Raw genomic sequence first — 72,089 nt, forward strand, 5'->3', positions numbered from 1 at the left:
TACCGTTAATCACAATATTTTTTTGCCACAATACTCTCAATGTTTAATTCTCACATGGTCCCGTCCCCGCTGCGTTGGTAGAACAACTATCGGCCATCCCAGAGTTCCAGGCCCTGGGTCCTCTCTTCAAGTCGTCGGAGCCCGTCCAGCTGACGGAGGCTGAGACGGAGTACGTGGTGCGCTGCATCAAACACACCTTCTCCACACACATGGTGTTCCAGTTCGACTGCACCAACACACTCAACGACCAGCTCCTGCAGAAGGTACCCTCTGTCTGTCTTGTCTGTCCAAGCATCAATACTGTAAAAACCTCCGTTTTCCTTTTCTGTTTTCACAACCAGTGTTAATTTCACAACCAGTGTCATATTTTTGTCATTTGAAATGTTTTTGTTACTACTTGAGTTAAGTTGAGTCTTCAATCTTTGGGGGAGGGTTTAACCCCATGTTTATCCCATCATGCCACTTAATCAAAATGAGTTGTGAGTGAGTTACAATGTGTGCACGTGCATCAGGTGATGGTGCAAATGGAGCCTTCGGAGTCTTACGAGGTGCTTCAGGTCATCCCCGCCGCCAACCTCGCGTACAGTCAGCCCGGGTCCTGCTACAACCTGGTCCGACTACCCGAAGACGACCCTACCGCTGGTATGTGATGTGACCATGGATCGCCCACCACTCTTTTGGGTTCCATAGAAAGCTTTATTCCATGACGTGTGTTCTCCGGACCTGGTGCTCTGGGGCAGTTTGCTACTGTTTTGAAGGAGCCCCTGAAGCCAGATTGACACGCCGTCAAAGCTACAAGCTCACAACACACCACAAGCTCTACGTCTGTTTCAAAACGGGCGACACCATTGTGCATCGGAGCATAAATTTGTCTCAAGCAAAAAGACTATTGTAATTGTAAGCGCAACTCCCCGAAAGGTCCTCATTACAATAGTGTCACATATACAGTAGGTAGTGAAAATAGCAGATACACAAGCTCGTAAAACCGTTTCCGTCTCTTAAAGAACCTGGAGAATCGGAGAGTCCTATTAATTAATATATACACTCTATATACAATCAGTATAGATCAATTTAACACTTAGTTTCTCTCTGATAAACTTCATCAACAGTGTACTTTTTGCTGTACTCTAATGCAATGGTTATCAAAAAGGTTTGGCTCAGGTCACCCCTGTAAATAACCTTTTCTTCCACGGCACCCCTGAATTATATTAAACTTTATATCACAGTAGCACCTTATGTCATATTAACACAACAGTACGTACAATCGTACATATCTCTGCTGTCGGGAGGAAACCTCATACAGTAACTCCAAAATGTGCATTTTTCAGGAAATGAAAAATATACATTTTTCAGGAAATGAAAAATATACATTTTTCAGGAAATTAAGAAAACCTTATATTTTTTAAACAAAGCAATACAGCCTCATCAAAGTTGGTGTTGTAACTTACTTTATATATTGTAAATTACTTCCATGAGAGGGGGAGAGGTGGTGGAGTTAGTTGCTTTAGCAGACATTTTGATGGTCCAGTTTTTACTACTTTCCATTGGTTCAATATTTTCGAAACAATACACAGACATAAAGGGTGTTCAATAACTCTAAAACCTAGGTTTTTGATTTATGAGGTTTCCTCCCGACAGCAAAGATATGTAAATGTGTAACCCAAAGATGCAGTGTGTCACAAGAAAATTTGTTTCCATTAGGAGAGTCTGAAAATAATTGTCATACTTGCCGTTTTCTTAAACCACTTGAACCCCAGCATCCCTATTCTGGGGGTAACATTCACCAAATATAGCTGATCTAGAAGCTCACAACATGTTTTGAACATTACAAACATTGTGTGTTGCAGTGTCGTGTACGTTCAGCTGTACTCTTAAGTACCTTGTGAGAGACTGCGACCCCAACACTGGAGAACCAGACGACGACGGTTATGACGACGAATACGTGGTGTGTGGCTGGAGTCTGAACTTTGACCTGAAATGAACTAACCCCTGAATGAGCTTGAATTATTATTATTATTAGAGTTGTTCCAATACCAGTATCAGAAAAGCTGCCAATACTGCCTAGAATGCTGGTATCGGCGAGTATGTCAGTCTACCAGTTCTGATACCATGTCATTTATCACATATGTCGTCATTTACAGTCATTCAATTATTTTGTATTTTGAACTTCAGTCGATCTGTCTTATACGGTACTAACCTAAATGTAAAGATTATTCATGGGTTTTTGATTTATTCCTAGATCATCGGTTTTCAAACTTTTTAATTTCAAGTACCCCATAACTCAGTGTGTAAGACATGTACGCGTCCATTTGGTTCCATGTTACATTCTCAGAGTTATAGACCTGTAAGGGTCCATTTGGAACCCTCTCAAGGAACCCTGGTCCCCACTTGTCGTTGATTCTTTTGGAAATTTCACACTGGTATCGGATCTGTACTCTGTATTGTCCGATACGCAAGTTATGGGTATCGGGAACGAAAATGTTGTATTGTTAAATCTCTAATTATGATTGTGCTTTGACCCATTTCTCCTCCCCTCCTAGCTGGAGGACTTAGAGGTAACGGTAGCGGACCACATCCAAAAGGTGCTGAAGCCTAACTTTGGAGCGGCCTGGGACGAGGTGGGAGAGGAGTTCGAGAAAGAGGAGACCTTCGCTCTGGCATCCGTACGGACACTGGACGGTAGGAACAAATAAATAACAATAATAACAATTATTTGTCATAATGAAGGAGCATATCGTCTCAGGATTCAAAAGTAGCAGATCCACAGCCACATTTCGAGCTTGTGGATCTGCTACTTTTCATGCTTTTGTTTGACGCTGTAGTATGATCAAGTAGAGCGTTAATTTACAAAAAAATGGAAATAAGATTACTATCTCTATGCATTTGATGTTTTACCTTGTGTTTACCTTGCTTACTGAAATTACTCTGGCTTAAGAGCGTCTGCTATAAAATGCCTTAATTGTAGTTGCCGTGGTGCTGACTGTGACTGCTGTTGTGTTCATCTCCAGAGGCCGTGGGAAACATTGTTAGCTTCCTGGGCATGCAGCCGTGTGAGAGATCTGACAAAGTCCCCGAGAACAAGAACTCTCATGTCCTGTTTCTGGCTGGTGGGTGTTTGCATACATTACAGTTCTCACACAACTCATTACAGTCATTTGGATTCCACAGAATCAGCATGTCTTCCATGGAAGCATGTTGCACAGCAAAAATGTCCGATCTATGAGAGCTTGTTGATAGATTGACTATTTTCGGTTATTATTTAAAGATTCTGCCATTTGAAGTGGTCAAACTAAACTAGCAAAAAATATGTTCATAAGCATCTTCCATGAAACCCTAATGGTCTGTGATATACTGTATGTTAAAGCCTCAATCTGTGGTCCCCAGCTAAATGTGTTAATACAGTATTACAACTTTATCCAAGTTTTATATATTGGCCATTCAAAAATGTCAGATGTACAAGCTCTCGTGGTGCCACTCTGTTTGAGAACCACGGCTCATCTCTACCTCGTCATCTCCAGGTGTGTTCCGGGGAGGCCACGACATCCTGGTTCGAGCCCGCCTGGCGCTGGCTGACGGCGTCACCATGCAGGTGACTGTGAGGAGCGGAGATGAGACGGCCGTCGATGTCATCCTGGCCTCCGTGGGCTGAGAGGTCAAGAGGTCATCGGCCAACCCCAACGTCCTGCCCTAGCCAGCCTTTCTTTTGTCTTATATGTGTTAACATTAATTTTACAGAAGACATGTGTTTTCTATCAATTACACAATCCATGGTGAACTCATGAAGCCTTGAATGGACCCCCATGGATATTAGTTTTTTGTCACATTCCTGAGACAATTTGATCAGTCAGGACTCTTTCTTGAGACTCTGCCGGTCATCACATTTTTGGCTTCGGAATGCGACAGAAAACAAGAGTTCAAGGCTTCATGGGGTGTGTAATTGATAGAAAATAAGTAATTCAAAGGGTTGACTTACTCTGTTAACAATAATTGCTATTGTGATTTCTCTTTTTACACCTTTAAAAATATATAAAATGTTCCAAAAATTGTCATTATATGTTTAAACATCCAAAATGTAATGACTTCAGAACATTTGTTCGTGGTTCTGTTTATGTACAAAGATGCGTAATAAAGTCTGACGGTGGACCAACTCTACACCATATTTCAGTTGTGGCGTTCTCACTTTAATTGACAGGCAATGTCTTATTATTTTAAAGACCTTTTTAATACCCCAAACAATTATTACTATTATACTGCATCAAAAGTAAAATAATCTCAAATAAATAAATAATCTAAGATGCAAAAATTGTGCACTGTATTGGAGCAGCACATTTATTATAAATAAAAAGCGCGAGGAGACTGACCTATGGATCAATTACGGTATTTTAAGGTGATTGGTTGATTGAAATATTTGTATTTATATCACCGGCTCAAATGATCAATGAAGCTGTTTTTCCTTAAATGATGCAACTAATTAGGAATGACTGCTCTATCTCACTATTTGCCTGTTTGTGTGGCTGCACAGCAGGCGTGGAAGGCTGGAAGCCCAAGACAAATTTAGAGATTTGTTTTTGCTGTATTCCTAAGACAATAATTTCATGACCATCAATGACCGGTGCAGAGTACTAGTATCTGGTAGGACTAGGAGACTCAACTGAGCAGCCACCTGGTTATCGAATTATTGGTTTTGGAATGCAATAAATAAAACAATATCCATGAATTCAAGGCTTCATGGCGGGCTGTGTCATTATATGATATAAAATAAGTTATATTCTGGGTGAACTACTAATGCACAAGCATTACAGCCATTGAATGTTTGCTTTTAGCTAAATTTCTTTGTCAGACACGTTAGACACTGTTCCTATAGAAATGCTAGTCATTTCACTGATGTCCTGACATCATCCATTAAATGATGTGAAACACTTGCTTAAATCCTTTCAAAACTGACCTGAAAAAGCATCTGTCAGAAAGCTACAGATAGTATAAGTGGAGTTAGATATTAAATTCCGTTTAAATGAGGGTTCATACATGCCACAGATTTTCCTTTTTTCTGTAAATGGCTATTTGTATTTGTTTATTCCACAATGGAAACAAGTGCCTAAATGTTAATTTTACTGTACCTCTGTGCTGTTTACATTTTAGTCTAATAAAGCATTCAATCAATCAATCAATGATAGGATGTGAATTGTTACTTATAATGTTCTATCACTGACACCTGTATGGAGCTATGTTCTCCACACATTTATTCACGGTTTACTTTATATTCTTCAACTTTCCACCTTTCCACCAGAGGGAGCTAAACACCAAACAAACTCAGGCTGAAATACAATCACTTTTACTTTTTGTAGCATGCATGGACGAATCCACGACACCAGATTAATAGTTTAACTCCTGCTTCTCAACTGTGCCATATTAAGAAGCTCTGTTGTTTCTCGCGCGGCGTCTTACTGGTATTATCTTGATAGCATATATAGTGCATTATTAACAACGACAGAAATCATAATTTATTTTGAAGTGCTGTTGTATGTATTGTTGAACGTTCTGAGACATTTTATTTTGAAGTGCACCACCGGTAGTAGTGTGTACAGTGAGTGGTCTGCGCTGACAGACAGAACAGACGCGAAAGAGGACGGGTCAAACAGAACAGCGGGGGGGTCAGTGACAGTGTGAGTCAGTATGTCTGTCTCTACGAGTCTGCTTTGTGGATGAACAACAACCGACACGTTCTGTGGCATTATCTGTTGCTGGTTTTCTGAAAGGCTTTACATTTATGCAGCGGGTTATTTCAATATTTAACATTTAAAGTATCGAGGCAGGTTATAAGGACGCGTGCGATATGGACGCGGATGAGGAGGACACCAGGACACGCTGCCATCTGATGATGAAGCAGGTGGATGTGTAGGAATCTAATTAAACAGAATTCAAGATCAGTCAATCAATCAAATCGATCATCTCAGGGTTTGATGAAACTGTGCTACGATCTGCGTGCCGGGTGAGTGAGTTCATAATCCGATGATATTGGCTTTGATGAATGTTTATTATGTGGATAATATATTATCGGATAGTTATATGTTTGATGTCCAATAAGCCTCTAGAGCAGAGCGGATACATCAAGCGTAGTGGTGCGATGGGCGTCGCTCGCCGAAAAGGACTGGTTCTGCAAAAGCCCGTGCATGTCAACAGCTGTTTGTTGACAGCTTTTTACTAGATCAGTTCTTTGTCAACGAGTGACAAAGTAGGCTAAAGTACAGGCTACAGTCAGTTGAATTGCGCCACAGACAACACCGTGGCGTTATTCCACTCCCAACGATCGAGGCTATAGCTGTCACAAATAACTCTTTTAAAAAAAGAGGTCAGTAGCATGATAGAGGGCAATTATTTGCAGAGATGGAAGTAGTTATGTGTACTTCTATGGTAGTTGGTTACATTGTGACAATGTCTGTACTGTATACTGATTGTCATATCGTTGCTGTCGAGAAGAAACCTCTTATCTTCATTTTGAACCTTTTTCCATAAATTAACCTACTTGATCATACTGCAGAGCAAAAGCCTCAAAAGTATCAGATCCACAAGCTCGAATCACGGCGCAAAGCTACACGTTTTGAGCTTGTAGATCTGCTATTTGGATGCTTTTGAATTTGAATCCTGAAAAGTAACAGTTTTGGACATATGAGGTTTCCACCCAAAAGAAAATAAAGTGCCCCTCGGGCACAGGTCTCCACCAGGCCTCCTGGTGGCGCTTTAATAGGCCAATGTGAAAAGGCCGAAATGAGTTTTCTTCGATGGGTGGCTGGCATCTCCCTTAGAGATAGGGTGAGAAGTTCAGTTACACGAGAGAGACTCGGAGTAGAACCGCTGCTCCTTCGCCTGGAAAGGAGCCAGTTTAGGTGGTTCGGGCATCTGGTTAGGATGCCTCTTGGCTTGGGCGTCTCCCTAGGGAGGTCCTCGACGCACGTCCCACTGGGAGGAGACCCCGGGGCAGACCAAGGCGCAGTTGGAGGAAATACATTGACCAACTGGCCTTGGAACGTTTCGGGATCTCCCAGCTCTCTGGAGCACTCTGGTGGAGCTGTTGCCCCCACGACCTGACTACGGATAAGCGGTTGAAGATGGATGGATGGATGGATGGATGTGAAAAGGGTGCCATTACTTCTTATGCCTTGGATGGCAATTGGATGATTTGAGGAATTTTGTTCCAAAAAAGTGTTTTGCAAAAATCCACCTGTTGGTGGCGCTATAACAGGCCAATGTGAAAGGGTGGCATATATTCCTCAGCCTAGTAGGAAAGTCTGTGAAAGATTTCACGTAAATTGCACGTTCATGATTTGAGGCTTTTTGTTCAAAACGGGCCAATCCTGCAAACTTTGAAAGCCAATGTTAGCCAATTATGAATATGAAATATCGGACAGATCCAGCTTGAGCACATGACTATAGAGATAGGCCCTCATTTATCAACCGTGCGTACGCCAAAATATGGGTGCACGCATTTACCATTTCCGGCAAAGCTTGAAATTGAACTTGACAAAACTCACGTCTGGTCGGGAGCTGTCGTACGCTTTGTCCTCACCTGTTTTTCTGTCGTAGAACAGCGGAGCAGCATTGTTTGACCAGCTGAGAGGCTGTCACAGGCATCTAAACATATGTTTTCACTCCTAAAATGTATAAAACTAATAATAGCCTTTGAAAAAAAAAAATTTTGTAAAAGCATGTCATATGAAATTGGTAGGATATTATCATATAAATATTTCATATTTAAAAACAATGCTGCAAGTCATGCTTAAGCCATTTAAACAGTGTTTTGCATGAGCGCATACCGGTAGCCCCCCCCGACCTCACGTCTCGTCCTTTTAATAAAGGATAAACCTGACGCACTCGAATGCCACTAAATGTGACATGCCGACAGTGCCGAGGCAGTAGCCCCTCTCGGAACCCCCTGGGTCAACTCATTCTATCGTGCCGAAAATGTCAGAAACTTTACTACCATTGGGTTCTGACTCACGGGGCTACCGAGGCAGCAAAGTGGGGACCGCATCTTTTTTTTTTTTCGTCATATGGAAAATCACGGGCCTCCACCACTACAGCCTACCACCAGTACCACATAAGGTTTAGGCTGCGTCGCTGCGAGGCATGCAGTCTAACTCTAATATACAGTAATGTCATAAACGTGCATGCAGGTCACGACAGTGACAGAGACAGACAGAACAGGGGCGGAGGAGGAGATGCAGAGTTGCAAAACAGCATTTGTCACGGGCTGTGCGTTTCCAAACTCATTCCAATGACGTGAGCAATGTTATTTAATTAATGCTTCACATAATCACAGGTTCATGTTTTCGTTCACTAATCTTGTTGTATATTAAATTAATAAACATTTTAATAATTGCATATACAACTAACACACAGTGACAGTTGCTTGCAAGTTGCATGTGCGTGCGTCTGTGTGTGTGTGTGTGTGTGTGTGTGTGTGTGTGTGTGTGTGTGTGTGAGGCGGTCAGCAAGGCAAGGAAGGGAGGAAGGCTTGACTTGACATAATGTAACTATGGTTTCCATTTTCCAAGGTCGTACTGCAGTGGTTCATGTCGTAAAAACGATGCCGTGGCGACGTGGGTGTACTACGAAACCTGCACTCGAATCTGTGGCAGATTTTACACTCGATTGATAAATGAGGGCCATAGTGTGTAACGATTTGCGGGATTTCTGGACAGAATCTGGAGGAGTAATATTCAAAAGTCGGCCTCCTAGCCATTCTGGAAAATATGGGGCAGAGGTTCATCGTTGGCATCCAGGGAGTGGGTGTGCAAAATTTGGCAACGGCCGGGTTAACGGTGCCGGAGATTAGCTGTACACAGACGGAAGGACGGATGGACGGACACACGGACAGACACACAAGGACGGAGTGCAAAACATACTCTCTCCCCATGCCTTCGGCCTGGTGGATACAATAAAGAAAGACATACCATACCCGGTTTACTTCCCATATCTGCATGGAGTAGGTGTCCAAGTGTCACTTTGTGTTTTTACCTCTGTACCAGCAGTCATCAGCCACTAGAGTAGTATGGTTGTGTTTACCTGCAGAAACACACTGCCCTCCTGCTGTCATTTGATAGACAGGGATTATTCTTTAGGCAACCAAAACTGAAACGCCAAAACACAGCGAGAGAACAATGTGTTTCTTCAGGTAAAACCCTACTCCAGTGGCTGATAAACTGCTGGTGCTGGTATAGAGGGAAATGATGCGTGCAAGGTTACATTGACTATTTGTGCTATTTTGGAAATCTCTACATATACATTTTCAGAGTAATGAGAGCGATAATAACACCTGTTCTAGAGATTAGACCTTATTTTGTGACTTGAGATTTGGGGACTTGCCCTTTGGTGTGCCTCCTATAGGACACAAAGCGTCTGAAAAGCACGGGGCTAGTTGCTTGCCAAACATTGCCTGTTGGTCTTTGAACTCATTGAAAAGGTTTGTGTCAGCCAGAGTGTTCAGCAAGGTCTGATGTGTTTGCCAAAGTAAACACACCACTGGCAGCGGAGGCACGGTGACGCTTCCACGTTGCCAATAGTCGCAGTATCTACTGGCTCACCTTTTTTTATTCACTTTAAATCCAACATATTGTACGTAAATCCAACATATTGGAATATTAGGACCCCAAATAATTGGCAAAGCACTAAGAATTTAATGATAACATAACATTAATTCATAAAAAAAACCTTGAATAATGATTTTTTTATTGTGATACAGACACATACTGTAGGAGTACAGTTAAGTACAGTGTGGTTTCCAGTGATGAGAACATAATCAATTGATCATTGAAATGTATAAACATGCTCTGAAAAAATGCACGCAGTCCACCCATCTGATCACTTAACACAAGTGGTCAGATGGGTGGACGTGGGTGCTTTTGTGGACCCGCTGGACCGGCACGGACGCTTTTGAGATTCTTCTTTAAAGTGGGCCCACCCTCATCCAGAAAATGTTGAGAACCACTGGCTTTAGTTTGTGCCCCCTGGCTGACAATAGGGGTCTTTTTCTGGCCAAGGACCCCCTAGCTGAGAGATGAAGCAGGGACCTCCCTCTATACATATTGTATACAGTTGTATTATCATGGATTTCATAGATGGCTACATAGACTTGTTTGACAGAATTACAAATGTGTAGCAGTGTTGTTTTGGATTCACGTTGATGTGTATTTTCAGACATTTACAAGCTCACGGCATGAGATTGTAGATCTGCTATTTTTGGCCAGTGTTCCCCTCAGAATAGCGATGCTAGGGTTCAAGTGGTTAATCTAACAAAAAGTTCCAAATCACACAAATACTTGGCTGCCCACCCTGTAGTAACTCTGAGGACGCCCTAGGGGTCCCAGACCCCCTGGTCTGCCGTCTGCAGTATATCAATAGTTGGGGTTTTGTTGCTGCCATCTCACGTATCTCTAAAACAAGATGGGAAAGTGTTGTCCACTGGTTACACTTTATTCTGTAGACCCAGCTCCTCTCTGCTGCACTGCTCTGTCACATGACGTTCTGTGGCTCGGATTACTGTGTGTGTGTGTGTGTACACACACACACACACACACACACACACACACACACACACGTGCACACAAGAGAGAAAGGGTCATTTTCAAGGTTTTTACAAGCGGTTTATGCATGGACACAGGACCTGTGTGTCTACATGCACTAACAAGTGTCTGTATGTGTTTCTGCCTTTCAGTCTTTGCACTCTGTGTCCACATGACTTATGAAATGACAATTGGCTGGACAGACCTGACTTGCCATTGATTTATGGGGCATTGTGCGTGTTATAGTGTGTTTTCCTCTCTGCGAGGAAAAAGGCTATCGTCAGTTTCTTGGCACGGCAATGTTTTTGTTTTTTGTTGAAAGTACCCATTCAGGCCTTAGGTCCTGACCTAAGTTTTCTGAAAAATGTCAAATATTTATATAGCAGCATCACATTTTTGAATACTGTACTTAACCCCAAAATGGGTTACACCAAAAGGGGTTCCCGCCCAGAATGGGTTAAAAGCAGGAAAAGACAACACTTCACATCATTATATCACAAAATGACGACGTCCCAAATCCCAGATGGTGTCAAATATAATGTCACAATATTGATATAATTTACATTATCGCTCAGGCATTGTATGAGGAAGTGTGCCCCCCCCCCCAAAAAAACCCAAACAAAAGATAAATATATCGTGTGTGTGTGTGTGTGTGTGTGTGTGTGTGTGTGTGTGTGTGTGTGTGTGTGTGTGCAGGGTTGCGGTTAGCCATGTTAAGGTCCTACACAGGGGCGTGGCAGTGACCATGCGAAAACGCATCCAGGACAAGATCCGCTTCCGGGGCAGCGGAAGGAACAGAGATGATTTCCCCTCCTCGGACCACCTGGCCGAGTCGCCAACGGGCTCCGACAGTGAATATAACGATGACTACCAGGTAAGAAACAAGAACCACTTAAAGACGTCATGAAGGGGCTTTATTGGTAACGTTTTCGCTAAGTTTGCTCAGAAACGGGGGTTTGTCTTTCTTTGACCAATGTGTGTGTGTGTGTGTGTGTGTGTGTGTGTGTGTGTGTGTGTGTGCGCGCTATGAAGTCAACCACAACTCGCACATCATGAATCCCTTTTTCAAACTATTTGTTCAATAACTGGAGTCTCCATTTCTCTCTAGCTATTTAAAACCACAGGGTAAGAAGACATGGACAAAACGCTACAATCAATGAAGCTATAGGCGGGGATGCAAGGAAAAAACAATTAAGCCTAAATTAAAAAAATGCCCAATGGGTCGGCTTCTATTCTCTAACTCAGCATGCCAGAGACGACGGACACAATGTGTGAAAGCTCAGCTCTCCATTGGCCCCAAAATCAGTTACAATGAGTTTTACTTTGTTGTACTTTTTGGGGGGTGATTTATACATTTACAGCTGTAAACTACACTGACAGACACACATTGATTATTTGATCATACGTGCTGCTGGCACATTTACACTGTGTATCCCTTGTTTATTGTGTTTTGTATTGTATGACTTGTTGTGAAGTGTGCAGTACAGAGAGACCTCATGGGGTGATGGTTAGGTTATGGTTAGGCCTTTAAATTCCCTGAGGAACATATAGGCCATTGATGAGTCTCCTCCGTCCCCTTCGGTCTTGTGCCCTCCGCCCCAGTTGCTGCCATGACAGCCCTCCTGCTCTGTGGTTCTTCTCCAGGTGGATTCTAGACCATCCTCTCTTCCTCGTGAAGGAAGAGAGGATGTGTAGTGAGGTCCCACAGGTTGGCATTGGAGATTGTGTTGGGCCAGTAGACTCCTAGGAGGCCGTTGAAGAATGTCTGTATTTTGTTGAGTATGTTGGTATATTATCTTCCAGGTTTCAGAACTGTATAGTACGGGTGGATTTGACGTTTGAGTTGAAGATTTTTAGTTTTGTCTTGCTTGATATATGTTTTTTGCTTTCTAGATTTGTTGTTGAATGTGATCCGATTCTGGCATTGACATCCTCCTCCGTTCCTCCGTCCACAGCATTTATGCTTCCTAGATACGTAAAGATGGCTATACCTCCTGTAGTTGGTCCATCATTATTGGGGAGTTGTTTTTATCGTTTATTCTCATTATCTTTGTTTTTGATGCGTTGATTTTGAGCCCAAGCGAAGCAGCTGCATGCTTTCTCAAGCTGTTGGTGCGTGTGTGATAGGAGTGCTAGATCATCAGCAAAATCCAGGTCTTCCAGCTGTTCGGTCAGGCTCCACTCCACTGTATGCCGGTTCTGCTATTGCTAGTTGTTTGCGTCATGATCCAGTCTATACAAAGGAATAAGGATGAACCCCAACCAACTCCAGCTACTGTGTAATGAAAGCTGCAGCCAAGGCAAGTATTTCATACCAGCAGTGCGAGACAGCTCATGGGGTGATGTTGCACTATAACAGTGTGGATGCTCACAGGATTATAGTCCTATTAGTTATCACTGTTGCTGTGTTCTCGGAGACCGCAGGCCTTTCGTTTTCACAAGAAAAACAAAAGCCTGGGCAAACGAGCCACATTTCCTGGTCTGCATTCTCTAATTGTGTAGACTTCTTGTGATTTGTGAATTAAGTAATGCCAGATGTTTAACAATAATTTAACTCTTGAGAAGGTACATTTTTTTAATCTTTAATTTTACGCTCTCAAGAGTTAAAGGAGCATTCAGTGATTTGGGTGATTTGGACAACCCCCCGGTCCGCGGTAACAAGATGTGCACATACACAAGCTCTACAGTGGGAGGACGCGCAACAGGCCAACGGCACACACACACACCAAGGTCCACCTCTGCTCAATCATGATTGGCGGAAGGGCCCCTCTCATCCTGATTGGATGAAGACTTGGCCACCTAGCCAAAAATGAAACCTATGGTTTTTTTGACCCCAGGGGCCCACTGGGGACAGGGTGGAACTCCTTATATGGTCAGCACACTCTATAGTAGTGAGGATTATCACAACAATTGGAATTAAGTGAAATCCCTGGTGCATTTCTTTGGTTACCAACTCTCCATCAATTAGCTGGAGACCACCTGGAACTCCCTCAAGGACCACTCACAGGTATAGGATACAACAGCAGTGACGACACACAGCAATGTGTGTGGGGAGGACATAAAATAAAAAAAGTCTTGCTGTGGACGTCCCTTTACGTCCTGTTTGTCTTTTGAAAGAAACCCTCCAGGCCTGATGATCTGATTGGCCGGCAACCTGTGCTGTCCTGTTCGGGTCCAATGACACTCCGCCCACTGCTGCAGTGATGCCTTTGTGGTGCATGGAAGTGCCCACACTAGTGCATGAGTACTGTTGTTACTGTCCCCTGTCTGACTTCAGTGCTACACTGAGAGTGCGTGCTTGCTTCTGTTATCCGTCCATTTTTTGTACTGCGTCTGACGTTTACGATCAGTGGTTTCGTTTCACCCGTGTATGGTTACTGGCTTGTGTGTGTGTGTGTGTGTGTGTGTGTGTGTGTGTGCCCCACACGTCCCCACAAGTATAGTCGAATTTGAGAAATAAACGTGAGGAGGATCGTTTTATTCTGGTCTTCACAAGGAAGAAAATGTTTTTATGGTTGAAGAAAAGATTTCTAACTATTTTGACTTTTTGTTCGTTTGCTTTTTGCAACAATTTTCTTCATTTTGTTGAGGAAATGCAGAGCCAGATCTCTGAGGATAAAATTCTGGATGAGCAGGACATGTGCAGCATTTTGTACAAAACGGGCCACTCCTGAAAACTTTGGACTCGTCTTGATCACATGACTACAGAGATCATGTGTACCGATTTGGATGAAATCTGTGCAACTAACATAAACAATGTGTTTTGCAGAAATCGGCCTCATAGTGGCACTATAACTGGCAGATGTGGAGGGATGCAGGGACAATGTTTTTCCATGGCCTCTAGGGAGTGCGCATACATAAGTTGTACAGTATACAGATCGATGCAATTATAGGTAAAAACAGGAATTGCCCTGTTATAGTGCCACCGTGAGGCTGATTTTGATCAAATTAGTGGCTTGTCGTCCTTGGCCTAGTGCAAATCTGCGTGTATAATTTCACGGAAATTGCACACCGTGTTTGTGATTTGTGGCATTTTGTTCGAAACGGACCAATCATGTGAGCTTTGGAAGCCAATCTTCAGGATGGAAGATGTAAAATTATGCAGATCCGTGTTGATCACATGACTATGGAGATAGTGTATACCGAATTGTGTGATGTATGGATAAAATGTGTAGGAGTAATCTACAGAAATGTGTTTTGCCTAAATCGGCCTCATGGTGGCGCTATAACAGGCTGTTGAGCAATATTTGGGGCAGAGGTTCATCGTTGGCATCCAGGGAGTGTGTGTGCAAAGTTTGGCATGGATCGGGCCAACGGTGCCGGAGATTAGCTGGTAACGGACGGACGGAAGGAAGGAAGGAAGGACAGACGGACGGACACACACACACACACACGGACGGACTGCAAAACATACTCTCATACAAGATAGGTTTCCAATTAGAAAAAGATACAGGTTGGTTATAGGGTTAGGATTAGGGGGTTGAGATATTTCCCTTTTTTTACATTGTGGGGAAATGTCACACGCTGAAAAATAGCAGATCTACAATTGTGTTTTTGGGGGGTTTTTTGGCTATCGTTTGGCTATTTTCAACACCCGGCCAAAAATGTTGTGGTCCTCACAAGTATAATAATGCAAACTTCTGTGTGTGCGCGCTCACGCACGGAAGGACTCTCTTAAAGGGACACCCCTTTAACTGTAGTAGAGAGGTGATGCTAGACCCTGCAGTACACACACACACACGGCAGTGTGCTGAGTCTCTGTCTCCTCTCGTTCTCTCCTCTTGGGCGGTTCTTCCCTCCATCGTCGCATCGTGCGGACAGACTCGTCTCAGCTCGGTGCTGCTGCTAAACCTCACCGATAACACATGTTCGTTCGTTCGCGGTGTGTGTGTGTGTCAGTATGTGCGTCCTGTGTGCGTAGCCAGATTGTAGCACCGGAGGCAGGCAGGGGGGGAGGGTTTGGGAGGAGGAGGATTTTCCTGTCTCCTTCTTCGTCGACTGATTCTCTCTCTCCTTTTCTCTTTTTTTGCATCCTCATCCCTTCTTTCTTCAGACCGCCGGAAGACGCTATAGCGTGAGTCATGGCTCTCTCTGTGTGTGTGTGTGTGTGTGTGTCTGTGTGTGTGTGTGTGTGTGTGTGTGTGTGTGTGTGTGTGTGTGTGTGTGTGTGTGTGTGTGTGTGTGTGTGTGTGTGTGTGTGTGTGTGTGTGTGTGTGTGTGTGTGTGTGCACGCGCGCGCGTGCCTTCCTATATTGTCTGTCTGCACTGGCAGTGTTTCTGTCCAAGGCATACTTGTAGTGCTATATGAATATTTCCAATCTTGTCATGTTTTTGTGTGTGTGTGTGTGTGTGTGTGTAGGCGGGCTCGGTGTCTCCCATCATGGCCGCCGCCTTGCAGGACTACCAGAGGGCGGAGTCGGAGCGCCTCAACGAGGTCAAGGGTCACCTGGAAATTGCCTTACTGGAGAAACACTTCTTACGTGAGTGCATGCGTGGTGTGCACACACACACACACACACACACCTTCAATTCATTCAGGTATTTCCTGTCAGTTTCATTACGAAGTTGCTCTGGATTGATTGATTGATTGCTTAACCAGTAGGACACCCTGAGGTTGATAAGCGACCTCGCCATAGTGCACGCATCCACCTGAGTGACGTCAGACTGCTGGGCGAGCTCTGGTGCTTTGGCATGCGGGGGTCAGATCAACATAATGGAATGAATTTTGTCCTGGCCATATATGGAGCGTGTCTTGAGTGTACAGGGTTTGATGAGGTGAGATCAACATATGGAATGACAGAACAGGAAGGACGGGTGGGGGTGGATCAACATATGGAATGTCAGAACAGGTCAGCTCCAAATATGCAGATCTAGGTGATGATCCAGTCTTCTCCATGTGGTTATCCAGGGTTAGATGAGGTCAGTGTCGTGATCTTCATATGTTGATGACCATAATATATGGTAGCGTGACGTGTCACGAGGCGTCATGTCATGAGGCGAGACCATTTATGGAGGCGTGATGTCACGAGGCGAGACCATTTATGGAGGCGTGATGTCACGAGGCGAGACCATTTATGGAGGCGTGATGTCACGAGGCGTGACCATCTATGGAAGCGTGATGTCACGAGGCGTGACCATATGTGAAGGCGTGACGTCATGAAGCGAGACCATTTATGGAGGCGTGATGTCACGAGGCGTGACCATCTATGGAAGTGTGATGTCACGAGGCGTGATATCATATATCGCAATAAACTGTATGCGAAAAGTACAGAGGTACAGCTATACAATGATGCTAAAAGGACAACACAAAAAGCCTGAGGGTTTGTTTCCATTGTGTCCCTATGTACATTATTCAATTTCCCAAGACACACAAAGATATACAATACTATACATGAAATCATCAATGCTAGGATCAGTAAAAGTATATGTACAGAAAAAGGTGCTCTTTTATGTCACTTTTGAAGGAGGTCACACTTTTTGATGGCTGAGTGGTGTGCCATAATGGTAAAAGGTATTCCTCCCCATGCATTGTGCCGAATCGGGAGCGAATGAAATCAGTGGAGCACCCTCTGCCCATGGGCGTCACTCACTCTTTCTAGGTAGTTTGATAGGTACATGTACAGTAAATGGTAAATGGGCACTGGTTCCTTGAGTATTTTTAAAACCAGGCCCATTGGAAGTTGCTTTGTACTCTGTCCTCTACCCTAAGCCATCCCACCCTAGGTCGAGCTAGTTTGTTTTGACTTAAGTGCTATGGTACCATGAGGTGCATTCCTACTGACCAACGAGGAGATCCTATGCCCAAAAATCATATTCTTTGGTTGACTTTCTTGATTACCTTTGTTGCCATTTTATCACTGGAAAGGTTATGTAAGATACATTCCAGGTAGGCAATCTCTTCTTTCCTTGTGATAACATTGTCTGTCACCCACTTAATTTTGGATCGTTGACTGCACAAACTGTACTGTTCATTCGTTGACGTTACCCTTCCTATAAATGTATCTCACTGCACTCCTTATGTCCTCTACCCCCCACCATGTAGGTGTGTCTACGTAGTTTATCTAATACAGATCTCTCGGTGCATGTAGAAGTCAAAGTCATAGTATCTCTGTCCTCTGCGTTGAATCAGTGAATAATGATGACTCAGAGTTATTCAGCACCATGGACAGTGACATACGATGGCTAAGCTGTGCCAGTAGGCTCTAGTGCACAGCAGCCGTTTTGGAAAGAATTTGTCCCTCTTCCTTACTTCCTTCACAGGTGTTACCAATGATACTGATGAAGACTCCCATAAGGGGTCATTTGGGACCCCCTCAATGACACTTTGAGAGTATTTCCAGTGAGCCAACATGCACAATATCAGCACCCTGACTCTGTTTGGCCAGAAAGGAACAGACAGAGCCTTCATTAGCATCACTGCACCTGTGAAGGAAGTATCCAGAGACCCGATTTATTTCCAACATGACTGCTGTGCATGGCTGTTGTGCAGGGCTTAAACAGATTGTCCATGTGGTTAGCACAGTCTTGTGTTATTTAGAGCAGGAGGCTTCAACGTTTTTCAGGTCAAGTACCCCTTAGCTGAGAGAGAGATAAAACAAGGACCCCCACTACATACAAAATTGTGTTGCAGATTAAACTTTCATTTCATAGACTTGTTTGCCAGCACTTCCATCATTATAACATTTTAAACCACCAACACTTAGTAAACGTAACCATAGGCTCGTACTTGGTCTGCTCTTTTTTCCACTCTACACCAAACCAAACCCCAAATAGGAATGCAGGGGTTAAAGTGCAGGTTATTGTAAAAAATATATATATATCAATCCTATCGGGCAAAGATTTGGTGGCCCCCTTGTAGTGACGCTGAGGACCCCCTTTTGAAGACCCCTGGAGATTACGTGGTTTATTGTCATGTTGTAGGCCTGTGGTCCCGTGCCTTTTCCTGGCCTTGTTGTGTTTTTTGTAATACCTTGAACTGTGTGTGTGCATGTGTACGCGTGTATGTGCGTGCATGCCTGTGTTAAGCTACAATACAGCAGTGGTTCTCAACCTTTTTGTGGATCATTTGAATATCTGAAGTGTTCATGGCCCAATGCGATTAGCCGCGAGGGACAAAAAGTAGCTGTCGTATGTACATAATACTTTAGGTATTGTTGCATAAGAGTAGCATTGCATTGTTCACTGCTTGGAATTAACCCATTCAGGACGGGAAACCCTTTTGATGTTTTAAGCATTATGTTATACTTAAGCTATTGAAAAATAGCAGATCTACAATTAATTACGAGCTTGTAGTTCTGCTGTTTTTTTTAAATCATGAAAATGTGGCGCACATCTTTGAGTATATATTCTTTCAGAGCGAACGTTTTTAACTCAAATCTTTGCTTCTGGAGGTGGAAGCTTCCCATGGGAATATAACCACTTGAACACTTATGTCACTATTCTGTTGGGGATGTTGGCTGAAGATCCCAGATATACAAGCTCACAACGTGTCTCCACATGTTTAGGGCTGTGTGGCACAAATCATTGCGATTAATGATTAAATTGTGTTTTTGGTATTGGACATTTGGAACATATTACTCATATATTCCAAATGTGACATTTCTGTTTTATGCTTAGTCAACAACTGCACAAGATATGACAAATAACTTAAATATACAAAGAAATGCCTGACATACATTATTTCATACTTTCAATAAACGTTATAGTGGAAATGGCTGATTTTTGAATATGTATGAATATTTCTTCAACGTTAAAACATGATTGTCATTTTCTCAAATAATTGCGATGAGGCGATTATGTAATAATCGTGCCATGCCTAGATGTGTTATGGGTTTGCAGATTTGCTCTATTCAGTGAAGAAATTTGGTGTAGTGGGTCTGCTCTATTCAGTGAAGACATTTGATTTGCGGATCTGCTCTATTCAGTGAAGAAATGTGGTGTAGCGGATCAAGGGCAACTGAGAGTTTGTTTACAAAGTATAGATGCAAAGTATAGTATAGATGCTTAGTGGTTGACAGGAATGTAAGGGGAATTCATGGAAATAATGGGAATGGGGGTTATTTACTCTGTATTTACAATAACATATGCAGATAGATACAGTAAAAGTTGATTGATTGATTGATTGGTGAATCCACTTAACAAGCTAACTGCTTATGTCAGCATTAGCACACTTTCGCCAGAAACATTAATATTTCAATCGTGATGCGATGAAAAATCACAAGTCAGATCCGAACACCTTCTGATTGATCAAAACCACGGACATCGCTCGTATAGTTTCAGAGAAAACGGCGAGGGGAAATCCTATTTTAAATGGCAGGACTATGGGCTGTGCACGCACGTTTCCTGGTGCTGGGAGGGGGGAATCCTATTTTAAATGGCAGGACTATGGGCTGTGCACGCACGTTTCCTGGTGCTGGGGGTATGCAAGCTGTTGCCCAGCAACCGGGCCAGTGTTAAAAATAGATAAACCGCGAAACTGTTTCATAGCGATAAAGTACCTTTTATTCACAGAGAATTCCGACAAAGGCAGACAATGATTGGCTTTTAATTGACTCCGTTAAAGGAATCAAATGTGTTAAGCTGCTCGCATCGTGACACATTGTGAGCTTGTAGATTGGCTCATTTTGAGCATTTAAAAAAAAATGTTTCACTCATGTCATGCTCAAAACATGGATGGCATGTTTAAATAGGTTCAATTGACTTTTTACCAAAGAAAGGCCATAATATCTAGTATCTGTCTGTCTTAGGGGCACAGCTGTTTTCAGGCTTAAAACTGAAGCATTTGGCTCGCCCTGCATGGCTCAATCCGCCTTTATGAACTGCAGATTGTCGGTTTTGCAATTAAAGATAACAATATTATCTTTCACTCGTGGGGATCCCCTCGACCCGCGAGTGAATACAGCTGGTGTTGCTTGGCAAAAACAGCCGATCCACAAGCATCACGACACGTTGTGAGCCTGCAGATGGGACTCATACATTAGCATAACGATTAGCCTACGTGACGCTGTTGCTGTCCTCTCCACTCATGGCAGGAGATCATCAAACTGTATTTCCATCAGACCTGTCCCACCAAAATACTCAATGACTCTAGAGTAGAAAGATATAGGAACTCTGCTTTTAGGCGTTATAAGCGTAAGAAGATCCTTACATTCTTAAGCCTTCCTTAAATTCTGTCTGTCTGTCTGTCTGTCTGTCTGTGTCAATAATGTTCCATTTAGGCATTTACGGTAGATCAAAAGATTCAGTTATTTGCTGCCAGGCCCCTAGGGGGAGAGACGGGTCAAGTGAAACGGTAGAAAACAACCACCTACAGTATGGGTGTTGTAACACCATTAGACTCACAGCAGTAGGTCATACAACATGAACTCTGGAGTGTGTGTGTGTGTGTGTGTGTGTGTGTGTGTGTGTGTGTGTGTGTGTGTGTGTGTGTGTGTGTGTGTGTGTGTGTGTGTGTGTGTGTGTGTGTGTGTGTGTGTGTGTGTGTGTGTGTGTGTGTGTGTGTGTGTGTGTGTGTGTGTGTGTGTGTGTGTGTGTGAGAGAGTGTGAGAGAGTGTGAGTGTGTGTGTGTGTCTAACACCAATAGACTCACAGCTGTAGGTCATACAACATGAACTCTGGAGTGTTTACGTGTGTGAGTGTGTGTGTGTGTGTGTGTGTGTGCCCCAACCATGTGTGTATCCGTGTGCATGCTGAGATTAACTTTGGCTATTCTAAGGGCTCTTAATTGGTTATTTGTAACCACATCTCCGAAGGCAAGAGCACACGCACACACACAGTCACACAAGCACACACACACACACACACACACACACACACACACACACACACACACACACACACACGCAATGGCAGTAATCAGAGCTTTCCTTCACTCTCTGTTATTGTGGTTCCCACTAATCAGATTAGCTATGTCTCTCTCTCTCTCTCTCTCTCTCTCTCTCACTAAATGGATGGACGGATAGACATACATCATATAATAAACAGTATAGCATACAGTGTACCCCAAACCTGATGATTGTGACACGCAGGGACGGATCTTTGCTTGTGCACAAACAATCTAATTTAAATAGGCAAAGAAGTTTAGGCATAAGGGGTAAGGCACTGTGAAATACAGTATATCTCCCTACAGTATATCTCCACTGGGAGGAGACCCCGTGGCAGACCAAGGACCAGATGGGGGATTACCGTATATCACCAGACTGGCTTTGGAATTGGAACACCTCAGGGTTCCCCAGCAGGAAGTGGCTAATGTTGCTTCATGGGAAAGGGAAGTCTTGAGCAACCCGGTTCCGGATTAGAGGTTGAAGCTGAATGGATGGATGCATGCATGGAGTCTTTAAACTCCTCCCAACAAAACACAGAAAAACATGTTGCTGCCTGACGGGGACAATCCAGTTCATAAGAGGTTTCTGACAAATCTGTGTGACATTGTTAGTGATATGGTGCATTTACCAAGGTCACTCACTCACACGCAACACATGGATTTAACTTGAAAAGCTGCATTGCAGTGTGTGTGCGTGTGCATGTGCATAGCCACAGGACGTATTTTTGATAAGGAAATGCATGTTGCGGACACACACACACACACACACACACACACACACACACACTCACACACAAGACGGGCAATAATGCTACCTTTTCCTCTCCCTCTCGGGTGAAGCATTTAAAACCGTAGCCTTCGATTAACAGACACAAGGAATTAACAGCTGACTTTGAAAGTGTTTTTCTCTGTTTGTCAATACATCAAAGATGCAATTATAATCCATCTATAATGGATAAAGCCTTGGCCTGGAAGAGAGGTCATCAGGTGGTCCCCAACCTTCTTAGAGTGTTTCGACCCTTAACCACAACACTCTCCAGTTGGCGGGTCAGCAGTGATTGGTCAAATCACTGCCCCTCTCATCCAGGCTTCCAGCTATTGTCCTTTCTCTTATGCCAGAGCCAACAGAAGGCTCCACCTGCCTTGTGTGTTCTTGGGGTGATTGCAGGCACTTAGAGGTCTCTAGGACTGTGGTTTGTGTCCTCACCAGTCTATAAGTCTGTGCCTGTGGTGATCAGATCCGCGAGGTTCAGGGCTTATTTCAGATTTTTCACTGCATCGCGATTACAGTATTAACGTTTCTGGAGAAAGATGGAGCTAAGTGATATCGCTGGTGGCCACATGTGGCAACCAAATAATGTATACTCGGGGAACTATCTTTTAGTTGGTTACCCATTATGCCTAAACCTTTTTACATTTGAAAACATTTTAAAATAGCCGATCTTCATTGACAGCTGCCTTTATAGATTGACTTATTTTGTAGATTGGCTTAAATATTTCTAAATAGGCTAAATATATAAAAAGAACTGTTTTATTTACTTCAGATTTTATCCAAATTTCACATCTATACAAGTTCAATTCAATTCAAAGGGCTTTATTGGCATGAGAAAACATACGTTTACATTGCCAAAGCAGAAAGAACAATACAACAATACAGCAATACAGTCAAGTGATCAAGACGGATCCGTGCTATAGTCTTCATATTCCATCCTGATTGGCTGGTGATCAAGACGGATCCGTGCTATAATCTTCATATTCCATCCTGATTGGCTGGTGATCAAGACGGATCCGTGCTATAGTCTTCATATTCCATCCTGATTGGCTGGTGATCAAGACGGATCCGTGCTATAGTCTTCATATTCCATCCTGATTGGCCCACAACAACCTATCTGACCTGGCGGAGACCTAGTTCTTCATGGAGCTGCATGGTGAAAATAGCCGACCTAGAAGCTCAAACAACGCGTCACTGCTGTGCGACATAGATCGGCTATTTTCGGAGCGCGACACCCACGCGCAACCAAGCATAAATTAAATTTGTATCCCTGTGTGGGTCGAGGAAATCTGTGATTAATGCCAGTGCGTGCGTGCGATGTGCGTGGTGAGGATCAGCTGCTGAGCGCTCACTCTGTAGCGACTGACTGATCAATACAGTGCAGGCTGTCCTAGTTCACAGTGATAGAACACACACACACACACACACACACACACATCGCGCTTTCAGCACTTGTTTTACAAATTGTACAAATGCTTTTTGAGTTGAATGGATATTTTTGATATGTATGATATGGATATGTGTATTGAATTTATATATGTTTATACTATTTATATGTGTTGCGTATTCTTATGTATATGCGTTTTTTCTCATAGAAAATTTAAGAGATTAATTTTGATAATGAGTAGTTTAAGTTGAAGCACAGCGAGTAATTGTTTAATTATTTGTTTAATTACAAATTACAGAGGTGGTGTCAATTCGGATATGCTTAGATTCTTTCTGTCTTTTTCTTTGTTTCGTTTTCTTATTTTAAGTTATTTATTTTAATTGTTCTTCCTTGTAATTATAAAATGTAAAGAATAGTTTCTATTTTTATTGGCATAATCGAAATAAACATGACAAACAAACAAAGTGAATGAAAGTTGTGATATTGTGCAACATTTAAAGATGTTGCTGCTGCTAAGACAATAAACCTGTGGCAAGAGACTGCTGAATGCTGACCTCTAGTTCTGCTGGTTTTATCTCCTACCAGGACCTCTAGTTCTGCTGGTTTTATCTCCTACCAGGACCTCTAGTACTGCTGGTTTTATCTCCTACCAGGACCTCTAGTACTGCTGGTTTTCTATTCTACCAGGACCTCTAGTACTGCTGGTTTTTATCTCCTACCAGGACCTCTAGTACTGCTGGTTTTCTATTCTACCAAGACAAATGTTTTCTACACCTGGTGTCCTTACGATTGTCTCTTTGTGTTCAGTGACTAATCTAGACCTTAAATGACATCTGGTAGAATGCAGGTGACCCTGGGGACTGGGTTCTGGTGACACAGGGCTCGTGTTCAGAGAGGTGCAAGAGTGTCTGGTTAAAGTGTTAGTGAAATGGTCCATTTGATTTCTATGCTTAATCCAGACGTTTATTGTTGATGGTTGATTGTAATTGTTGATTGTAAGGAACCAAATGGACCCTTATAGATCTGTAAGGTAGATCAGAGGGTGCACAAATTGAACCAAAGGGACCGTCTATTATATAGATCGTCTATTCCCGCAATTTCTTTGGTCGAATTTGGTCAATTTCGTATTAAAAGGGGTCTTTAAAAGCCCTTAAATTGTCAAATTAGAATACCCTATACACTTATACTGTATGTTGCCTTTACTGTTGAGTGAGAAAACCATGTTATTATACATGATGCTAATTATCTCGGGACCCCACAAAATAATTTGGGGACCAGTTTGGGAATGGGTTTGGGAACCATTGTTGTTGGACTGTCTCTCGAACGGGTACTGGTGAGCAGGCGGGCAGCAGAGTTCTGAACATGCTTGACGTTTATGGTGGAATTTAGAGATGGTGCCATGCCTGTTGGCAGTATAGCCGAGAGACGGGATGTGATGAACAGTGTTGTGTCAGCTAGGTAACAATGAATCATAGCTAATAGGCCTATATTAACTTTAATAGACCCATTGCTTACTCCACTATACGTGCAACGGTGCAGGTATTCGAGCCTCAATGCTTACTGGAAAAACCCCATCAAATAAATGATTAAATAACTAAAAGATCAGTGTTGGGCAAGTTAAGCTACATGTAGCTGACCCACTGATGAATACACAGTGGTGGAAAGTAGCCAAGTATATTCACTCAAGTACACTTTAGGGGCACTTTAGTATTTCCATTTTTAAATACTTTTAGTATTTCCATTTTTCAATATTCAAATATTGTACTTTTTACTCCACTACAATTCATTGAAAACTTTTGTTACACATTACTTTGTAGGTTTCGATGTTTATTACAAAGTATACATTAACAACTTCAGCCCTACATATCATTTGGCTATTTGAAAATAGCAGATCTGCAAGCTCGCAACGTCGCGATGCAAGCTTGTAGATCGGCTATTTCTAACAGATTATCTGAAAACTTGGGAAATGGGACATTCTGCATGAGGAGTACTTTTACTTTTGGTATACCTTTAAGTATTTTGATGCTGATACTTTTGTACTTTTACTCAAGTACATTTTCAGTCACAGACTTTTACTTGTGACAGAGTATTTCTATATGCAAGTTAAAAATGTGAGTACTGTTGGCAGTGTAGTCGAGCCGGGATGTTGATGAACTCATGGATGAGTTATGTACAGTTGTAGACAGATACCAGGTTCATTTGCAGACCTGATATCCTATAGTGTGTGTATAGTTTCAATGTACAGATTCTTGATCCTAGATTACTATATCTATGTATTACCTCAGTTTACCTTGATTACTGTGAATCGCTCTGGCTTAAGAGTGTCTGCTAAATGCCTACATTGTAATTACAAAACACCATAGTAAAGGATACATTGTAAATGTGGCAGCATGTATGATCAATCAATATGTCACTGTAATCACTTGTACAGTACATGTACAAATCAACAAAAAAATAACCACAGGGTAAGAAAAGGGACACAACAGCAAAATCCATGAAGCTTAATGCAAGGTGGGAAAAAAGATGGGGTTTTAACCTAGATTTAAAAACACTCAAAGAGTCGGCTTCTCTAACAAGTGGAGGGAGAGCACCTTAGCCCATAGCACTTGACCCTTGACGACCTTGCAGGCTTATGCAAAGGCTAACATCTAAGTTACCGGTAGATAGCATGTCATGTAGACAGACGACAGGTTCATTTGTAGACCTGGCATCCTGGTTTAAAACATATAATAATACTTTTTAGACTGATGATAGGTTATTTTGTAGACCTGGCATCCTGTAGTTTAAAACGTATAATATATACTTGTTAGATGATGGTTTACCTATGACAATAGATTACTATTTCTATATGCATTTGATGTATTATACCTTGTGTTTACCTGGCTTACTGTAAATCACTCTGGATTCAGAGCGACTGCTAAATGCCTGAATTGTAATTTGTAAACTGTATATTGAATGCTCTGCCCTCAAATGTTTTATTTATTTTTATTTTATGGTTTTTTTCGTGGCTTTCGCCTTTATTTTTTATATATTTGTATAGAGGGACAGATAGTAGGCTGACAGGAAAATGGGGAGAGATGGGGGGGGGGGGTGACATGCAGTAAAGGCTGTCTGTATCGGGAGTAGAGCCCACGGCACACTGCCAGACTGGATTGCCAGCCAAGGTGTCTGGACCAAATGTTTTATTCTTATTCAACATTTTCACTGTGAGGTATCCAGCACTGTGGGATCGTAGTGGCCGCCCTGGAATGTACGGTTTAATTAGACTGGACGTGTATTATGGAGCAGAGAGGGCCGGCCGTTACCCACTGATCACACACTCCTGTTGACTCAAGCATGCGTTTGCAAATTCGACTGTGCTGCTATTTCAGGCGACTCCCTCTTCATGGGGGAATTTGCTTTCTGAATACAAGAGCTGCATGTGATTTATTAACATCCCCAAAACCAACATCGCTCTCTCTTGGCACTGATGTGATGTTTCCATCAGAGGCACACCGCCGCCTCCTCTCAAAGTTATCTGGCGTTTTGTGCCGATGACTCATGGTACTTCCACAGGGGGCAGGTCTCGTTGCTGTCGGGGCACCTTGTATGTCATATTCTTTTATTTAGTTTTTTCCGTAAATCAACGGCCGGCTTGATCACGCTACAGCGTCATACAAAAGTAGCAGATACGTTGTGGATCTGTTACTTTTGATGCTTTGGAATTTGAATCCTGAAATGTAACAGTTTTAGATTTATGTGGTTTCCAATTCCACCTGATAGAGACGATATTGTTGCTGAACTTGCTGGCGAGCAGAAACCTCTATTCCATTCCTCCATATTCTAACGTTTTGTCTTTTTTACGTACACCCTACTTGGTCTTGCGTATGTACAGTGTCACACCTGACCAAAGCATCAAAAGTAGCACATCCTCATCCTGCGTTTCGGGCTTGTGGATCTGCTACTTTTGATGCGTTTGTAATCCTGAAAAGTAACAGTTTTGGACATAAGAGGTCTCAACCCGACAGGGACAGATGGAGGGATGTTATCTTCCCTCGTGATCACAAATAAAACTTAAAATAGCTGTTGCTCCGGAGGGAGACAGGCCTAGAAGCATCTCCTTTCCACGAAGCTTCATCTTCAAGGACATTTGTGTGATGTTATGTTATGATGTTATTTGTGTTATGGGAAATTGCATTATTGAGTGCACTGCATACCTGGCTGGCTTCATGACGGAGATGGTGCTTTTTTTGATTACTCGATTACTAAAGAAAACCATAGAGAGAACGGTTCTTAGAATGGGAAATGTAACCAATGGGTACAGTACAGGACTTCACACACTACAGTACATTACAAAAACACAACAAATGAATGGTTTAATTAAATGAGAACATAAACAATGCAGAACATCCCCCTACTACCCCTTGGAACTTTGGCTCCATCTCACTTCACCATATAGGCATATACAAATATCTTACTGCTCGGGTGGCGCAGTAAGTGCCTGCCGACCACAGCGGAAGTTGTGGGTTCGAATCCACCGTGGTCCATCCGGCTTTGTTGAGAGTCTATAGACGCTTGTGTTCATATAGACTCCATACAAACACAATTAGTCCGTCTTCGGGAGTTTTTGGTGGGAGGAGTATAGGACGAATGCTTTATACATCTTCCCGGTGGGGAAGATGTAAGACATTTTTAAATTGAACTGGCACAATATTTTTTCATTAATTGAATGAAACGCCTTTTGGGCTAGTGTGGGCCAGGCAGTCCGGTCCAGTTGGTAGCGTGGGTCCATCCCTGGTGTTCATGAGAGCACAGCTGTTCTCTTATTATTGATAAGCTAACTATAGCTCATGCTGCAGGCCTGCCGAGGTGACATTTATGATGGCTGTTTGTTTCCCCTGCCCATTTATCACTGTCTGTTTGATAAACACGCATCAGTGCATTTTCATTCATTATTCATTATTTTTTATTGAATACGTTATTAGCCAGAAATGTAAACGGCACGTGGTACAGTCAGACGTTAACCCATTAAGACCTGAGGCTGATGCTTCAAAATGTCTTCTAAATCCACCTAGTCAATCCTCATAGTCATACACACGTATCAAACACTAGGGCATTAAGCAACAGTCGACTAGTCGACTAGTAAATCCACTAGTCGACCTTGTTGAACCGCCCGAGTCTTGAATTCATGGAGATTTTTTGTTCTTATCCCATTCCTAAGCCAAACATTTGATGACACTTGAGGTTATTGGCTTAGGAAAGTGACAAAAACAAAAAAAGATCAACTACATTAAGCCCTATTTTATACTTCCTTATACTACAATTTTATATATTAAATATTTGTATTTATTATTATAAATGAGAAAGAAAGAATGTGGACGTTTTCAACCTCTAAATGACATGCCCAGAATAGGGTTGAAAGCTGAACCTTTTGGAGAGTGACTTTGCAAGGTCAGCTGGACAGGATGCACTTTATCTGTCGCTGATCTCTGGGTTTCATCATGTCTGGCTGAGCTAACGCACATTTCTACACACTTTGTCCTACAAATGTCCTTTAAGACTGAATACGTTTAAGTCATTGCTTCTCAAAGTGGGGTCCGGGGACCCCAGGGGTCCCAGTAAAATGTGTTACCATTGCTATTAAAAAATAGCAGATGGCAGACAAATTCATATCAAATTGGGGGTCGGTCCTTGGCACGAAAAAGAATGAGAACTCATTTAGAAGGCATTTGTGTTGGCTTGACGGCCCGGGTATCGGAGGAGACCTGAGGCTTTCTTCACCCTCCCAATGACTGATTGTGGGGGTTAGCAGAGATGGAGTACTTGTAGAGAGGCTGGGGAATTGGGAATTGGCTATACTAAATTGGGACTGGAAGGGGATAAAATGTTTTTGTTTTTTTTTTGTCTTGAAGGGGCATGTTTTGCATAATAACATTAGTCTTTTCATTATGTCTGCCCACGATCTTTGTGATTCATACAGTACGTTTGTTTACCTCAGTCACTGATACTAAATTCTGATATCTAATTGTTCTTTTTTCTATGAATCTGTGACCTGACACCCATACTGTTACAAAACGAAAAGAAAAAGAAAAGAAGGCATTTGTAGAATCGGCCTCTGGTCTTCTTAATGGGTTAAGTGGCCTTTCTGGGCTCCACTCCACTCACACAGGCTTGTGGCACAGGAATGCCACGGATAATGAGAGCTCAGCATGAAACGGCAAATCCTCTCTCTCTCTCTCTCTCTCTCTCTCTCTCTCTCTCTCTCTCTCTCTCTCTCTCTCTCTCTCTCTCTCTCTCTCTCTCTCTCTCCTCTGAGTGAAAGGCACCATTGTCTGCAGGCTGGATGGATTTGAAGGCTCACTCGGTACTTTTCCTTTGAGGTTTTAAAACGGTGCCTCACTCTGTGTGTGTACAGTACAGTATGTGCAATGGGGATTGTTCCCTCACACAAACACGCATGTGCTTGTACTTACATATTGTCGCAGTCGGGGCAGAAACCGCTTATCTTCACGTTTTAACTTTCGTGTTTTGTGTGTGTTTTGTTCAACGGCCTATACTTGAATCATGCTACATGCTACGTTTGCTACTTTTTGAATTAGAAAATTTGAAAAGTAGCAGTTTTGGACATAGGAGGTTTTCCAATCGACAAAGACGATTATTCTATCAATTACACACAGACACAGTACTGCACATGCGCGCAGCAACAAACACAGTTATAAGCGTGTGTGTGTGTGTGTGTGTGCGCAATCCTGTGAACTTGTGCACTGAAACTCCAGGCGCTCTTAACCAGCTAGCTGGTCACCCGGCAGCAGAGGCCCCTGCCTGCCCTCCCCTCTGTACCTCTACCCCCCACCTGGCCCCACCCGGCCCAGATCACATCACTAAGAGTATAGTCCACCCTGCGGTCACTCTGTCTGGGGTCTGGGTCCATTTGATCGGTGCCAGTCGCCTCCCGGGGTTTCATCGAATAACCCGTTCCCTTTTGCATCTGCCTTGAAATCGCCCTTTCAAACCTGACCGGAGGACGTCATGACATGGACTAAGGTTGGGATGCGGAACCCGGAAGAATCGGGGGAAACCAGATCCAACATTGAGGAACCGGGAATCTGTTCCATCACATTGAGAAATGTTTTTTTCTTTTTTGTAATCACTCTGTCAGAGCTGGTATGTGGATTTCTCATCTGCTCTACAATTACATTACCGGTTGTTCTCAAACCTTTTGAATTTCAATGACCAACATAACTCTCTGAGTTACAGACCTAGGGTCTATTTGGTTCCATTTGTACACTCAGAGTTACAGACCTGTAAGGATCTATTTGGTTCCATTTGTACACTCAGAGTTACAGACCTGTAAGGGTCTATTTGGTTCCATTTGTACACTCAGAGTTACAGACCTGTATAGGGTCTATTTGGTTCCATTTGTACACTCTCAGAGTTACAGACCTGTAAGGGTCTATTTGGTTCCATTTGTACACTCTCAGAGTTACAGACCTGTAAGGGTCTATTTGGTTCCATTTGTACACTCTCAGAGTTACAGACCTGTAAGGGTCTATTTGAAATCCCTTATAAGGAATCGTTAAAGCGAACCATTAAGGAATGGGTCTGCTACTTGTTCAAGGAACCGGAATCGTTAAAATCCTAAAGGATCCCAACCCTAATCTGGATAAACCGAGTGGAAATATGAGGGCTGTGGGCTCTTGGAAGGACAGCGGTCGGGCGTGTTAGTCAGGGTCTTTTACCCAGCCAAGTAATTAACAAAGTCTTTTACGGGTTGGGGGAACCAGGAGAGAGCGTGCAGCCGTGGCTCGGTTACAAGTGTCCGGCAAATCGGCCACGCTGCCACCCCGTCTCCGCACGAGCGGAGCGTCCGGCGCAGCGCGGAGAAGGACGCGCCTGGCGGACATGGAGTACCATGGCAGCTGTGACAGCTTTGAAATGCTCTACAACGGAGCCATAGACAGGATCAGGAGCAACCTGAACCTCAGTAAGTTTACATTCTCAGTCGCCACAGCCCATTTCAGTCCTTTGGATTCCACAGAACAGAACCCATGCACGTCTTCTATATGGAAGCATGTTGCACAGCAAACATAGCCAATCTACAAGCTCACCACGCGTCATGTCATGAGACTCGTGACGCGTTGTGAGCTTGTAAATTGGCCATTTGTACAGAATATTCAGGGGCACATATGTTCATATGTCATGAAACAGCCGTGCAGCATGTGATTACAGTATACAGTTCTCTCTCTTGTACTCTCTCTCTATACGTTCTGTGTCTACCTCTTTGCTTCTGTGACATATTTTTTACTCACAAAAAAGACGTAGATGCCGTTGGCCGAATTTAAAACACACACACACACACACACACACACACACACACACACACACACTGAGAGAAGGTCAGTGCTACAGTATTATTGAACTGGCATTGAGCCAGCTAGCTGTCTCTCTGTGATGTTGTTACCATGGAGAGAACCTGTGGAATGGTGATCCATCTCTCAATTCAATTAAATTGAGCTTTATTGACATGAGAAAAACATTGCCAAAGCAAAAGTGGAACAAAACAATCAAGATAAAACAATGTATGTACAAATCAATATTGAATCTAAATGGGAATAAAACAAAGGTGTAAACACAGCTGTGTTATATTAACACAGGCCTAATACTATAAAAAGCCCGAAAGGACTTTTGGTCCAAATAATTAGTCGTCCTAATTCGTCCTAATTCTGCTCTGTATGCGTTGCTTGGCGTTTTCCGTTGGATGTAGAGAATGGATTTGCAGAATTCCACATGTAGAGTCTCAATTTGGTGTTTATCCCATTTTTCAGGTTCTTGATCGGCATGTGGGCCCCAGACTTCAAAACCATAGAGGGAAATGGGTTATATAACAGAGTCTAGTATCTTTAGCCAGATTTGTATTGGGTTGTTTAACCTAATGTTCTTCTTGCCTTGTCTCTCACGTCGTTTACAGCTTGTTTGAAGTTCTCACACACACACACACACACACACACACACACACACACACACACACACACACACACACGCACAAGCAGGGCTTCCCAAACCTTTCACCTAGAAACCCAAAAATGTTTGGTCTCCCCACAGGACTACAACTTCCTAAAATAGGTATGAAGAATGAATGAGCTCACAACGCATCTCCCACGATGCATTGTAAGCTTGTAGATCTGTGATTGTCCCTATTCATGAACCTTATTTTGTACAGTATGTTCATCTAGCAGGTCAGTTGATTGCAAGGGTGGGGGGGGTGTGACCATGACCATGACGAGCATGATCATATTAATAACTCTGACGCCATTCTTGGTAGCTACTGTGGGTGTGGGGTGGAGAGAGAGAGATAGATCGAACAAGGGCGGGAGGGCTAGAGTGGAAAAAGTGGAGAGGTTAAAAGGTGAAGAGATGGACAGAGTAGAGTTGTCATAGAGAGAGAGAGGTGTTTACACTATGAAGGAGAGACAAAGATGGACAGAGTAGAGTTGTCATAGAGAGAGAGGTGTTTAAACTTTGATAACGGTATATTGCTGGCTAAAAGAAATAACATAAATGGCCAGCCTGGAAAAGTCATTCACACAACGCCCTCCCTCGTTGTGTCGATAGATGGATGGTTAGCTCCATCTGTGATCGCAGACCTTGAACTTGAAAGAATGGCTCATTTTATATCTATTACACACCCCATGAAGCCTTGAATTAATAGAGATTGTTCTAGATTTGGTCACATTCCGGAGCCAATAATGTGATGACTGGCGGTGTCTGCAGTAGGAGACTCAAATGCAGGTCCATTGAGTCTCCTACTGGAGTCTCCACCAGTCATCAAATGATTGGCTCAGCAATGTGACAATAACAAACAAAAGGAAAGACCTCCATGAATTCAAGACTTCATGGGGTGTGTAATTGATTGCCCGCACCCCCGCAGCACCCCCACTGCCCGCGAGTATGATTGTGACTCATACAGTGTGTGTGGAGAAAGCTTAACATCACAGTCAGATATCTTTATCGTTTGTGGAGAGAGTTTAACTTCACAGTGGATATCTGTGCAGTCTTTGTGGGGAAAGCTTAACATCACAGTGGAGATATTTCTCCTTCGGGAGACAAAATAAAGAAACCTTGAACCTTGAGATATATCTCAAGGTGAAAAATTGAAATATATTATTAATATACCTTAGAGTGCGATCGCCCCGGTAATAATCAGAGAGCTGTTCGCTGTGCATTCGAGAAAAAACATGCTTGTAAAACGGTCCATACTTTCCTTTGTTATGCTCCTTCGAAAACACAATGGTGGTCACCGCGAAAGTGGAACGATACAGAAAGGGAGATGGATGCGGTCTAGAAAGTCCTCTGTGTATAACCACTGAAAAAACAATACCACGAGAATCCCGTCATTGGCAATGTGAGCCTTGACGAGCACATTTGGTACGCTCGCATTTCACTCTACAGAAATCGATTCACCAAAAATAGCAGATCTACTGTAGAAGCTCACAGTGTGTTGTGTTGCAACACGTGTTAGCTTGTGGATCTGCTATGTTTGGCGACCGTTCCCCCCCAGAATAGTGATGCAGGGGGTTGGTTCAAGTGGTTTAACAAATGTGTCATTTTAAGTTTTAAGCATATTTTGATCATTATTTTTGCCACAATAGTGACGTGTAATTTTCATATCGTCCCATCCCTAGTGCAGTGTTTTGTGGAGATAGGTTAACATCACAGTGGCATGTGTGACTGTCTGTGCAGTCTGCAGTAATCGTATACAGCGCGCACCGCAGCGCCAACAATGAGCAAACAATAGTTCAGGTTGACAGGGGGGCGCTAGCGATGAATATTTAATGGACTCTAATGGGCGGAGAGAAAGGAGAGGAGTGAGTGGTGAGATTATATGTTCAAAGGGAGACAGAGGGAGACACTCTGCTAAACTCCTATGCTGTGAATGACACCTGCACGCCCAAATCCTAAATCTGAGAGTGTACTAAATGGAAACAAAAGACGTGGTTCTTTTAGGCCCAAATCGTTGCTGTAGGGCAGAAACCTGCCACAGACTGCAAGCATGGGTCACTGATTTTCGTGTAACACCGCAACGCGATGGTGTTGCTTGCAGTCTTTCACTTCTCCGTTGACAGAGAGCTCATTCATTCAGGAAACTGCGTCAGATGGATTATTTTCCTTTGTTGCAACAGAACAATTAACTAATTGCTAAATAATCTGTTAGGTTGCTCCGTTACCCAGAAAAGTATTCCTGTTATATAACGCCGCTATTACGCTGTTACCCCCAACACTGGAAATGATGCCGGTTAGGAACGATGCAAATGGGGAATGCATGCCCCACCCTATTATGCAATAGCCGTTATACCCGTTGTAACTGTCTGTCTGAGTACGACAGCTATGTGACACAAACTGGGATTAGACACATCACTATGCCTAGCCATAAACACTGATATTATATTCTACAACTTCTATTTGTTCAGGAACTACAAGCATCAGCTTAAAACCCAAAGGACTTAATTGTACCATAAAGGCGTGGGCTGTATCCCTTTGCCTTTTTATGCCCATACATGGAAATCTCTATTTGTCTGTCATTGTCCCTTTCATGCCCATATATGGAGATCCCTGATGTTAAAGATTTGTAGAGACAGAGTCACAGTTAGAAATGAGAATGTTGCTTGATTATACTTGCACTATACTTGGTTTCGCGTTTGTGTCATGGTGCGCACGCGACCAGGCATATACACTCACAAGGCTTCAATGTGAATTGAAGCCTTGTGAATTGCGTGCGCGTGCGACCGCAGATTAGACCACCGTTATCTTGCATGCCTATTATGTGTGGGTTTGATCATTGTTCGCCTGCCATTTTTGCACTTCCCCCGGTGGGCCGCGAATGTGGGCATGAATTTGTGTGTGTGTGTGTGTGTGTGTGTGTGTGTGTGTGTGTGTGTGTGAGAGCTGTGTGCGCTTCACATCGCTGCCTCCTCTTCTCCAATATTCATGTCGGGTCTTTAGTTACGAAACAATAGGCGGAGAGGAAACCCGGCTAGTAGGCTACTGTATCTGCTGCGGCTGACACCTGAACCCGCAGGCTGCCAGGCCCGTGGGCACAATGTGTGGGCAGACAAGCGGGGGAGGGTGCAGAGGTCAGGGAAACGGAGCAGAAAGAGAAAGGAGGTGTTTGTTAGAATGAAGGCTGCATGCAGTTGGTGGAAGTAATTACTCGTTTTAAACTCTGAATACATTATAGGTTAGAATTAAGCCATGAGCTTTGCTGCCGGTCTCTCTGTGACTTTGTTTACAAACACATCTGCATACTGTGCGTGCATGCGTTGTGCATGTGACGTTCTGATTGGTTAAAAAACACAGCTTTCCTTTTCAGAATGAAACTTCAAAATAAAATGCCTGTGTTTTTCATTTCACTATAGGTCTTTAATCACTCAGTGAGGTGAGGCTTGTAGGCCTACTGTAGATCATCTGCACATTTGTTACTTTCTGACAAAAGTTCTTTGTAATAATTTGTACCTTTTTATTACTTGAATATTAACTTGAGTAGGCCTATATACTTGAGTATAATGTGTAAATACAGCACCACAATCATTTTTAACCACTTTTTAGCTTCTTTTTTTTGAGTTGCTGGTCATTCTTGATTGGGAAGCACTTTGGATTCAACTCTTTTTGTTTTGAAATGTGCTGTACTAAATAAACACGACAGGGCAGAAACCTGATATGGTCGTGCATTTATAAATTAATGCCCTACTTTGTTTTACAAGAGTGCCGCATACAAAAGGAGTAGTGAAAATAGCAGATCTATAAGCTCACAAAATGTTTTTTAAGTCAATTATTTGTTCAGAATCGATTGAATCGATAAGGTGGATCAACTGTCTCGTACTCTTAACGTCTGCAGCTTCTCTGATCTGACCATCTAGCCTACTTTCCTCAATGGAATGCAACTGTAGACGCACCGAGGACAGATATAGGAAGTAGGACACATATTGGGAGACGCATGAGGTAGAGAGAGAGTGGAACATGGACGTTGATATTGAGGCTAATCGAGGTGTGCGTAGATGAGCCACGTGTTCTCAGCCCAAGTTTTCTTTGGCTTTTAGCAACCTCTGGTGGCAGGGGAGGATTATCCAACGGGCCTGTTGAGCCCAGGCCCAGGGGCCCCTGAGCTAGGGGGGGCCCTGAGCTTGAGCGTCCACGTTACCGCGAAGAGGCTCAAGCTCATTGGCCCCCCAAAAAAGGGGTAACAGTGAATAACAGTGACACACAAGGTCCTTGTCACTGTTATTAACAAGGGGCTTATTCATTTGTGTCAATAAAATAACCCCAAAAGGGGGGGGGGGGGGGCTTTTGCATGGCGGTGGCCCAGGGGCCCATCATTTCTAGATCCGCCTATGTCTGGTGGAATTCTTTTTTACCCAGCGCTAGCCTGACTGTTGACATGCAGGCGGACAGACAAACACAGAGCAGACAGACACACACACAAATTGACAAAGATAATTGTATTTTCACAAGCCAGGGCCGCCCGCACAAGCCTGTGGCCGGAAACAGGCAGTCCTCGCTCCGTTTTTCTCATTTATAGTGGTTTCCCATTTTTATTCACCTGGGCATTTCCCAGAGTATCTGTCAGGATTCCTTGTTCCTTGTTGTCTCATTCTGAAGGGGTCAAAGAAAGGCTATTTTATTTAAAAGAATTACCTTGCACGTCTGGTTATATTTGGTAATGTAGTTAGCCCTTGGGTGTTTTAATATGGCCCCCTTTGAAAATTATTATGGATTAGATGAATGTGTGTTTATTTCTCTCTCTCTCCCACCAGAGGAGGAGCTCAGGAAGCTGAGGGAGGAGACCAATGTGGACGCCCTGCGTCAGGAGCTGGAGAGAGAGAGGAGCAAGAGAATAGACCTGGAGCAGAAGATGAATGAAGTGCTCAAATCCAGGTACACACACACACACACACACACACACACACACACACACACACACACACACACACACACACACACTTTTGAAGTGTACTGTATATCGCCCCATTGGAAAAGTGTGTGCTATGAGCCTAATATTTCCTCAATCCACAGGCTGTAGACCAGGGCTTCCCAAACTTTTTTGCTCAAGACCCAAAAGAGAAATTGGATGTTTTCTTGCCTTTAACCCATGAGTGGGTAAACTTACCCACTTCCCCCCCAAATGACCAGTATTATTACAAATGGAGAGCCACCCCCACCCCATCCTAGCTTCTGAGAAAGCAGCAGGCAGGCCTGTGCTCCGAGGTTACCCACGGTTGTCGTGACGTGAACAAGTCACTGTGTTTATGGAAAAACAGCTCTGAGAAAATCTGGATGACTTATCTGGAACATTCTGATGTTATCCAGGGTAGCCTACTGAAGGATGTGTGTGTACTGTGTGTGCGTGAGCGAGCGAGGTAGCGGTAGACCTATATTAACCCCAGTCTTCTCTCGTATTTTCAGAAACTTGTACTTGCTTGCTTTAGGCTTGGTAAATGGCAAAAAAGGAATATGCGTGGCATTTGTAAAATCACCATCTTAAAATGTTGGCTGGCTGAGGCCATTCTCTCTCTCTCCCCTGCACAGGTCACACTGCCTGTTTGGTTATGCTTGTTTGAAGTAGTTTCAGTTCAGTTGTTTTCTGCACTCGCACATACAGTCCATGTTCACACAGCCATACACACTTTACACTACTGATGTCACTGACCATTCACACCTCATACATTTTGCACCTTTTAAGCCTTATTTAGTTATAAATAAAATAATGTTAAGTTTAATCCTGTGTGTTGTCTCCCTTTTTGTCATGATGTGAGCCAGTTCATGACAGTGCGTGTGCACGTGCGTGCATGTGTGCTGAAATTATTTAACCACAGGAGCATATAGGGTGCTAATTTATAGATGCTTATGCATTATAATCTATTCTATGCTTAGCACACCATAGCACAAGATGACACCGTTATACAGTATGGTATAATGTTTCTCAGTCATGTATTGTAGGATGTTAAAGCTATGGGGGTGGCCATAGCTGAATGGCCAGTGAGCTAGGATGGCCAGGTACGATTCCAGTTCTCCGCAAAGTGTCCCTGAGCAAGACACTTGGCCCCTAACTGCTCCCTCCTCCACGCTCCTCCACGTTTTTGTACTGTTTGTAATATGGGGGGTTGGGGGGAGTCTTACTTTGGAAGTCCCGGAAGATGCCATAGAGTGATATTGATCACACCTCCAGCAGGTGGTTCCTCCTGATCCCTCGCCATCTGGAGTCTCTCTCTGCCGCCTCCATGTTGGACCTGATTGGCTTTCCTTTTTGCCAGCCCCCATGATGCCGTGTGTGTGTGTGTGTGTGTGTGTGTGTGTGTGTGTGTGTGTGTGTGTGTGTGTGTGTGTGTGTGTGTGTGTGTGTGTGTGTGTGTGTGTGTGTGTGTGTGTGTGTGTGTGTGTGTGTGTGTGTGTGTGTGTGTGTGTGTGTGTGTGTGTGTGTGTGTGTGTGTGTGTGTGTGTGTGTGTGTGTGTGTGTGTGTGTGTGTGTGTGCGTGCGTGCGTGCGTGCGAGAACCTGGCACAGTGAGTGGAGTGGCCAGCAGAGCCTCTACATTACGGCCTCTTCTCTGGGGTTGTTCCATGCACCCACTTGAACCACCGCCTCTATGCGATCACCCCAGGGAAATGTCCGATCTATAAGTAGCACCTGCCTTGAAGTAACTGGTCGGCTATATTAGATTTTTTGGATAAGATTTGAAAGTAAAAGTATTGTCCAACAGTGAACGGACTGAACGGGAATGAAAAGTCAACAGGAACGGGCGTGAACAATTAGCCTCATTATATTACCACATGTGAACTGTTCCTGGTGCAATATCTCTAATGAGCTCTGTGTCCTCTCCTCTCCTCCAGGTTAGAGGACTCTCCGCCCCAGCCTCCTCGCAGACAGCAGTCGCCTTCATATGACAGAACAGGTAAGGTCAAGTTTCTTGCTCAGAGACACTTTGACACAATACATAGACATGATACATTGTGTGTGTGTGTGTGTGTGTGTGTGTGTGTGTGTGTGTGTGTGTGTGTGTGTGTGTGTGTGTGTGTGTGTGTGTGTGTGTGTGTGTGTGTGTGTGTGTGTGTGTGTGTGTGTGTGTGTGTGTGTGTGTGTGTGTGTGTGTGTGTGTGTGTGTGTGTGTGTGTGTGAGTGTGAGTGTGTGTGTGTGTAGATGATTTATTACCATAAAAGCAGCATAGCCCAGACATCCTAGCCTGAGGACAGGAGATTCCTGAGGTATCATCCTGGGCACACAGAGATCTTAATCCTAAATGGTCGTGTATGTACTAGTGACCAGCTCATTGGCCTTGTGGTTAGAGTGTCCACCCTGAGATTGGGAAGTCGAGGTTTGATTCCCCAGACGGGTCATACCAAATGGGACAGAATGCCTCCCTGCTTAAGGCCTATTCATACTCCAGTTTTTGGTGATGAGATGGGTGCTAGGCCCTCCTACAGTATGTGTGTGTTTGTGTGTACCCCATAGAGATGATTAAGATTTGATTGGCTGAGCAATGTGTGTACCCCACAGCGATGATTTGATTGGCTGAGCACAGAATGTGATTTATGATGATTAGAGTGCCCCTCACTTTACACAAATACATTGTTTTACATCACCATTACATCACCTAATCAACATGAGTTAGACTTTAATTAGTAGCGCCCCTCACTTCACACGGGTGTGATTTTTTTTATTTGCATAGAAGTGTACATCTGTATGATTTTAACTGTTCTGTGGAATTGAAAATGGACTGTACAATACTTTAAAACAGTTGTCATGTTGCACACATGTGCGCCGCCCTCGTTGAAAACAATGTATTTCCAACTCCAGCTGGTCTCAGTTCAGGCTGCATGAACAGCGCTCGAGCGCTCGGTTTCTGCCCCCTCAACATCACAACTCTTCTATTAGATGTCTCTGCATACAGGTATATGGGGCGTGATTGACTGACTGACTGACTGACGGGAAATGCACAATTTCATAGTTAGCTGCGACCTGCTGTCGCAATAGACTGGTTACGTTAAGAACGTATTATGTTCTGAAACAAATTATGCTGACAGAGAGTAGGAGTAGCAGTCCAAATTAAGATTGACAGATGCTGCAGTAAAGTCAAACTTATAGCACTTTGGTGTGAAAGTTGCTGACGTGATTGAATGTAAGGCTAACACCGTGATACTGTAAACATAATATGTGGCAGTGTATAAATCGTGCCGCCATAAGGGCTCAGCCAACTTCATTGTGTCGGAGCCAGTGTTGATTTTGACACCAAATTTTGATCGAAATCTCTTGAATAGTTCAATTAGTTTTAGTCACATGGAATGTTTTAGTGTTAGTCTAGTTTTAGTCGACTAAATATCATAAGATTTTAGTGGACTAAATCTATAGTTTTTTTAGTCAACTAAAAGTTTTATAACCAGTTTTGATGAGTAAACCTTTGTGGAGATTTTTCTTCGAGTGACAAATCAATGGTGATTTACTGTACATTACACTGTAGTATTAGCCTATATTTTGGCTGTGTGTGTGTGTGTGTGTGTGTGTGTGTGTGTGTGTGTATATATATTATATATATATATATATATATATATATATATATATATATATATGTGTATATATATGTGGGAAAATCACATTTGAAATATTAAAATCGAATTTGAGACTGAAAATATCGGTGGCTTCCACTGTACTGTACGGTACTGTACTGCCAATGAAGCTTATTTCAATCTGACAAGGAGACATTTCTTGCTCAAATGTCAGCTGACTGTGGGTATAAAGGAGTTGTGTGCGTGTGTGCGTGAAACCGAGGGGGAGTGCAAAGCTGGTGGTGCCACTCAGCTGGAGGAAACATGACACAACTAATTATGTCACAAAACCAGATTCAATATATTTCATTTTCCGCCTCAATGAAACATTGACCTTAATTGGAGGTTGATAATCACTGGTCTAAAAAATGGCACCAGTGTCGGACCCAGAGATCTGTCACGGCCCGGGTCGGGCTCTAGTTATAAAGCCCAGTGTCTGGATGATGAGAGGGGCCCATGAATATTGTCTGACCCATCCTTATGAATGAATGTATATCACAGATGCTTAAAGTGTGATGGTATTTATGGCATGTGCGTGCATGTGCATTTGAACAGTGTGTGACAGAGCATGGGTGTGAACGAGAGGGAGAGGCTAATTTTGGAAAATGGGTTATTTTTGTAGATCACTTCATCTAGGGCAGACATGTTATCATAGTGTGCTCTGCCGTCAAAGCTCTGTTGCTGACGTACGTTGTTGTCTACAAGCTGATCTACACACAACAATACAAAGACAGGTGACTGTGTGTGTGTGTGTGTGTGTGTGTGTGTGTGTGTGTGTGTGTGTGTGTGTGTGTGTGTGTGTGTGTGTGTGCGTGCGTGCGCTCCCTAGCATTACAAGGACTCTGTGTTTAATGTGAGTCCATAAATCATGCTGTAAGACTTGGAACATGCCTCATGAAGTTCTATACGTTTTCATTAAAAAAAATTACCTTCAAAGAGTGACCTCTATGGGTAGAGGTTGGCTACTACAGGCTCATGCTGTACACTTAGTTTACATCACTTTCTATGACTGAAACAGTCGTTAGTCAGTGTTCTTTTCCTTGACTAAAACTATAATGAACTAACTGAAGAAAAAAAACGACTATATTTAACACATGGTATTAATAGGTATTAATTAATAAAAATGTCCTGAGACGTACGATCGTCTTTTCTTTCGCCTGGAAAATATGCCCACATCAGAGACACCACGTCCACGGCAGCCAAATACTCAATAATATCAACCTCGAGGCCGTTGAGTTTTAAGGCGAGGATTCCTGTTCATCTTCTGATTGCCGTGTGCCTCTCTGTGTTCATTGAGTTAGAGTGCAAACATAGAAACGGGTTACAGTTGCAGTATATATTTCACATTTTGATATCTAGACCAGTGGTTCTCAAATTTGGGGGCCAGGGGGTCCCTGCAGCAAAATTAGTTAATATAGGGTGACAATCGTTTCAACCGCCTTATCAAAAATAGCAGATCTACACGCTCACAGTGCACTGTTTTTGCATTTGTTAGAAAAATATCTAAAAAGTTTTAAAAACTTTAAATCAGCAGCCAAATTCATATCAATTCGGCTGGTCCTTTGACTTAAAAAGATTTGAGAAGCACCACCACTCTGTTGTACCTCCTTCCAGACAAACTGCAGAGGGAGACGTGGGGTTCATGGGGGATGAAGTGGCTGTACGAGCGTTTCGGGGTCTACGTGGAGGACTTCCGCTTCCAGCCGGAGGAGAGCACCGTGGAGGCCGAGGAGCCGCTCAGCGCTAAGAGGTACGCTATGAGCCCAGACAGCTAGCGCACGCTGGATGAGAGTTCTCAGTCCGACCACCACTGGTTTCACTCCTTTGAGTGACTGCTATGGAAGCGTGCCTGCCGCACACAGCCAAACTAGTCGACCTGCAAGCTCACAGCGACGGCGTGTACATGTAAACCGTAGTCCAGTGTCTAATGTGTTATGTGACACTTGAGCAGGTTCCTGATCAGAAACGGGAAACACATGTTCAGGGAGACCGACAGTGAGCAAACACTCGATAGCAATGGTTAACAAAAATACCCTCCTTTTTATTACTTAAATTAGACTTGTGAATAACAGAAGAGACAGAGAGCAGGTGGTAATGGTAGACTATCACCATTTTACTTTTGGTAACAAGAAGTGACTATCAGGTGCAGTATGTGTGCCATTTAGTGGTGGCCAGGCAGGCACCTCCTTGCTGAACCTTGGATGAGTCCAAACTAAGACAAAAATGGCTCCGGTTTATTTCCCATATCTCTGAGACCAGAAGCAGGTTGGAGTCTTATTACTTCCAATGGAAGAGTGAACGTGAACACAACTTCTGAACAACTTTAGGCCCATGGTCACTGGACTATTGGACCCGATCGTCACAAGCCACACAATATCCGCAAGGTTTTCATACTAAAATCTTTATATCTGCCATCAGACGCCCACTTAGGAGACCATTTGGTTCAAATCAGTGTGGACATCTAGGGATGGTGGAAACAATACAGCCTGTTTGATGGAAAGCTGCACCCCACTGCCAGTTCTTACATAACACGCTGTTTGATATACTGTGCATGTACATTGTACAGTATGATGTAGGCCTCCGCCTTCTCTCATCCTTTGGTTCTTGTTTTCCCTTCTCCATGCAGGTTGACAGAAAATATGAGGCGACTCAGTGAGTATATGCACGCACGCACACACGCACACACGCACGCACGCACGCACGCACACACACACGCACACACGCAAGCACGCACACATACACGCGCACACAAAAATATTTTAAAGCAATAGTGGAGATAGCTGATCTACCGTGCCAACTTTCTTTAGGAAACGTTGGCATGGGTTCCAGTGCGTTGGAACAGTCGACAGCGCGGGGTGCCCACTTCTATTTCCGTCCCCTTTTTAGCCTCATGGATATAGTTCTATTTCTATGAACAGTGTATTGATGGTGAGAAGCCTGGTGAGCCGGGGTTTGGTATTGTTAGAATTTCTTCTACGGATACTAGGTTTGGGTTTTCAGATTCTATTGTTGTTTTTGCATATAGATACAAAACGGGTAAAAAACTTAAAAGAAACAAAGATACGGTATTGTAAAAGAATATAAAATATTTTTTCACTTTTACTCAAGTACTGTACGTTAGTTATGTTTTACCTAGATTCATTATTAAATGCACGTGCACGTTTGTTTTGTTCTCTCAGAGATAGTTAAATTGAATGTTTTATTCTTATAATATAGGCCAGGGCATAGCAGTGGCAGCCATTTTGTGGTGCCACAGATCGAAAGCCCATTAATCTTTCCCATAGAGATTTCCAATTAATTATATAAATTATTTTAAGCCTGGAACCAAGCCATCCAGGCTCCTGGTGAATCATGAGTATAAAACATTTATTGTATTAATTAAAATAAGACATGCATGGTTACCTTCATAACCTATTCATTCTATGTCAACAAATATTTGAAAACTGCAAAAACATATTTATTTAATATAGGAGCTGTCGGGAGGAAACCTAACTGCATTTGTTGAGATTTTTATTTCATTTTATTTATTTATTTCATTAATCAGTGCTTTTGAACACCCTTTACGTCTGAACGAAAATATTGAACCAGTGAAACGTAGTTTCATTGGTTCAAATGACAAAACCTTTAGACAAAACCTCTTAACTCCATTGGACCCTCAAACTGTCTTTGCTTCTGCAATGCAACTAACTCCACCACCTCTCTCCCTCTCATGTAAGTAATTTACACCCATATATTGGGTCAACAACACCAACTTTGTTTTCAAAATATACGGTTTTCTTAATTTCATTTCCTGGAAAATGAACATTTTGGAGCTAGGTGGTTTCTTACCAACAGCAGAGATATAATAAAATGTAATATAAAAATGTTTTTTGACAGAGAATCAAATTTTATGCTCATGATTTGGTGTTCCTTGAAATTAAAAGGTTTGAGAACCACGGGTATTGTAATTGTATAGAATATGTCCACATACGGTACTGTACTGTACCAGCTCTGTTCCAAATGTGATTCCTAGTCGTCAATGTTTGAATCCGGTTTCGGATCCCGATCCTACTGACACTGTCGTGCGATGGAACACTGTTCTAAATTCAAGTCACTTGTGTTTGTTTTCAGAGCGAGGAGCCAGACCTGTCACTAACTTCTTAAGGAACCTCTCTGCCTTATCCAACTGGCACTCTGTATACACGTCCGCTATTGCCTTCATTGTGAGTACATTTACTACATTAATACATTTTCGGCAGGAACCCCTTTTGGCGTTTTAAGCATTATGTTATACTTTAGCTATTGAAAAATAACAGATCTACAAGCTCGAGCTTGTAGGTCTGCTATTTTTGAAAAAAAAATGTGCCTCAAATCTTTCAGAAATTTTTCATGATTTAGAAGAAATTTTGATGTCAGGCCTAAATGGGTTACATTTCTGCGCACACACACACACGCACGTTGGTGTTGGTTTTGACGTTGACATAAGCGTGTTCTTCCTGCAGATCTACATGAATGTAGCGTGGCATGGCTGGGCCATCCCCCTGTTCCTCTTCCTCGCTATCCTGAGGTTGTCCTTGAATTACCTCATCGCCAGGTAAGACAAGCAACCCACTGCTTTTCATGTTTGACACTATAAACATGACCAGCAAACCAAAAAGTCATCCATCCATGTTCGCTCATTCTTATGTATGTGCTGTTGTTCCAGAGGTTGGAGGATCCAGTGGAGCATTGTGCCTGAGGTCTCTGAACCAATGGTAAGACTGTGTGTGTGTGTGTGTGTGTGTGTGTGTGTGTGTGTGTGTGTGTGTGTGTGCATGCGCGGCATTCTTTTTTTAATTTTTTATCTGAGAATCTTATTTTCCCTCAATAATGTATAACATAGAAATCTACATTTTGCTGATATACAGAAAGAAAACAAAAGGCATATTATAAGATATTATAATATCTTAATCAAATATGTATTTGACCATTTGAGATACAGGGCCATCTTTCACGAGGAATTAAATTGTCTTGTCTGTCATATCACATGCAAAACATACACATTTCTGTGGCTACCAATGTGGGGGTGACTTTTTTTTAACCGGCCCACGTGTGCTTTCCTCGGCCGTGCGCGCAGACAACATTACATTCACAGAAAAACGCACAATGATAGAACCGTAGAATGTTCAATTAATTGTTACGTTTAACGGCGATTAATCAAATTTCTATCAATTGTTAACATCCCTAGATAGCATGATATGTACTATGTAGACCGATTCCAGGTTCACTTGCATCTGTATAGTTTGTACAAATTATAGATTTTTTGATATTCTGCTGTTTACCTATTATTCTAGATTACTATTTCTATACATTTGATGGATTACTTTGTGTTTTCCTTGCTTACTGTAAATTGCTCTGGAATGAGGACTTTCTGCTAAATGCATAAATTGCAATAGTAACTAAACTTCACTTTCCCTTGGTGTCCACTACCTCCACTACCCGTTCCAAATCCGACGCCATTTTGTAGGAGGCTGCAAAGGAAGACTTGACCGTATCGGAGAAGTTCCAGCTGGTGCTTGACGTGGCGCAGAAAGCCCAGGTACAAGAAGAATGCTTTTCTAATCCGTGTAAATCAGTGGTTCTGATTTCAAGGTGCATTTATTTAGCATCTTTCTCCAAAGCTTTTCAAATTGCATTCACGCATTCACACGGTGGATAAAACCATGCACGACCTGCTCACCAGGAACAATCAGGGGTTCCGTGTCTTGCTCAAGGATACTTTGCCACTCATTTATAATGGTGTTTTTTCCCCTCTCCTTTTCTTTTCCAGAACCTCTTTGGTAAGATGTCAGATGTTTTGGAGAAGATCAAGAAGTAAGTCAAGCAGTACAGGTCACATTGTCAAATTGAGGCTCTAAATAATATTACATCTATGCAAGATTATCAATAATTATAATACTTGACCTTATGAAATGCTTTATGCGTTAGCATTATTGTTATGAATCATTATGCATATGTCTGAGTTGTTTGAACTAGGTAGTATTCCCGTGTGGTATAAGCAGATTATAATGCATACAATTGTCTCCGTCTGGTAGAAACCGCGTATGTTCAGAACTGTTACTTTCCAGGATTCAAATTTAACCCATTCTGACCGGGCACCCATTTTGGTGTTGGCATCATGTTATGCTTTACCTATTGAAAAATAGCAGATCTACAAGCTCATATCGCGCCACCGAGTGGCGCGATACGAGCTTGTAGGTCTGCTATTTTTGAAAAATTCGAAGAACGACTGACATTTTTAGAATCTGATCTCAGGTCAGAATGGGTTAATCAGACCAGTGTGTGTCCCGTGGAAACCTCGTATGAATCTGATCTCAGGTCAGAATGGGTTAAAAAGCATCAAAAGTAACAGATCTACGAGCTCGAAGCTTGTGGATCTTGTGGAGCTTGTGTGGGACTTTTGATGCTTTTGTGTGGCACTGTGGTATGGTCAAGTAGGGCCTTAATTTACAAAGAAATACAAAAAGTTAAAATATGGAGATGAGATGAGTTTCTGCATGACAGCAACGTAATAATGCATTATACGTTTGTTTTATGTTATGTTTTTTTGCATATATTGCACGTATAATGCATGTTATGCATTATGCATCTTATGGTTTTTTTAGTTACTGATACGTTTTTTTTTGTGTGTGTGTGTGTGTGTGTGTGTGCGCGTGTGTGTGCGTGTGCGTCAGTCTGTTCATGTGGGTCCAACCAGAGAGCACACAGAAGCTGTACGTGAGCCTGTGGCTCGCTTTCATCACTTCCTGTGTCATGCCCTACAAACTAATGGGATTCATGATGGGTGAGACACACACACACACACTCTCGCTCTCGCGCACGCACGCACGCACGCACGCACGCACACACACACACACACACACACACACACACACACACACACACACACACGCGCACGCACACACACAGACTCACCTAGACTCAACCTCAGCACATGACCTTGATATGACGACCATGCAGATTTAAATTTAGAGATAGGTTCATAGTACCTACCGGTACCTAATTTAGATAGTATGTTATTTAAACAGATGCTAGGTTGTCTGCCTGGTATCCTAGACAGATGCTAGGTTGCCTGTCTGGTATCCTAATAGTTAAAATGTACACGTTGTTATTTCTGGTAGTTGTGTGTGTGTGTGTGTGTGTGTATGTGTGTGTGTGTGTGTGTGAGATACTGTATATCCCTGTGGTGAATATTAATGCAATGTGTCGTTTAAAGACCCAGGATGAAGCGATAGGATAATAATCAAATCCACATCAGGCTCACTAAGCGTAGAAAAGACGTTTCTTTCTTTCTGAACACGGCAACACGCCTACAACGCAATTTTCCCAAAATAGAACCGTCCGTCAGGGTTCATGTGGTTAATCAGTGATAGGTATTGAATAGAGCTCCAGGCAAGGAGAGAGAATTACATTTCACTGTGGCTGCATTTATTGAGCAACCACTTTTCTGATGCCTGCTGTCTCTGTCTGTCTGTCTGTCTCTTATCTTCATATTTTACACTTATGTTTTTCTTAAATGAATACCCTACACCGTGATACTACAGTGTCACACAAATCTAGCAAATAAACAGATCTGTACAAGCTCAAAATCTGGCAATTTTTGTGGTTTTGGACATAATGTTTCCACCCGACAGCAACGATATACAATTTATACATACCGGTACACACAAAAATGCTCCATATGGATTTTAATATAGCATGGTTTTAATTAATGTAGCATAGCTTTATTATGATGTGTTGTGTTTTTTACTGGGGCAACCAGTCCTACATTTAGTCGGCGAAAAAAGTTCTTCCCGAAATATGGTTATGTGGTTACGAAAGGAAAATAAGTAATTTGTCTCTCTATCTCTGCTTCTCTCTCTCTCGCGCCTCGCTCTCCCCCCCCCCCCCCCCCCCCCTCCCTCCAGGCCTGTATGCAGGTATAAAGTTCTTCATCATAGACTTCCTGTTTAGGAGCTGTCCTAAGCTCAGAGATAAGTATGACACCCCCAGCATGGTGTGGATCAGCCTGCCCACCGACCCCCAGCTCAGAGAGAGGACCAACCTGGTGGCCAGACGGGTACATGATCTACAAACATGCACGCTCACACACACAGCACACACACACATAGCACACACACACACACACACACACACACACACACACACACACACACACACACATAAAACAAAAACATTAAGCTACATGGTTGTGTTTAGTTCGAATGAGTGAACACAAGTGCCATCTAGTGGACAGAACTGACCACCTAGGTCCATTAAAAAGTAGTTAGTCTTTCTACTACTGAGGATACATTGTGTGTGTGTGTGTGTGTGTGTGTGTGTGTGTGTGTGTGTGTGTTTTGTCACGTCACGTCACGGTATGAATCACGTTATCCTGTCATTTCCCTCTCTCTCAGCTGTCTGGCTCTCAGGTATGGATGCCAATGTGTCTGTCACACTGCTAGTGGCTGGGTGTGGTGTGCGTGTGTGGCGCGCGCGTCTGTGTGTTTGTGTGTGTCAGAGAGAGAGACACACCTCATGACATGGGAGTGACTTGGCTTGTTGGTGACATGGAATGAATTCAAATGTCTGTAAATGTGACATTTCGCAGTCCCCCCCCCCCCCCCACACACAGTGGGGACATCATCAGCTTTTGTTCAAATGATCAGAAATGAAATTCCATCATACGTCAGACATTTTGAATCCATTTTGTCACTGCCACACTGTAGAATAGAACATGGCTGAGTGCTGCGGTAATTTAAACACCGGTATTTTACCGAGTAGCTCTAGTATGTTGTAGAATCACCCCTTAACCTCTTAAAGGGAGTATAAGTGATATTTATTTTGTTAAGAGTTAAATAGCTCTATATGCACATAGTAATGATTGCCCGTCTCTCCAGCTCTTTAACAATCAGAAAACATTTTGGGATACCAATTTCATCCAATCAGGAAACCGTACCCATGCATGATAAAGAACAAAGTGCGATAGAAAGTGATGAACCAATGAAATGAGCAGACACAATTGGAAGTGGAACACTATAATAGTGATGCTGAAAAAAATGGGTTCTTTCTCCTGGTTGGATTAAACTGGTATCTCACCTGAGAAACAAATTATTCAACAAAACCAATATCACTTACAGCACCTTTAAGCCCTATATATTATACTTAGTTGACCGAAGTCCTTCAGGGCTCTGTACTAGGGCTTCTCCTGTTTCCGCTGTACACCAAATACCTTCGGCAAAAATATCAGATCTTACAAGCTCACAAAGTGCTGAGTTGCAACTTGTGACACGTTTGTAGCTCTGATATCTTTCTTTTTGCTAAATGTTCGGCCCAGAATACGGATTTATTTATATTTATATTATATTTATTTATTTGACAAGGACAGTTATTCAGAAGCTAATTTACATCTGTAGTCCCTGAGCAGGCTCTTTACCCATTTTGACCTGAGATCAGATTCTAAAAATGTCTTCTACATCCTGACAGTTTTCGTTCTTCGATTTTTCAAAAATAGCAGACCTACAAGCTCGTAGCTCGCCACTCGGTGGCTAGCACCAAAAGGGGTTCCCGCCCAAAATGGGTTAAAGATGATGACAAAACTATCCATACAAAATCACATGCAATACAATTACAAGAACAAGCAAACATTGTACAGGGGACAGAACAACCAGAACAAGTAAACATTGTACAGGGGACAGAACAACCAGAACAAGTAAACATTGTACAGGGGACAGAACAACCAGAACAAGTAAACATTGTACAGGGACAGAACAAACAGAACAAGTAAACATTGTACAGGGGACAGAACAACCAGAACAAGTAAACATTGTACAGGGGACAGAACAACCAGAACAAGTAAACATTGTACAGGGGACAGAACAACCAGAACAAGTAAACATTGTACAGGGGACAGAACAACCGCAGAGTGAAGTGAGAAACGATGCTAGGGGGGTTGAGTGCTTCAGCAGATTGATTGATTGGTTGATTGATCGATACTTCATTAACAGTTTGCAAAAAGTACAGAGGTACAGTCCTACAATAATGCTAAAAGGACAACACAAAAAGCCCTGGGGGCTTGTTTCCATTGTGGTGTGAATTGAATACACAGGTATTCAATTCATCAAGAGAGAGCCATATGACTCTCTCAAGACTTTACAAGAGATCATCAATACTAGGAGCAGTACAAGTATATTTACATAAAAACAGTGGGAGAGTCATTTATTTTGGCAAGCTAGACGTCTACTGTAGGGTCAGTTGCAAATTGCAGGTGCTCTTTATCGGCGGTTTAGAAGGAGGGAGGGAGTCACTTTTTGATGGCTGCTGGTGGAGAATTCCACACTTTGGTGGCATAATAGTACAAGGAATTCTTCCCCATGTTTGTGCCAAATCTGGGAGGAATGAGATCAGTGTATCAGTAAGAGACAGAGAGATAACATATGTGGTATCTATCGCCTATTTAATGGGTATATGAACAGACTATAAAGTGGTCTGCTCATTTCCAGTAAGGTTGACTATTCAAAATGTACCTGCTGACACCATAAGAATGTTTATATAAAAAATAAATAAAACTCCTAATTTTTTTTATTTGGAAACGCAACTTCGGTCAGGGGAGAAATACCCCTTCTCAATAATACCAATTATGTTTTATATCATTAATGTTGAGTAGTCACCTTTCCAACGAGGTATAACTTAAGGAACATAAGGATGGTGACATCGGTCTGTCTTCGACTTCACCAGTCTCATGGAACTTGGTCCGAAATGGTGTTTCAGTGCCAGTGTTGCTGCTTGGAGCAGCATGCACAAACTCAACAAAGTTGCAGGATCCATGCTGATGTGTCAGTCACACACCGGTGCTGGCAGGTCGCTCAAAACCAGAGCGATTGTCAACCGATGCATAGTGGTTGGATTTTGGAAAACTTTCGGGGGGCACGCTACCCACATGAATTGAATTTGCTTAGTTGCTCATAACACGATTGCACGATCCTTACAAGTTATACCTCGCCGTAAAGGTGCCTAATCAACGATAATACAATTCCAGTCGGGATAAATAATCGAAGGAAATTAAGTTTTAAGTGTAGAGTACATGAATGGCTTCCAACTGGGCTGAGCATGGGTGCACGGTGGGTGGGTGGCTTAGGGCAGTGGTTCCCAAACATTTTAGCTCGAGACGCAAAAGAGAAATTTGTCTCCCTAGGACCCAAACTATAGAAAATAGCAGATCTACAAGCACACAGCGGATCGGCAATGCGACACGTTGTGTGCTTGTAGGTCAGCTATTTTCACTACTTCTTAAACATTTGCTTTCTAATTTATGGAATTTCTTAGATTTATTTTTCTTTTCATTATTATAATTTGTTTTTTCATAATTCTTTTGAAATTTTGTTTCTAATTCATGAAAAAGCATTTTATTTTATTTTATATATATATATATATTGAAATGTATTGAAATAATAATAAACAAAAAATAAAAGCATGTATACTTGACCCATACAAATGTGTCCGCGACCCACAAATGTGTCCCGAGCCACTGTTTGGGAAACAGGGGTTTAGGGGGTCCTGTGCTGAACGGCATGGCAGCTTCACAGACAACCTGAGTGACACCTCACTAATCCACTAAACCACACACACACACACACACACACACACACACACACACACACACACACACACACACACACGCAACCAGCTTTGGGGGCAGGTTTTAGCCCCACATCGTCTTCAAACTAACCGACAGATCCGGCTAAACATTGTTATGCTGTGATGCTGTAATGAATACAGTGTGTTGCAAAAAACTAAAAGATGAGTGATCTCTGCTTTGCACGATGCCACCACCAGTCCCCCCTCGCCTGCATCGGAGATGCATTTGCAAGGCTATACTCAAATTAAGAAAGTACATGAAGTGATGTTTGGATATGTTGAGTCCTATAAGGTTGCCCACTGTTATCACAAATGCTAAGAGAAAAATGATAAGTAAGGTTCTCCCTGTGTCCCCCAGGGTAGGTACCCTCACAAAAACCATGCAGTAATCCTGGTCTCTAAACTACCTCCCCCATGGCCAGCCGGGGCGCCTGATGGAGGAGAAAGGAACTGGTCGGAATAACGTGTTCCTTCCATGCGCTACATGTACGTCCGGCCAGGGAAACTCTCCCCTGTCAGGTGAAAAGAAGCAGCTTGGACTACTCATGCATTGAAGGAAGCATGAGGTCAGTCCGCTGCCCCCCCAGGTTGGCAGAGGAAGTGTAGCGCCCAGGATTACATTAGATAATTGGATAAGAATTTTAAGAGAAAAAAAGCCGTTACATGACGGCTGACGTCCGACACAGACTTTGTAGCTCAAAGTAATGTGCGGCACAAAGTTTGAGGTGAAATACAAACGTGGTTTGTGTGGTCCTCTTGAAGATCACTTGGTATTCATTCAACTCCTTGTGTAGGACTTGGTACGTTGAGTTACTTTATGATGATTTACCACTTAAACTTTTACGATTAATCAATTACATATTTTGTGTGTGAAAATAGCAAATCTACATGCTCGCACAACGCTTGTAGATTGTCTATTTCCACACGCCACCGTTATGACTCTAGGCCTATTTATAAAGAGAAGGGTGGAAAAACTTAATTATTCGATTGACCTACAGGAGCCAGATTAGGTCAGAGGTTCTAAACGTGGGTTTTAAAATCCACTTAGTATGTTGGGTAATTGGACAGTTTTAGTGCACAGTGTTCAGAAAATCTATTAAACACATCTCTCTCTCTCTCTCTCTCTCTGTCTCTGTCTCTCTCTGTCTCTTTCTCTCTGTCTCTCTCTCTCTCTCCCTGTCTCTCTGTCTCTGTCTCTCTCTCTGTCTCTCCCCCCCAGATCCAGCCTCTGGCTGCGTCCAGGAGCAGCGTGGTGGCCGTGTCCTGTGGGGTGAGCAGGGGGGAGGAGGAGACGGGTCGCTTCCACAGCACCAAGAAGGGAGCCTTCCACGAGATCTTTAACCTGCCGGAGACAGAGCGCCCTCTGGCGGGTGAGACCCCCCCCCCCCCCCCCCCCAGAAAAAGTCCTAATTTAATTGTAACAGTTTATGGGTCATATTACAGACGGTCTATGGTCCGTCATTCGAAAAGAATGTCAGAACCAACCGGGTCTCAGAACAACATTCATGTGTGTGTGTGTGTCTGTGTGTGTGTGTGTGTGTGTGTGTGTGTGTGTGTGTGTGTGTGTGTGTGTGTGTGTGTGTGTGTGTGTGTGTGTGTGTGTGTGTTCTCAGTGTGTGAGAACGGCTGGAGGTGTTGTCTGATCAACAGAGACAGAAAGATGCCTACAGACTACATTAGAAATGGAGTTCTCTACGTCACAGAGAGGTAAACGCACTGCTTCTCTGTCTGTGTGTCTCTCTCTCCCTCTCTCCAACTTCAACTCATTTTAATTAGTCACTCACTGGTAGGTGAGTCAGTAGGGCACAACTGCAGTGACAACAAACAGAGAAATGTGTGGGGAGGAATTCCCCACACATATATATGTGTGGGGAATAACGACTATATTTGGGAGATAAAACATACAAAAAAGAAAGAAGGGAAAAGTCAAACTGGAAAATGTGTTATGCAGTAAGTCTCTTTGTCTGTCTGTCTGTCTGTCTGTCTCTCTGTCTCTCTCTCTCAGTTCCCTGTGCTTTGAGAGCTCTAGTTCCAAGTCCAATGCCTCCAAGAAGAATAAAGTCATAAAGCTGATAGACATCACAGACATACAGAAGGTACGAACCATCCTCAATCATCTCACCGATGAGCCTAGCATACTGTAGCCTTTTAAGGGTTAAATAGCACTGTATTCGGGGTGCATACTTAGTTTAGACTAGACATGGGTTAAGGTTAGGTTAGGTGTGCTGCCCCGTGGGAGGTTAGGTTTAGGGTGAGGGTTTGAGATAGGTTGTAGTTGTAGGACTAACTCTAACCAATGACTAGTCTAAACCAAAAACTGTCTAAATTAAGTACTGCACCCCTGTATTCTGATAGTACTCATTGCTATAGAGTGTTTCTGTTTGTTCAGTACCAGGAGTCTCTATGTCTATTCAGCGCTTTGGGCAAAAGAATATGCATTTTCAGGCCGGGATATCAATTTCATCCAATTCAGACCCTTCTGACCCCCCCTCCGGCGCCTATGTAGAGGGGTACTCTCTCCTGATTCGCATAGAATTGGCAACCCACCTGGAAATGTATCCAGGTTGTATTGTGTTTACTGGTATTGAGCCTCTTGTGTTTCTGTGTCCTCCCCAGTACAAGGTGCTGTCCGTTCTGCCAGGCAGTGGGATGGGCATCTCCATAGCCACGCCCTTGACACAGAAGGTGCACAGCAGCACACACTGATAAACAACTACACTTTTCAAAATAGAACATGTACAAGCTTGCATTGTTTCACGATTTTTGAGAACCACTTAGTTGTTTTAGATATTTTTGGGGGGCTTTTTCTGCCTTTATTTGTACTAGTCCATCCATCTTCAACTGCTTATCCGTAGTCGTGTCGCGGGGGCAACAGCTCCACTAGAGAGTTCCAGACATTCCTCTCTTTGTTCTAGTCAATGTTCTAAAGAGTTTTCTGAAAAACCTATGATGCTATATATACAGGTACAGGTATAACTCAAATCTAAAATGACACAGATTAGTAGGTCACCCAAAAATGTACTTATCTTCTATCAATTACACACCCCATGAAGCCTTGAATTCATGGAGATTTGTTTGTTTTTGTCGCATTCTTGAGCCAACCATTTGATAACGTATGTACACATACACAGAGACTTGGTGCATTATTAGTTAGAAGATAGATAGGAGACTCGGAAAGAGACTCTTTGAGACTCCGCAGGTCATCAAATTGACTCAGACAAAAACATGTCCATAAATTCAAGGCTACATGGCTGTGTGTAATTGATGCAAGGTAAGTCGTTTTTGGCGTGAGCTACTCCTTTAAGCACCGCCTGTGGCGGTCACTTGGGATTCACGGGTTTCTCTGTGTTCTCCCTCAGCCGCTGGTGTTTGGCGCCATGATCCACCGAGACGAGGCGTTTGAGGCCATCTTCACCCAGTATATGAAGATCCTCACCTCCACCACCAAACCTCCAGGCAGCCCAGAGCACTAGTCGGACCCTCGCTCCACTGACGGCACCCCCACACAGGGGGGGGAAGGTGCAGGGCTATAGATACCGACGACAACCGCGCCCTTTTGAACTTGACTGGAAGATAAGATTCTCCATTTTCCTAAGGACGTCCCTCCCCTCCTCTTACGTATTTCATTGGACGTAGAGCTGACCACCTCCTGCGGCGCGAGCGCGATCGGACGGCATCTTTCTCGTCATCTAAAAACGGCCACCGTGCGTCTGACGTCGATAGGGATTGGTGGATTCTGTATTTTCCACGTCTGTGTGTCGGCCAATGGGTTGGCGGAGATTTCGCTAAACATCACGCAGGGGGGATGTTTTGGATGGATGTGGGGGCTGTTATCAGTCAGCAGATGCCTGGTGGGTGGGTGTGGGTGGGTGGCCGGACCTCCTTCCCCCTCACAGACGTGTGTGTTTGACTGTCTTCAGAAGATTGCTGGGCAGGTGTTTGTGCCCTGCGCGGCCATGGACGTGTGCACGGTCGGCGGGCTGAAGAAGCTGGAGTTTCTCTTTGCTTACAGGAGTTCAGATCGTATACTCTGTTTGGCCAAAGAACCACGAGAAATGTCCACGAAACGAAAAGTGTCTGTCGGTCAGTCGCTCCCCTGGAAGATCATCGGATGTATAATGGGTGCAAGTATCCTGTATCTGACTTATTGTCTGCCTAGGAAAACACCCTTCTTAAAAAATAAATAAATAAAATGACTCTAGGTGTGTGTGTGTGTGAGCGCGTGAGCTCACCCAAGCCACCCATCGACTAATCTAATATACGGCAACCTTCCCTGTGTTTCTTCACTAGTCCGATTCAGAAGAACACAGTTTGCCGGCCACTGCTACAGAGCTGACAATGAGGTTATATCTGACCTTCTTCTCTGGAGTCCTGCCTCAAAGCAGACCGGGGGGGGGGGGGGGGGGGGGGGGGGGGGGGGAGAGAGAGAGAGCCAGATAGTCACTGACTTGCGAAGCTGTATTGGTTGGGAACAAGTCAGCCATGGTTTGACTGACAAAGGAGTCCTTCTGTGTATTTGTTTGAGTTGCTACAGTGTAATTTTTATTTGTAATATTTTTGCCGCAACACAATTGCTTTCGATGTCTTCTTGGTCTTAAAAAAAAACCCTAAAACAAATCTACACACTCCGAGGAGCATCTGCTATCGTGCTTTTGTAATTTTTAAGTGGGTGTGTGCTTAGAGATTATTATTATTATTATTTTTTTCAGAAATGCCTTTTAATTTTCTGGGCGTTAATGTCTTTCCGTTTCTTTCGGCTAGGAACGGAGGCACAGTAAATCCTGAATGTCAATTTAATGTTAAAGATGGAGCAAGTGATTTTCTTTGGTTAAATACTGTTGCTCTATATTCTGAAATTGGAAGTGATGACACAAAGAAATGACCTGAGAAAAATTGGAACATTATAAAAAATGAAGCTGATAAATAGGTACTCTCTCCTGATTGGCTGAAATGTCACCTATTTTGTTATCATTAACCTTACCTTTAATTTAACTTTGAAAGTATAAAAAATGACCCTACAAATACTGTAAGTAGTTACTTGATCTGCTTAACATGCAGAGTAAAGACTTTAGATGCAGCGGAGAACATTCCATGTATGCATTCGCTTCAACACACATTGTGCATTTGTTTCAGCAGGTGTAGACAACCCACCCACCATAAGAGATACAGGGTAGACCACCCACCATAAGAGATACACCACCCACCATAAGAGATGAGTGAGCATCCTTTTTTTCCCTTTTTTTTAAACATATGTTATTCATTTTCTTTATAGTACACATAAGTATTTCCAACAATTGACATATATTTCTTCCCCCCCACATCCCCCTGGCAGCACAAATAGTGAGCATCCTTTATTCTTTACTCCTGCAGTCCTTTGAACCATTTCAGGGTAGAATAAAACGGCTACCAGTCAATTTATTTAATTTATTTTTATTTACTTTTGAAAATAGCTTCAGTTATGTTCCCACAATAGATGAATAGAGTTACAGTAGGGGTTAAAGGCTCGCTGCCTGTGGTGTTGCTGGGAGCAGCATGGTCTCAAACTGCTGATATCTGCAGACAACACAGTGCAGAACCGCCCTCTGGTGGACAGATTTGCATAACTTGCAAACATCCGACTCAAATTGCGTCTCACAAGCTGCAGAAGGGAGCCAATGACTCTAGGATGCAGACCGCTTTCTCATGTCATTTGTCACTTGTCATTTTCAGTAGCGTTCACACTATGATACTTTCAATAACAATAGGCGTCACTTTCTTTTCATTAAACTCTGAGAAATGACCAAACTGCGACCGCATTCCGCTGGCCTTTTAGAAGGCGCTCGTCAGAGTGCCTTTTCTGGACGAATGGAGCACTTTTTAATGTCGAAAATATATACTGTATGTTTTTTTGTTTTTGTTTTTTTAATGCACTTATAACGTGGTCTGATTTTTATCAGCTGTCCAATCACGACAGCTGTAAATCCACTTCTACACCTGCTAGTTTAAGATGTATTTTTCCTACTGTATAGTGTATACAGCATAGATAGCAGTGGCGGCTTCGATTTAGATTTTCCAAAAGAGAAACTATTTATATACCGTGAATTATTTTAAGCCTGGAACCAATTAAGCCATCCAGACTCCTGGTGAATGATGACATAAAACATCTGTGTAAAACATACATACAAATAATTCAAATTAAAATAAACAATTGACAAAAATGTTCACCAGGAGCCTGGGTGGCTTGATTCCAGGCTTAAAATAATTCATATAAATATTTCTGGAATTCTCTATGGAACCACAAAATGCCCACCACTGCTAAGCCCTATATTGCAAAGTTGCGTTGAAGTCTGTTTCAGCCAATCGTGCAAACGCCGTGTCATTGTAAACTAAGGCGGTTATAGTGCACATATAGTCATTCTGTTCTGTACAGTTTACAATGTGGGCATTTAGCTAAAGCTCTACGGTTAAATGGTAAATCAACGAAAACAATGTAGTTCAACAAATTAACTTTAATGCCAACATCAAACTCAGCATCAGCATCTGTCTAAACAACATGCTACTGTATCTAAATAACATACTTACTGTAGCATTTGTAGTCGAGTAAACCGTATACTGTATGTTTATCTAAATTACATTACAGTAGTACATTTGGTCTCCAAAAGCTCAAGCTTGTGGATCTGATACTTTTGAAGCTTTTGTGTGACGCTGTGTGTAGACTACTTGTGTGTAGACGATCAAGTAGGACATTCATTTATTGAGATAAGAGGTTTCTGTCTGACAGCAATGATTTGCATAGTATAATCTGTCTGAAGAGGTGAGTGCTAGGGTGAGGTGAAGACTGAAGGAGTGAGTGCTAGGGTGAGGTGAAGACTGAAGGAGTGAGTGCTAGGGTGAGGTGAAGACTGAAGGAGTGAGTGCTAGGGTGAGGTGAAGACTGAAGGAGTGAGTGCTAGGGTGAGGTGAAGACTGAAGGAGTGAGTGCTAGGGTGAGGTGAAGACTGAAGGAGTGAGTGCTAGGGTGAGGTGAAGACTGAAGGAGTGAGTGCTAGGGTGAGGTGAAGACTGAAGGAGTGAGTGCTAGGGTGAGGTGAAGACTGAAGGAGTGAGTGCTAGGGTGAGGTGAAGACTGAAGGAGTGAGTGCTAGGGTGAGGTGAAGACTGAAGGAGTGAGTGCTAGGGTGAGGTGAAGACTGAAGGAGTGAGTGCTAGGGTGAGGTGAAGACTGAAGGAGTGAGTGCTAGGGGATGAGGGGGAGTCTGAAGGGGAGAGTGCTAGGGTGAGGTGAAGACTGAAGGAGTGAGTGCTAGGGTGAGGTGAAGACTGAAGGAGTGAGTGCTAGGGTGAGGTGAAGACTGAAGGAGTGAGTGCTAGGGGATGAGGGGGAGTCTGAAGGGGAGAGTGCTAGGGTGAGGTGAAGACTGAAGGAGTGAGTGCACATCACTACACATTGTGAGCTTGTATATCAGCCGTCCAGAATAGGGACACAATAAGGTTCCTGCGTTGTGGTTAAATTAACTCTCCAGGTTTTACTGTGTGACATAATTCCGCGTTCATGACAGAAGAGGAGTTAATTAGTTAGGATATAAAATGTTTCTTTTTATAATGTGGCCATGAAATGTGGGAGGAGCATTTCATTGGTTCAAGTGAAATGTGGGAGGAGAGTTTCATTGGTTCATGGTCCAATCTCCAGTTGGGCTTTCACGATAATGAAATGATATTTGACAATTTATTGTCTGTCAAATAATTGAGATTTAACGATTTAATTGTTTTGTCATTGAACATAATAAAACCTGTTAAGAATATATACAAATATTAAAAGAAATGACCGGTACCAATAATTAAAACAAATAATGTACAGTACTGTGGCCAAAATAGAACATTACTTATTGTTATAATTGAAAAAACGACGATGTGAAATAATTGTGATTATCTCAAAATGATTGCGATCAGACGATTATGTAATAATTGTAAACCCTAATTACTTTGATGAACAGGGTCTTCCAGAGGTCTGTACTTGTTCCGCTCCTTTTTTACCCCCATCGTCTCCAAACCTCTTCACCGGAAATAGCTGATCTACAAGCTTGGCTATTTCTTGCTGAATGTTCGTTCGCTTATTTTAGCTGAATGTTATTATTATGTGACTAACACTATTATGACCTGCCCAAGAATTGGGACGCTAGGGTTCATGTGGTTAAGAAAACCTGAAATGAATATGATTTACCATTCAGAAAGGATAAAAGCTGGCCTTTTATATTCACAGAGTGGTTTGATATGAATAATTGTATTGCCAAATACTGTATGTTATTGCACTTTACTGTGTGTTGCTGAGTTCTGACGGAAGGCAGGTCGCAGCTCTCAATGTTAATCTATGCCCAGCCAGTGGAACATCTGTGTCATACAATTAAAAATGATTTCACCATTTATTTTCCAGTTGAAAGGATGTCATTTTTTTTTTACCTGTTTTTGATTGATCTAGTACTTTAACACCACGGGTACGGTAGAACAGTCAAAGTTTATGCTAAAAGGGTAACACAAAACTCAATTCATCAGTAATACAATACATACATACATACAAACACGGAGGAATAAATCTCAGTAGAATCAGGTGTTTTACAGAGAAAGGGGGGAAGGTGCGACGGGTCAGAGGATTCTACTATTAAAAGTGTTCAAGGAGTTATGTTCACTTATTTGAGGACAGGAGATATTTTAGGTTAGTTTTGAGTTTGGTATGAGACACCTTTATGTAGTGTAACTACCTTTTGGTAACTAATGTAACTACCTTTAGTTCATTCCACATTTTGGTGGCAGTGTTGTAGAATGCATTTTTACCCATGTTTGAGCCAAATTTAGGAGGAATGAGCTCTGTTCATCTCCGGGTGGTTATGCCCATGCATGGACATCACTCACTCTAGAGAGTTATTAGACAGGTATCCAATGAGTATCTTTTTTTGTGTGTTGTGTTTAGTTTAATCAATTTGCTCATTGAGGAAATTACTACTGGCAGTTTCAGTCATTATTTTTACCTTGTTATATAAGCCCCATGACCCGCCTGACTTGGCCTGAAAGATTGTACGGAACAAATTTCATCATAAAAGGTCAATGTTCCACCAGGGGTGGAACATGCAAAGCCATGTGTTTGAGGGACATAGCACCCCTCAAAAAAGGTTCCATTAATTAGCACAATATAAAACAATAAAATAAAATGTGAAATCACTCACTGGCAGGAACGAACACAATTGTTATGGTTGTGGCGGTGGATGGAGTGATTGGCAAAAAAAAAAGATCTTGGCTGCATGAACCAATCAGTAGGCAGGTTCCCCAGATGACAGTGAAGTGACAATTAAGGACTTTTAAGACCTTTGTAATCCTTCCAAGTTGCCATACCACCCATAACCATGATTTGCATTTTGAAACAAAATGCCTAATGCCTTAGGAATTGTAATGTGGGCAATACAAACACTGTTGAGTTCCATAATAAAGTATGCCTTAGTAAACTGGACCCCAGTTGTGCCTGCTACTTACTTGGACCACTTTTTTTCTGTCTACAATCTGCATACAACAGCTGATCTACATGAGCTTGTAGATCTGCTATTTTTGGCATAAATAAATCTGAGAAAACCTTTTTGCAATGGCTTCTCAGTTGTTGTCTCTGTTTTTTGCCCCTGTCCATCCGTCCGTGTGTGACGTCCCTCATCATTCGAAGAAATTCGGCCTCATGGTGGCACTATAACAGGCCTATTCATGTTCACAACTCTAATATGCAACTCTGCAAAAAAGCGTACGACTTTCCCACCTGACAATAATTTCCACCATGCTGTGTTTTGCGTGTTTCAACTCCAACATAGCTGACTGTCTACCAGTGACAACATCAATGTACAGGAATACGAATCGAAGCCATTGTTCTGTTCTTGCTCTAATAAAACAAAAAAATATTTTTGAAATCTTGTTTGAAATTGCCAAACCTCACTGGTAGGTAGGATTCTGAACTGTCCACAGCCCTCCTCTGAGACACAGACTGAATAGACAAATTGTGCAGTCTTATAATGAGCATTAGTAAGGAGCAATTATATGAAGATATGGTTGAACATGGGTGAAGTGGTCCTTTAAGCACTATGTCAAATTATTGGTTGACTTGTCTGAAAAATGTCCTTGTGACCAAAACGTCGACCTTGTTCAATTCAACGCAGAGGTGATTATTTTACGCGGGAAATGGGATCTCGGGGGGATTTGATTCTCGCCACAGAAGGGACAAACCTCCGCTTCCTTCTCTTTATTGGGCCCCACGGGGGCTTAAGGAACTTGTTGAACCTGGCGACTGTGGGCTTCGCCGGCGCCGCCTTCTCGGCCTCCGCCGAGCGTCCGGGTACGGCGGTCTTGGTTGCCTTTCGTGACCTCCAGGAGAACACCTTTTTCCAGAAACTCGGCCTTTTGTTGTTCGTGCTCTCGATGCGCTCCAACAAAGCCGCCCTCTCACTGGCCCAAAGCATCTCTTTGACTTTCCAATTGGCCTCTTGCGCTATCCACTCCTTCCGGACGTGGGCCAGCTGGTGCTGGAGCTCTTTGAACTCGTTCTGCAACGCCTCAAATTTCTGCCGGTGGTCGTCCACGCTCTCCTCCAGCCTCTGCTTCCACAGGCCTTCGATCAGACTGAGCTGCTCCCTCCAGGACTTGTCTCTGTTCAGCAGGGAATTCTTGCTCTTCGACTGGAAGATCAGGTCGTCCCTCATCGCTACGACCTGGAGCTCCGACGTCCTTTTCTCCTTCTCCATGTCTTTGATCGTGCGCTCCATGACCGTGATCTTCTGGTCCGAGGAGATGAGCTTCTCATCAAGAACCTCCTTCCACAGACCTTTCATGTGGTCCATCTCGTCATTCCAGACCTTCTCTCTCTCAGACGGCAAAGGGATGCTCACGTTCTCCTCCTGTCTCCCCGCGATGACTTTCTGTTCCGCTTCCTGTGGGGGAGGGGCTTGTAAGACGCCAAGCCTCATGCTGGTGGGTTTCTGTACGTTATCCTGGCTCAGTGGTTTTTCTCTTGACATCTGGGTGTCTCTGTCTCTGAGGATGCATGACTGCTTGGGGGGTTCTGGTGGGTCATGTCTTTTATGCTCTATGGTTTCATGTGTCATTGGATGACATCACCCCCTCCTCCAACATGCTCTGATTGGACAAGTGGTCAGCAGTGGTGGAAATTGTACTCACATTTTTTGAGTGGTGCAAGCCGCTCAAACATTTGACCATTTAGTGTGTGTCTATTTGTCTATATCAGCACAATCTTGTTTGTCCATTTGTCCGTTTCAGTATAGGCCTATGGAAACAGCTACGGCCACCGAGCTGTGCCGTTGATCAGCCTTGAAATGAATGACAGTGCAATACTCTCCCATTGGCTGAGAGGTCGGCTATAGAGGCAAAAGTGTCTGGTTGCCTATAGGGACGAGGCAGCCAATCAGAAAGATAGGTGACTACGGCAGCCAATGAAATGATAAGTTGCCACTACCAACCTGATAGAAAGTAGAACAGCCTGGCAGCTGGTAAAAACTCATCTTTTCACCATGAACATATAAGATTTGCTCGTCTATGATTTTCCTTTCCTTTCCTTTCCTGTCAATGGAATTTAATGTTGCCACAAATTTTCATCATATTTCAGGCACATATGACGTTATTCTCCTTTCATTGTCAATGGCAAATGTGAGACATGACGGGACGAAAAGCTGTATATAGGAGCTGGCTAGCGCCCCTCAAGAATCACACTTTTGTGAAGTTAGGGGCACTCTTATCACTCTTATCATCGTCATCTCATACATCATCACATTCCGTGCTCAGCCAATCAAATCACACTCAAATCATCACATTCCGTGCTACACACAGGCACACAAAGCAAAGCTGGGCATTGGAGGGGCTAACACCCCTCAACAAACAGGGTTAAACAACCAGACTATAAAAATACCCTGCAGACCTTGGCCTTGAACATGCCTCACAGTGATGTCATCAGAAGAGAAATAAGAGAAGTCATGATATGGCTCTAAAAGTATACTATTCATTCGATCAATTAAACAAACTTAAGTTGTAAATCCTATTAATTTCCACTAGATGGCGCCATTGCAGAATAAAACTATGCGGTTTGTTTGATTGATTGAATAATTTAACAGTTTGGAAAATGTTCAATCAATCAATCAATCAATCACTGGACTTTTATGGTAGCCTAAATGTATGATGAATATATGGGGACCCCCAAAATAATCACAAACTGGAGGAGAGCCCCACCCTGACAAGCACACAGTTTCACAGCTAATGGCCTAATTCTTTTCACAATCCCTATTTCTTAGATTATTTGACAATTTGGCCAATGTTTGACCTCTGTAGCCACCTCAAAGGGCACCGATTTGATAGCAATTCGAAACTGCAGCCCCCGTAAAATCTGAATCCCCCACCCACCCCTTTTACCCCTCACTGTATGTTTTCTTCCCCTCCTCTATGAGGATTTCCTGTTTTTGGGGCTATATAGAAGTGTATATTTGTAAGTCTCTAAATGTTATGATGAATTGAACATGGTGGACCCTATTGTAAACAATAGTGTAATGCTGGTGTCGTCCACAGTTAACAGTTTTGAGCTGTGCTTGAAATGTAGGCCTACTGTAATTCTCCAATCTGTTAAATATTTCAATCAATCAATCAATCAAAAAGCCTATTAGTCAGTTTGTTGATTAGCCCACTTTTGCTGTAATAGTCTTTTTTCCATTATATTTATTTAATTTGATTATTTTCCCCCGAGTAATAAAAGTCCTTAAATGTATCATCTCCCCGTCCAAATAAAATAAATAACGTGGGGACCGTCCCCGACCCACAGGTTGTGATTGAAGCACTTTAGCACGTTTCACTTCTTGACAACAAAAACAAAGTCTGGCGTATTCTTCGTCGTACGACGGGGTCGCGCCCGAAAATAAGCGACGGGTTGTGGGCTTGTAGATCGGACTATTTTTCGTCGAGCGACACCGTCGTACGAAGAAGTAGTGAATGGGGCGTTTTTAGCAGGAAATACGTGTGGGCAGTTGGGCAGGCGCCAGGCAGTGGCTCCACTTTCATTTTAAAAACATACATCACGCACTTTAGGCACGTAAACCTACTACTATATGGACATGGTCCTCATTACAATGCTTTGAAACGAGCTTTAATAATAATTTATTGGCACATAATAAATCTGACGCCGCCATGGGCAGGAGGAGAGGCGCACCTGGTGCTAAGTATGACGAGGACTACACGTTTGTCAGTCCGGTTGTCAAGTACCTGCTGTTTGTTTTCAACCTGATCTTTTGGGTGAGTGTTTGTGCGAATGTATTTATCATCATCATCAGCGTAACCTTTATTTTATTTTGGATTCAGTCTTTACAGTTGAGAGGGGCAGGCCGTTCATTTTCAATGTAGTCGGGTAAATAACAATACGGAAATTAAGCACATGTCATGAATCAAGAGACGGCTAAATATACTAGAAAAAAGTTTAATAGAGTTACAAATCGTACAATCTTGCGAACAAATTACGAGTGTTGGACCAACCATTGCCCTGAATTGACCCAAAGAAGCAAGTGTTGCACATGATTCTGGAGTTCATTACAAGCAGATGGAGCATTAGAGAATGAGTGCTCAAAATGTATTTGATATGATGAGTAAAAGTGTGTGAAGCTCAAAAGCTGTTGAGCAGAGAGCTGTTACTTGACATTGCTTGTAGCTACAGGTTAATCATTTATTGGGGGTGGACTATTATAGACTACTCATTTAACCTAAACCTAAACTTGTCCCAACCACTGGTAGGCTAGTAACTATAGTACCACATGGTGGTACTTGAGCCCCCCTCGGGGTACACAGAGAAGTCGCCCAAAAAAGGAGAATGAAGAATGGAATGAAATATTAATATCACTACAGTACGTAGTAGTAGAACTAAGTAGTTCTTCTGACCAAGCAATTGGTTGAAGTAGGTTATCCAGCCGTTCTGAAATGAGCATGACAGCATACCTATAGGCTATAGACTTAATAGAAGATTTGAGAACGGATTAATCACATTTATCTAATAATCAGCACAACTGCTATTTCAGAGTTTTTTCAGAGCAGCAGCAATATTGGCTTAGGAATGGAACAAAAAGGGGTCTTGTATTTTAACATTAGTTACTAGTGGTACTTCAGTTAAAAGGTTGAGAACCAATGGTTTATATATATATTTATATATATATATTTATAATAATCATGAAGAACTTTAACATTTGTAAAACATTAAAATATTGGTAGGGTACCTGCCAATCTGGACTGGAGGGGCACAAAGTTCAATCTGGGTGGGCATTTCCCCCCAAAGCCCCCTTGTGAACCATATCATGTATTCTTCTTATTCCATTCTTTTAACCACTCAAATTAACCATAATTTGGAGTGATCATAGGAGAAGATGTGAATTGTTTTCTCTGATGGGGAACATTCATTTTGATGTTGGGATAAGCCTGTAATTATAGGCAATAGTGTTGTGTTTGAGGGGCTCCTATCCCCAGCTTTCCGGGTTTGTGTTAATACAAACATTGGCTTGTGATGATGTATGATGACATGTAATACTCTTCTGTTGTATCGTGAGATTGTCATCATACTAAGTTTGATGACAATCTCACGATACAACAGAAGAGTCGGTTCCTGTATGGTGTTAGCAAATATGCAAATTGCGTGTTGGAACAGTAACTGCACAATGCACAGCTAAGCGGTAGGATTTCAAACTATGCAAAGGTCACAATAATTGTGTTTTCCTTGTGTCACTCACTCACATGACGGCAGATCATAACCTCAGGAATTATAAGGAGATTTCCATCAGGAGTGTGATTCCAAACATTTTAGAGCAGATCTAAGCTTACTCAGTCTTTTGAGAGACTTTGAGAATTAAGCTGAAAAACAAAATAGCCAACTGTAGAGAAGTTGAGAACCTGTCTTTTTTTAGCTGTGTCTAAAATGGTGAAACAAGCAGGAAGTTAAATATTGCTGATATTCCTGAAATAATGCCTAACACACACTTTAACTCACACATAGCATTATCAGCAAAGTTAACATGCATAACATGTCATGTGAATTTTAACTTATCTTTGACTGTTTACTGTGTACAAATAAATAACTATAGCTACACATTATTTCAAAGGAACATGTGAATGCAAAGGTTAAAATGTAATTTATATATGTTATGTAAACAGATGCCAGGTTAATTTGTTGACCTGGCATTAAGTTTCAGTAACAATGAACATATATATTTTCTAATGTATTCTAATGTTTAGACTGATCTAATTTAGACTGAGTTCTTGGTTTACCTGGGATCCTAGATTACTGAGGCACTACACTGTCTCTCTGCATTTGATGTAAAGTACACGTACAGTGTATGTTTACCTTGCTTATTAGGTCGCTCTGGATTAAGAGTGTCTGCTAAATGCCTAAATTGTAATTTATCACAAAACGTATCGCTAGCTGGGAGCAACACTAAAACAAGCCTCTTTACTCTTGCGCAGAGTTCATGTACAAACTTGTAGATCTTTTGTCAGCGTGGAATGTGTTTCCTCGAGGCTACACATTCACTCCAAGTCCACTCCTTACACAAGAACTGGAAACACTGTCATTCTTCTCACTTCTCTCTCTCTCTGTATCTGTATAGGATTTGTATAGGAAGGGGGCGTGTCCAATTCGAATAAAATTAAGATATCCAAGTAAATATACAGAATCAAGCAACTTAAACCGTCTGGGTTGAAACACAAAAGTGAAATTGACCCAACATGTTTGAAGCCTACATACTCTCACATCAGACTATTGACTCGTATCGAGTCAGTGGTGACTCATTCTCAGTGACTCAGTCTAAACATAAGAATAAAAAATAATCTGTACATTGAAACTATACAATCCATAGGATGCCAGATGAACAATGAACCTTGCATCTGTCTACATAATATGCTAAATTACATTTAAACCTTTGCATAAGAGTGCATGGTCGGGTAAGTGCTACAGGCTTTTACCAAAGTGCTCCAAAAATCAAAACCTATTGGAATTGTGTAAAGACAAACATAAAAAGATAAAGACACACAGATTGTACTTGTAGAAAGAAAGAGGTTTTGTTCCATGCTGTCAGTGTGAAAACCAACCCCTTAACACAGGGGACAAAACAAGCCTGGCATATCCCTCCCTAAATGGTGCTCTCTGTGTGTTGCGTGTGTGCATGTGTGCATGTGTGCGTGCATATTACTATACTTGTGAGGAACGAATGTCCCCACAAGTATAGTAGAACTAGAATATGAGAAATAGACGTGAGGGGCAGGGCCATTTTCCTGGTCACACGGAAAACAAAATCACACTTGTGTGAAGTGAGGGGCGCCTTCAATCTTTTGCTGTCACATGATGTCATAGAAAATAGGCTCATATATAATAATCTATAAAATTATATATAAATATAATCTTTTCAATCCGTCCTACTCCTAACATTTTGAAGTCCTCACAAGTATAGTAATACACGCAGGTGAATGCGTGCGCGAGCATGCGTCCGGTAACGTGATCCACCTGCGTTGGGGAGGAGTGCCGTGTGTTGCTGCTAAGGTCTTTTATTCTTTGGAGATGAGCTGCTGGGTTTGGTGCTGAGGGGAATGAAAGAGTCTTTTTAGCTGAAAGTACCACATGGTGCATGGTTCAGGTTCACTAGAACAGAGAGATCTCTGGAGCATTGGTTCTCAAAGTGGGGACCCCCCCAGGCAGGGGTCCTATGAGAGGTTCCAGGGGGTCCTCAGCAAAAGTAGTTGATACAGCATCACAATCATTTTAACCACGTTATCCATTTATAGGTTGGCTATGAAAACTAGCAGATGTACAAGCTCGCAGTGTGTCACTTTGTTCTATTATTTGCTTCTGGGGGTTCCTAGAACTAAATAATTTGAGAAGGGGGGGGGGGGTCCGCTGCCAATTACATGTCATTTCGGAGGTCCACGTCATGACATGAAAAAGTCAGAGCGCCACGGATATAGAAACATAGCTTTTTCAGAAAACACTACCCATACGCAGTACACAAACATTCTGGGGAAGTTTCACTTGTCCCCTCTCTCCACCTATTTCTTGTCTCTCTGCAGTAGTATTACTACAGTATCTAATAAACAAAACAATTCTATAATATTGTGAACAACCGTACACCAGATGTGTCATGTTTTTATTTTATTTTTATATTTTGTTTTTATTTTCAATTTTTTACAAAATACACAGACCACCCGTCCACAGCCCTCCCTCCTCCCCCTCCCCACATACAAACCCACATACATAGAAGACAGCACAGTTAAAGCATAATAACAATAATAATATTATACAAAAAACGTGGAACAAAACAAAACAAGAAGAGACAAATCTACTATACAGAGAAATTTTTTTCCGGAAGCAATCGATCCAGACTGAGATAGCTATAACATTTCTGATACAGGTAAGGACACATTTTCCATATAATTCTAATAAGGTTGCCAAATCTTCAAAAATGTTTCAAACCCTTTCGAATTTCTCAAAATATAAGTAATCTTCTCAAGAGGAACACAACTGTTCATTTCTGAGAACCATCTTGCGATAGGTGGGGGGGGACAGATGTGTCATGTTTGACGTCCGTCCCCTGAAAAGTTCTTAAAAGTTTGCTCTAATTTGCTCATCATGACTGAGTCACTATTGAGCATTGTTCTGCTTTACGTTGAGATACTTGGGAAATGACACATGATGTCACCCCGGCGTGACAAGTAGGAACACAGTTATTTTAGCACTGCAGTCATAGCATGAAGTGTTACCCAAGACGGAAAAAATAAAGACTGATCTATTTTAAAAAAGTCTATAGGGTGCTAAGTGCTAAAACTGGTCAATTGCTTTGGGCTTGTTTTCGTACACCTGGCTGCTTGTTTGTCTCGCAAAACCTGGTAACACTGATGGCTATTGGCTAGTACAAGTCTATGTTTGGGCCACACAAGTCTTGATCAGAACAAAGTTCTTCTGATAACTATTCTATGCTTGGGCCATACAGATCTTCTCTTCATCAGAACAAAGTTCTTCTGATAACTATTCTATGCTTGGGCCACACAGATCTTCTCTTCATCAGAACAAAGTTCTGATAACTATTCTAACTGTTCTTCTCCTCCTGTCCTCTCTAGATGATCTCCATGGTGATGCTGGCTATCGGCGTGTATGCTCGCATGATGAAACATGCAGGTAGGCCTTGGTAGATCTGATACATACTGTATGTATTACATATCTATCTGATCATTATTTCATCATGTGTGTGTGTGTGTGTGTGTGTGTGTGTGTGTGGTCGAAGTTGCCTGTGCCCTCACAATCGGTGCCTGTGACTTGACTGTTATTGTTCGGCTGGCCTCCTCGCCATATGTGTCTTAATTTAGATTTTGGCACTGCATGAAACATTTTCATGAGAGTCCACAGCCAACTTCATATAGGCCTGCTGTTAACATTTTAGCAGTAAGCGCATCTATTACATTTGGGGGTCCTTGATATGAAAACATTTGAGAACCACTGTTGTACAGTGTGACAGTGCCCTCAGTACTAGTATTAATGAATATACGGTGTAGCATCACAATATTTTTAATCACTTTATCCATATTTCATACTTTGGCTATTCAAAAAAAGCAGATACACAAGATATTTTTAAAGCCAACATTTTTAACTCGAATCATCAGCTTCTGGTGGGGTCCCTGGAACAACATATTTTGAGATGAAGGTCCGTGGCCAAATACATGATACATGACAATTTTGGGGTCCTTGACATGATGATACAAAAAAAAATAGGAACCACTGATATGAGAAACATTGGTGACTGTGAATAAGTTCATGTGTTGCCTATATTCTGTACATTTAGGGCTTGTTTGGACTCAAGCACTGAGACACGTGATGTTTCGAGTGCGTAGTATATCAGAAGCAACTGAAAATGTGTGTGTGTGTGTGTGTGTGTGTGTGTGTGTGTGTGTGTGTGTGTGTGCGCACACACAGAAGCAGCCATGGCCTGTCTGTCGGTGGACCCTGCCATCATCCTCCTGGTGGTGGGCGTCCTCATGTTCTTCATCACCTTCTGTGGCTGTGTGGGCTCCTTACGAGAGAACATCTGTCTCCTTCAGACGGTAGGTATCTTCTCTGTGTGGGCTCCTTACGAGAGAACATCTGTCTCCTTCAGACGGTAGGTATCTTCTCTGTGTGAATCATGAATCTTTATTTTGCTTTCATCCATGAGTAAAAAAAAAAAGGCTAGGGACTGTCATGTTTGTTTTTGTAGCCGAGGTGCTCTTGTTAAATGAATGACAAAGAAGAAAATGCCATGGGCAATTTACTGAGGTGGTGGTCTTGGC

At 42.6% G+C, this 72,089-nt stretch overlaps 3 protein-coding genes across 3 annotated transcripts in view; all 3 read left to right on the forward strand.

Annotated features, from left to right (window-relative positions):
- The window catches only part of copg2 (COPI coat complex subunit gamma 2), a 15,667-nt gene extending 11,508 nt beyond the window's left edge, over positions 1 to 4,159 (forward strand). Inside the window, exons 19-24 of the mRNA XM_080757232.1 lie at positions 82 to 263; positions 513 to 642; positions 1,848 to 1,945; positions 2,541 to 2,679; positions 3,009 to 3,107; positions 3,519 to 4,159. Coding sequence (XP_080613358.1) covers positions 82 to 263; positions 513 to 642; positions 1,848 to 1,945; positions 2,541 to 2,679; positions 3,009 to 3,107; positions 3,519 to 3,649 — 779 coding nt within the window. The 3' untranslated portion in view covers positions 3,650 to 4,159. The remainder of the gene's footprint in view (positions 1 to 81; positions 264 to 512; positions 643 to 1,847; positions 1,946 to 2,540; positions 2,680 to 3,008; positions 3,108 to 3,518) is intronic.
- Positions 4,160 to 15,924: 11,765 nt separating this feature from the next.
- gramd4a (GRAM domain containing 4a) lies at positions 15,925 to 56,557 on the forward strand. The gene is made up of 17 exons (XM_080757357.1): positions 15,925 to 16,039; positions 37,328 to 37,448; positions 39,401 to 39,462; positions 42,726 to 42,861; positions 43,738 to 43,763; positions 45,222 to 45,313; positions 45,593 to 45,684; positions 45,796 to 45,844; positions 46,597 to 46,668; positions 46,900 to 46,943; positions 47,804 to 47,913; positions 49,037 to 49,188; positions 53,965 to 54,115; positions 54,359 to 54,452; positions 54,751 to 54,841; positions 55,362 to 55,430; positions 56,105 to 56,557. The coding sequence occupies exons 1-17, from the start codon at positions 15,940 to 15,942 to the stop codon at positions 56,216 to 56,218; spliced, it is 1,575 nt and encodes a 524-aa protein (XP_080613483.1). The 5' UTR covers positions 15,925 to 15,939; the 3' UTR covers positions 56,219 to 56,557.
- Positions 56,558 to 65,773: 9,216 nt separating this feature from the next.
- The window catches only part of tspan33a (tetraspanin 33a), an 11,678-nt gene continuing 5,362 nt past the window's right edge, over positions 65,774 to 72,089 (forward strand). Inside the window, exons 1-3 of the mRNA XM_080757774.1 lie at positions 65,774 to 66,038; positions 70,887 to 70,944; positions 71,737 to 71,864. Coding sequence (XP_080613900.1) covers positions 65,934 to 66,038; positions 70,887 to 70,944; positions 71,737 to 71,864 — 291 coding nt within the window. The 5' untranslated portion in view covers positions 65,774 to 65,933. The remainder of the gene's footprint in view (positions 66,039 to 70,886; positions 70,945 to 71,736; positions 71,865 to 72,089) is intronic.

This window comes from Protomyctophum bolini (assembly GCF_963924005.1).
Source record: "Protomyctophum bolini genome assembly, chromosome: 23".
NCBI classification, from domain to species: domain Eukaryota; kingdom Metazoa; phylum Chordata; class Actinopteri; order Myctophiformes; family Myctophidae; genus Protomyctophum; species Protomyctophum bolini.

Excerpts from the sequence above, each read along its gene's own strand:
- gramd4a (XM_080757357.1), top strand. The coding sequence starts at position 15,940 with ATGGCCGCCGCCTTGCAGGACTACCAGAGGGCGGAGTCGGAGCGCCTC. Across the intron at positions 16,040-37,327 it reads ACTGGAGAAACACTTCTTAC|AGGAGGAGCTCAGGAAGCTG; the intron begins GTGAGTGCATGC and ends CTCTCCCACCAG. Across the intron at positions 45,845-46,596 it reads CTGAGGTCTCTGAACCAATG|GAGGCTGCAAAGGAAGACTT; the intron begins GTAAGACTGTGT and ends GCCATTTTGTAG.